At 44.0% G+C, this 72089-nt stretch overlaps 4 protein-coding genes across 9 annotated transcripts in view; 2 read left to right on the forward strand and 2 right to left on the reverse strand.

Moving 5' to 3' along the window:
• Positions 1–19888, reverse strand: part of LOC106564346 (uncharacterized) — a 33206-nt gene extending 13318 nt beyond the window's left edge. The window contains exons 1-13 of the mRNA XM_082958433.1: positions 19816–19888; positions 19573–19654; positions 18858–19307; positions 18511–18597; positions 14329–18260; positions 14029–14186; positions 13538–13783; positions 13242–13401; positions 13011–13090; positions 12822–12837; positions 8050–8146; positions 347–1153; positions 154–240 (exon numbers count right to left, since the gene is read on the reverse strand). Of these exons, the coding sequence (XP_082814559.1) occupies positions 154–240; positions 347–1153; positions 8050–8146; positions 12822–12837; positions 13011–13090; positions 13242–13401; positions 13538–13783; positions 14029–14186; positions 14329–18260; positions 18511–18597; positions 18858–19307; positions 19573–19618 (6166 nt within the window). The 5' untranslated portion in view covers positions 19619–19654; positions 19816–19888. The remainder of the gene's footprint in view (positions 1–153; positions 241–346; positions 1154–8049; positions 8147–12821; positions 12838–13010; positions 13091–13241; positions 13402–13537; positions 13784–14028; positions 14187–14328; positions 18261–18510; positions 18598–18857; positions 19308–19572; positions 19655–19815) is intronic.
• A 3266-nt stretch (positions 19889–23154) lies between these two features.
• Positions 23155–44563, forward strand: LOC106564337 (uncharacterized). 3 transcript variants are annotated; one of them, XM_082958649.1, is made up of 4 exons: positions 23155–23364; positions 40781–41537; positions 41694–42895; positions 43615–44563. In XM_082958649.1, the coding sequence occupies exons 2-4, from the start codon at positions 41229–41231 to the stop codon at positions 43712–43714; spliced, it is 1611 nt and encodes a 536-aa protein (XP_082814775.1). In that variant the 5' UTR covers positions 23155–23364; positions 40781–41228; the 3' UTR covers positions 43715–44563. The 3 variants fall into 3 exon arrangements, with proteins under 3 accessions (XP_082814775.1, XP_013985870.1, XP_082814774.1); XM_082958648.1 differs by lacking the exon at positions 23155–23364 and adding an exon at positions 39420–39895; XM_014130395.3 differs by lacking the exons at positions 40781–41537; positions 41694–42895; positions 43615–44563 and adding exons at positions 24012–24689; positions 27232–32214 and having other exon boundaries at positions 23156–23364.
• A 2245-nt stretch (positions 44564–46808) lies between these two features.
• LOC123723703 (uncharacterized) lies at positions 46809–57748 on the forward strand. The gene is made up of 3 exons (XM_045690860.2): positions 46809–47076; positions 53583–55431; positions 56796–57748. Exons 2-3 carry the CDS (start codon positions 54082–54084, stop codon positions 57717–57719), a joined length of 2274 nt encoding a protein of 757 aa, XP_045546816.2. The 5' UTR covers positions 46809–47076; positions 53583–54081; the 3' UTR covers positions 57720–57748.
• A 9208-nt stretch (positions 57749–66956) lies between these two features.
• slc26a11 (solute carrier family 26 member 11) overlaps positions 66957–72089 on the reverse strand; it is an 18596-nt gene continuing 13463 nt past the window's right edge. For all 4 annotated transcript variants that reach the window (XM_045690862.2, XM_045690861.2, XM_045690864.2 and 1 more), the window contains exons 13-18: positions 71541–71681; positions 71213–71340; positions 69963–70062; positions 69692–69825; positions 68722–68809; positions 66957–68137 (exon numbers count right to left, since the gene is read on the reverse strand). In XM_045690862.2, coding sequence (XP_045546818.1) covers positions 68085–68137; positions 68722–68809; positions 69692–69825; positions 69963–70062; positions 71213–71340; positions 71541–71681 — 644 coding nt within the window. In that variant the 3' untranslated portion in view covers positions 66957–68084. The remainder of the gene's footprint in view (positions 68138–68721; positions 68810–69691; positions 69826–69962; positions 70063–71212; positions 71341–71540; positions 71682–72089) is intronic.

The raw sequence follows: 72089 nt of genomic DNA on the forward strand, positions 1-72089 counted from the left end.
ATATATGGCCAATATACCACGCCTCCTCTGACCTTATTGGTTAAAATATACGCATCTTAAAGATGCATCATTTCACCCCTAAATCTCTACGTTTCATAGTGTTTGAAAAAAATACAGATCTGGCAATACAGTTTATATTTGTTCAGCACTCACCTTTCCTCTCACATCTCCAGTTGGTCTCATTGTCGCTCACACAGGCATCAAAAACTCCACATGTAGAACACACCATGGTGTTGACATCTGGAAGAGACAGAGGTAGAGTTAAATGGCTTTGTTATGTCTAGTTATTTGAACATTCTTTGTGTCTTTAACAATCAGGGATAATCACTTTACGATAGCAATATACCTGCACAGTAGGCCATGTTGCATCTTGTTGTAGCGACAAACTTGTAGACATAGTAGTTTCCATAGCAGGCTTTGACATGGATGGGATTTTGCCTCCAGTAGCAGCAGTCATAATAATAGTGTCCACAGACGCTCCTCTGAACCACTCCGTCTCCCAGCTGGGGATGAGCTAATGGAAGCCACAAGGGGATCTCAGTCCCACACATGTAGCTTTCCACACACCTCTCTGGCATCTGAACACTGGTGTTCCCCAGGAACAGGCGATACCAGCCCTGCCAGTTGACAGACGTGTCACAGTGGTAGCCGTTAGCTGCACCGTTGTTGGTGGTGGAACGCCAGTCGTCATTCAGTACAGAGTAGTGCTGGCAGGGGTCTGCACAGAGGGATGATCCACCAACACTGATACAGTCCTCTCCCACTGGACACCATCTCCCCCCGCACTGAAACTGCACTGAGCGGGAGTCAGAACCAGGACTGGAGCGGAGGTCGTCTTCAGGAGGCACCAGGCAGTTGAAGGATCCGGGGGTGTTCTCACAGACCTGAGGAGGGCTGCAGGGTTGGTCTGGGAGGGAACACTCGTCAACGTCCACACAGCCCAGCTCCGAGGACCAGCGGTAACCTTGACGACAGCAGGAGCCTTTAGCGCAGAACTCAAGGTCGTAGCAGGTGATGCCGTCGCCAACGAAGCCATCTTGACAGGTGCAAGTGACGGACCAGGTTTGGAAAGCATCTCCCCTCTCACGTTCCACAGGTGAGTCTAGGCAGGTGGCTTGGCCATGACACGCTTCACAACTGGTAACAACCGAACCTGAGAAAACAATACCCCATAAAGCTTATGACAAGACACTACATTCAATTTAATCAATAAGGCCTGAGGAGGTCTGATATATTGGCCGTTATAAACTGGGTAGTTTGGGTCCTGGATGCTGATTGGTTGAAAGCTGTGGAATATCAGACATTATAAACTGGTTGGTTAGAGCCCTGAATGCTAATTGGCTGACAGCCGTGGTATATCAGACCGTATACCACGGGTATGAAAAAACATTTATATTTACTGCTCTAATTACGTTGGTAAACAGTTTATAATAGCAATAAGGCACCTTGAAGATTTGTGTTATATGGCCAATATACCACAGGCTAAGAACAGCCCTTAGCCGTGGTATATTGGCCATATACCACACCCCCTCGTGCCTTATTACTTAAATATACCACAAGTATGATGCAAAATTACTTGTTTACTGTTCTAATTACGTTGGTAACTAGTTAATAATAGCAATAATGCACATCAGGAGTTTGTGGTATATGGCCAATATGTCACTGCTAAGGGCTGTATCCAGGCACCACCCTTCACATCTTGCCTAAGAACAACAACACATAAAACCTCACATAATTCTGCTAAAAAACTATTACAATTTATCTCATCCAGTGGTACAGGTGAAGTCATTAGTTTACATACACCTTAGCCAAATACATTTAAACTCAGTTTTTCACAATTCCTGACATTTAATCCTAGTAAAGAATTCCCTGTCTTAGGTCAATTAGGATCACCACTTTATTTTAAGAATGTGAAATGTCAGAATAATAGTAGAGAATGATTTATTTCAGCTTTTATTTTTTTCATCACATTCCCGGTGGGTCAGAAGTTTACATACACTCAATTAGTATTTGGTAGCAATGCCTTTAAATTGTTTCACTTTGGTCAAACGTTTCCACAATAAGTTGGGTGAATTTTGGCCCATTCCTCCTGACAGAGCTGGTGTAACTGAGTCAGGTTTGTAGGCCTCCTTGCTCGCACACGGTTTTTCAGTTCTGCCCACAAATGTTCTATAGGATTGAGGTCAGGGCTTTGTGATGGCCACTCCAATGACTTTGACTTTGTTGTCCTTAAGCCATTTTGCCACAACTTTGGAAGTATGCTTGGGGTCATTGTCCATTTGGAAGACCCATTTGCGACCAAGCTTTAACTTCCTGAGTGATGTCTTGAGATGTTGCTTCAATATATCCACATAATTTCCCCCCTCATGATGCCATCTATTTTGTGGAGTGCACCAGTCCCTCTTGCAGCAAAGCACCTCCACAACATGATGCTGCCACCCCCGTGCTTCACAGTTGGGATGGTGTTCTTCGGCTTGCAAGCCAACCCCTATTTCCTCCAAACATAACGATGGTCATTATGGCCAAACAGTTATTTTTTTGTTTCATCAGACCAGAGGACATTTCTCCAAAAAGTACGATCTTTGTCCCCATGTGCAGTTGCAAACCGTAGTCTGGCTTTTTTATGGCTGTTTTGGAGCAGTGGCTTCTTCCTTGCTGAGCGGCATTTCAGGTTATGTCGATATAAGACTCGTTTTACTGTGGATATAGATACTTTTGTACCAGTTTCCTCCAGCATCTTCACAAGGTCCTTTGCTGTTGTTCTGGAATTGATTTGCACTTTTCTCACCAAAGTACGTTCATCTCTAGGAGACAGAACGCGTCTCCTTCCTGAGCGGTATGACGGCTGCGTGGTCCCGTGGTGTTTATACTTGCGTACTATTGTTTGTACAGATGAACGTGGTACCTTCAGGCGTTTGGAAATTGCTCCCAAGGATGAACCAGACTTGTGGAGGTCATTTCTGAGGTCATGGCTGATTTCTTTTGATTTTCCCATGATGTCAAGCAAAGAGGCACTGAGTTTGAAGGTAGGCCTTGAAATATAGCCACAGGTACACCTACAATTGACTCAAATGATGTCAATTAGCCTATCAGAAGCTTCTAAAGCCATGACATCATTTTATGGAATTTTCCAAGCTGTTTAAAGGCACAGTCAACATAGTGTATATAAACTTCTGACCCACTGGAATTGTAATACAGTGAATTGGAAGTGAAATAATCTGTCTGTAAACAATTGTTGGAAAAATTACTTGTGTCATGCACAAAGTAGATGTCCTAACCAACATGCCAAAACTATAGTTTGTTAACAAGAAATTTGTGGGGTGGTTGAAAAATTATTTTTAATGACTCCAACATAAGTGTATGTAAACTTCTGACTTCAACTGTGAGCACTTCAAGTGAGCACTGATGCCGTCTTTTGATAAGTAGTGGTCACTTTTTTCAAAATCAGGGGCGCTTCACCCCGTGGGCTAAATTGTCATCATCAGGGATTTCAAGTTTGTATCTGTCCATTTTTACCCAGCTGATCATAGCGAAAAATAAAATACTTCTGCATTTGGTGGTGTGTACACATTCATTCTCATTGGAAGTAGGCTCAGGATAAGTGGGCAGCTGATATTCAGAGATTAAATAGCCAAATTGATTAGTCACAGGAATCAGGACTAATAAATTCAATGCAACTGGCTGTTTTACAAACTGTAGGCCTACCATATGGATGGGCATTCTTAAAATTCCATTCTGGCTGACACTGTAGGCTACAGCCCAGTAATCACAGACCGATGCTGACGTCTTTTGGACGTCTTTATTTGGTCCTGTCTGGACCAGCCTTGATTTCCACGTCCATGGACATTGATTTTTGATCCGGTCCGGTTGTCTGTTTGGTTCAGATTTGGTCTGGTATGGACCGGCCTTGGTCCAAACATAAACGTCTATAAATGACGTCTTTTCAACTTTAATTAAGAACCGAAAATGAACAAGATTTAAATGTCCGGAAAATACGTTTCTTCAACATCCAGAAAATACATATTTTCAACCTCCAGAAAATACATATTTTCTACTTTCATTCAGAACCGAAATGTACCTGATTTCAACATCCAGAAAAAAACATTGTTTTCAATGTCTGGAAAATATGTATTTTCAACTTCTGGAAAATAAGTATTTTCACCTTTCATTCAGAATCTAAAATTAACCTATCTTCAACGTCTGTAAAATAAGTACTTAGGTGTCTTTTCAACATTATTTTGCTTACTGGGACTATTCTAGTTTTGCAGTGTATAGGAGGGTAGCAATTTCTTTCTCTTGCTTAGAGTGGCAGGTCCTGGCTGAAGCTAACATAAATTAACTACCCAAGTACTTTGTTTGTAATATCCAAACCATAACGCAAAATATGCTGATTTCAAAGCTGATTGCCACCAGCAACTTTATTCATTCACTTAATAGGTCCCTCCGTCACGTCTCTCCATCAGCCAAAGATGATCTATTGCCTCAGTAAAGTCAGTGCCCCCTTGCTGAGAAGGGTCAATTTGCAGACCATGTTTACTACATGCGGCACCCACTACATGTTGCGCCCATTACATGCCGCGGCCACTACTTGTCACACCCACTGCCATTGAGGTTGCTAGCTAGGACATCGGCACAGAGTGTCCTTTGCCCCCGCCTGCCAAGCACTGCTTTCCTGTAGTTATTTTAACGTTAAAGTGGGGGTAATCCCTCCCCAGTAGTCCCATTCAAGTTTGGTTGGTTACACTAGCTAGCTACTTCCCTCGCCGTAACATTAACAGAACTGCAGGAAAGCAGTGCTCGGTAGGCGGGGGCGAGTTTATCAATAGAGATTTACCATTCAAATAAATCATTACCATTATGTTGTTATGTAGTTAGATTGGTAAAAACGAAGTCAAATTGATTGTATAATTGATTCATTAATGCATACATGGCTGTCTCTTAAAAATGTTGACGTAAAACGATATGATATTCGACTCAAAAGATGCCCAATGATTAAACTGAGCAGTAGCTGAGTTTGTCTGTCTGGATCAAGTGCCATTGTGTGACTTTGACTGATATACTGTACATTCTTTTTTTTGTTGCTGTGGTATCGTTTTGATTACCGTTCTCCTAGCAGCAGGATATTATGCTAGCAGCAGGATCGCATATTTTTTTCACAATAGTCCCCTGCAGAAACATGCTAAACATTGGGAATATATATATATATATATATTATTTTTTTGTTTTTTGTTTTTGTGCAGTACAAGTGGTTTTTACATCATTGCAACCACCTTTGAAAAAAGGTGTGGATAATATGAAGTATTTTATATGTAATATTGTATTATTTACACCAGAATTTATTTTGAAAGTTTACACAAATACTGGTATTTTGAAAGCTATTGTGGAGGCTATATTTAAATAAATACACGTTTAATAAAATACAAACATAGGTTATTGGAATGTGTGCTTGGCAACGGATTTAATACAGAGTGCTGGTGAATGCTTACTCCACCCACTCCATTCACTGCAATGCAATAGAGTAGACTGAATATGAAATACCTTGTTCTCCACCCCCTCCATAACCCCCAATGCAATACACTGTAATAGACTGTACATAGGATACATATTGACTTGTAGAGATATAACTTCTCTACCTGTCTCAGCTAAAGTGGTGTGGGAAATACTCAGTAGGGTCTCTACTAACCAAATATATGTACTTTTGTAGGAGGTCTGTGTTATTAAACATATCCATCAAGACTTTGTTCTTTACCCACTCCATAGCTATCTATACCCCCTCCAAGCAGCAGGTCGTGCGACACAGTCCCTGTTCAAAACTTACCATATTTAGTACGTAGACAACCTACTGAGTATTTCCCACACCACTTTAGCTGAGACAGGTAGACAAGTTATATCTCTACAAGTCAATATGTATCCTATGTACAGTCTATTACAGTGTATTGCATTGGGGGCTATGGAGGGGGTGGAGAACAAAGTGCTGCTGGATATGTACGACACACACACAGTCGTACACACCTCACTCTTGCATATGCAGCCTACCTTTGAAGCACCTCTTTGAGTAGCCTATTCCTTTTCAGTTCTTCCTGTGCCAGCTCATTCAGATATTGCATTCCAAAGAAACCTACTTGACTTCCAAAGAATCATCAAAGAACCCTTTCTTTCAAAAACGGTTCATAGGATGCCTTACAAAGAACCCTCATCTTCCAAAAAGGGTTCTTCAGATGAAAATGGTTATTGGTAGAACCCTAACCTTCTGCAAAGAACTCTTTTGGAACCCTATTTTCTAAAAATGTCCCATGGCTAAGGGCTGTTCTTAGGCATGACGTGAAGCGAAGTGCCTGGATACAGCCCTTATTAGTGGTTTATTGGCCGTACACCACAAACTCTTGAGATGCCTTATTGCTATTATAAACCGGTTACCAACATAAATATAACAGTCAACAAATTGTTTTGTGTTATACCCATGGTATATTGCCTAACATACAGCTGGAATGCTGTTTTTAGCCAATTGGCATCCAAGACCCGAACTACCCGGTTTATAATAAGCTTTATGTTAATGATCCAGACTTTAATCATCAATACCCCTTCAAAGGAACGTGCCAGAATGATAGAAATTACAAACATGTTCAAAATCATCTGAATATAGGGAACAAGTCTATTGTTTATGAAATTCGGTGTCATATATCCTTTTTTGGAGACAAAATCTATGCCGTGTTTCCTACTTGCTGATTCATTGAACGTGGCATGTGCATAACTGCAACCAGTGAGCAAGTCAGAAATGTCTGAATTTCCTGCACGTGAACGCGGCAGTAGCCCTCCACTACTTTGAGGGTTAAGCGACCGTCTTAAAACTGCAACACCTGCTATTGCATGTGAAAAAATGTCAAAATCTTCTCAACCACATGACATAGTGATATCAAACCAATTTGACTTTGTTGACTTTGGGAAAATACTTCCTTCAAAGGGATACTTTGGGATCTTGGCCACAAAGCCCTTTATCTACTTCCCCAGACTCAGATGAACTAATGGATACCATTTGTATGTCTCTGCATCCAGTATGAAGGAAGTTAGAGGTAGTTTCAAGAGCTAATGATAACTAGCGTTAGCACAATAACTTGCATTCATTTACTAGTATGTTAGCAGTTAACATAAACTTCCAGTCATTGTGCTAATGCTAGTTAGCAACTTCCTTCTAACTGCATGCAGAGACATAAAAATGGTATCCATGTGTTCATCTGTATCTGGGGAAGAATAGAAACGGCTTCATTGCCAAATTCCTGATGTATCCCTTTACACTTCAATTGCTTCCAATACAGCAAGTAATTGCAGTGGATTGGAGGGGAAAGGTCCCTGAACCTATTACAGTTGGTTTGAGATGTCTAAGTCATGTGGTTGCAAAGACGTTTTTCAGTTAATCACTTGCACTTTTAAGACAGTCCCTTAGCTCTGAGTACACAGACAACAAACCATTGAAATCAATGTAAAGTCACTTTTTGAAAACGGTACAGAACAACAAAAACAACTTGTTCTCTACTGTCAGCTGATTCAGAATATGACATTTTTGTCATCCTGTCATATTTATTGAAGAGCAAAGTCTGAATCTTTAAAATAAATCTAAACACACTGCGGTTGACAAGACAAGGGGAGAAGTCTCAAAAAAACATTTTAAATCAGGAGGGGTTAAATATTGCCCAGATCTTTAACACAATAACACAATATCCCATATGACGTCCTGTTCCCTATATAGTGCCAGGGCTCTGGTCAAAAATGGTGCATCATATAGGGATTAGGAAGCCATTTGGGACTCAAGCCAATGTCTTGAAAGGGCAATAAAGAAGGTTAAATGCACATATTACACTTGACGAATACCGTGCTGAGTTAATAAATAATAATACTGAGGTAAAGGAAGGAGAGGAATATATATATATTATATCACCCCAGTGCTTTATTCTTGCACACAAAGCTTTCATCACCTGCACTGGGGAGCAACAATATTCTGAGTGAATCTCTCATTCCGTTACCTAAACGGGAATAAGCCAATCAACCCTTTACCTGAGCTGTCTGCAGTAACATGCTTAAAGAACAGGAGCGTCATCAGAATACCCGATGACATCATTCTGTTCAGCTTCTCTTCAGAACAGACACACGACTGAAAAATAAAGAATAAAAAATAATATATCTATTTTTTTGGTACAATTATAGCCAAAGGGAGCACTTCTGGCAGAGGAAGTTGATTCAAAAAATGCTTCTTTAATCATAAAACTAACGTGTTTCGGCCTAATAGTCTTCATCAGGGTCAAAACATGATAAAGGCTAACAAGCGTTTCGCTAGTTATTGAAGAAGCGTTTACAAATAACTAATTATCCACTTCCAGAGTTCCTGAATTCCCTCTTCACTTCAATTGTGGCAAAATCAAATAATAAAATGTGAAGTATTTTCATACAGAATGAATAAGCTATAGTTGAAACTATGGAAAAAGGAATCGCTCACTTACCAGTCAGCATATGATGGATTTGACCATTGAGCTAGAGAATATATCCACTAGTTTTCAGGGGGGGGGCACATCATGTGACTACAGTAAAGGGATATTGTTTTTAACGGAGTTACTAATTAATCGTTACTAATTAACTATTATAAATATAATCTATGCCAGTTAGCCTTGTGCCAATGTGCCCATGGTGATAACACTGAAACATTGAGGAACTAAATAAAGTGTATTGTTTAAAGCAGTGTTTCCCAATACCAAAATGGGGTGGGGAGTGGATACATTTTGCCCTAGCACCGAACACGTTTGATTCAACTAATCAACTCACCATCAAACATTTGATTTGAATCAGGTACGTTAGCACATTGGAAAAAAAGGGAAACACTGCTTTAAAGGGACATTTCACTCATAAATGAAAGACGTTCAGACCTCAAAAGTAGACTAATGTCAAGATGAAACCCACATCATTGGTTAGATCATGCCATATGCCTCATTCCAGAGGGTTTTCTTCACTGCTTATCTTTTCCATTCACGTTGGGTTGAGGCATACAGCTGAATCTACATCTTGACATTAGTTAACTTTGGAAATCTGAAAACTGAAAATGTCTGACAAACTTTTAGTTGAAAGTGTAATGCCCCTTTATGTACTGTATGGAGCTGAACTAATGAGCTCATCACTCAGAGATGGTGTTATGTTGGTCTGTCATGATAATAGGTCATACTGGTCGGAGCCTGAAGGGCCCATTGGGCAGGAGCCTATGGGTCGTTATTGTGTGGGCAAGTGGTAAAGTCAGAAGCCCCGCCTATTTCAAAAACGTTTCTTCTTAGAATCTGATTTTAAACCTAACCTCAACCACACTGCTTACTTTATGCCTAACCATAACTTTAAATGAAGACCAAAAAGCCCACTTTGATTTCCTCTTTCTGTAGCCCAGGTGTTTCCCAATCCTGGTCCTGGGGATCCAAAGAGAGGCACGTTTTTGGTTTCGCCCCTGTACTAACACACCTGACTTGAAATCGAATGCTTGATGATGATGATGATGTTGATTAGTGGAATGAAGTTGTGAGTGCTAGGGTAAACACAACCATGTATACCCCTTTTGGTCCCCAGGACCAGGATTGAGAAACAATGAGTGGTATGAGGCAGCTTGATGTACCAGTACACCCCCTGGACAGGACACTGTTTCTGTAGGGTGAGGCAGCTTGATGTACCAGTACACCCCCTGGACAGGACACTAGTCTATCTCCTGTTTCTGTAGGGTGAGGCAGCTTGATGGACCAGTACACCCCCTGGACAGGACACTAGTCTATCTCCTGTTTCTGTAGGGTGAGGCAGCTTGATGTACCAGTACCCCCCCTGGACAGGACACTAGTCTATCTCCTGTTTCTGTAGGGTGAGGCAGCTTGATGTACCAGTACACCCCCTGGACAGGACACTAGTCTATCTCCTGTTTCTGTAGTGTGAGGCTGCTTTCACCCCCTGGACAGGACACTAGTCTATCTCCTGTTTCTGTAGTGTGAGGCTGCTTTCACCCCCTGGACAGGACACTAGTCTATCTCCTGTTTCTGTAGGGTGAGGCAGCATGATGTACCAGTACAACCCCTGGAAAGATGCTGTCACTGATAACAAGTTACATTTTATTGGAGAACTCAATATCTTCCCATGATAATCTTCTGAGGTGTGCTCACAATCCATTTACACACAAACACACACACTCTCTCTCTCTCTCTCTCCACTCTCTCACTCTCACACACACACACACACACAGTGTCTATAAACGTGTATAATTGTCATTAGTCAGTTACGCAAGCAACTCGTATCTTATGCTGTACAAACAATCCGCTGGTCCATTCTCAAAAACCTCATAAAATGTAGCCTACTGGTTAATCTTAGTGGTCAGATTAAAGAAATTCACAACTGAGTTAGGAAATAGGACACACACAAACAAACACACACACTGTCGCACGCACGCGCGCACACACACACACACACACACACACACACACACACACACACACACACACACACACACACACACACACACCTGGATTCAGTCCAAGGCGTATTATAGAGCAACTATCTTTTGATGTATATTGTCGTGTGTTGAATTGGATTGAATCCCAGCCCCAGTACAGGGGCCTGAAGGAAACACCCACATTGAGTTTAATGTAACAATGGAGAGAGGTGGAAGGTCCTCAACCAACAGTAACAATGGAGAGAAGTGGAAGGTCCTCAACCAGCAGTAACAATGGAGAGAAGTGGAAGGTCCTCAACCAACAGTAACAATGGAGAGAAGTGGAAGGTCCTCAACCAACAGTAACAATGGAGAGAAGTGGAAGGTCCTCAACCAACAGTAACAATGGAGAGAAGTGGAAGGTCCTCAACCAACAGTAACAATGAAGAGAAGTGGAAGGTCCTCAACCAACAGTAACAATGGAGAGAAGTGGAAGGTCCTCAACCAACAGTAACAATGGAGAGAAGTGGAAGGTCCTCAACCAACAGTAACAATGGAGAGAGGTGGAAGGTCCTCAACCAACAGTAACAATGGAGAGAAGTGGAAGGTCCTCAACCAACAGTAACAATGGAGAGAAGTGGAAGGTCCTCAACCAACAGTAACAATGGAGAGAAGTGGAAGGTCCTCAACCAACAGTAACAATGGAGAGAAGTGGAAGGTCCTCAACCAACAGTAACAATGGAGAGAAGTGGAAGGTCCTCAACCAACAGTAACAATGGAGAGAAGTGGAAGGTCCTCAACCAACAGTAACAATGGAGAGAAGTGGAAGGTCCTCAACCAACAGTAACAATGGAGAGAAGTGGAAGGTCCTCAACCAACAGTAACAATGGAGAGAAGTGGAAGGTCCTCAACCAACAGTAACAATGGAGAGAAGTGGAAGGTCCTCAACCAACAGTAACAATGGAGAGAGGTGGAAGGTCCTCAACCAACAGTAACAATGGAGAGAAGTGGAAGGTCCTCAACCAACAGTAACAATGGAGAGAAGTGGAAGGTCCTCAACCAACAGTAACAATGAAGAGAAGTGGAAGGTCCTCAACCAACAGTAACAATGGAGAGAAGTGGAAGGTCCTCAACCAACAGTAACAATGGAGAGAAGTGGAAGGTCCTCAACCAGCAGTAACAATGGAGAGAAGTGGAAGGTCCTCAACCAACAGTAACAATGGAGAGAAGTGGAAGGTCCTCAACCAACAGTAACAATGGAGAGAAGTGGAAGGTCCTCAACCAACAGTAACAATGGAGAGAAGTGGAAGGTCCTCAACCAACAGTAACAATGGAGAGAAGTGGAAGGTCCTCAACCAACAGTAACAATGGAGAGAAGTGGAAGGTCCTCAACCAACAGCAACAATGGAGAGAAGTGGAAGGTCCTCAACCAACAGTAACAATGAAGAGAAGTGGAAGGTCCTCAACCAACAGTAACAATGGAGAGAAGTGGAAGGTCCTCAACCAACAGTAACAATGGAGAGAAGTGGAAGGTCCTCAACCAACAGTAACAATGGAGAGAAGTGGAAGGTCCTCAACCAACAGCAACAATGGAGAGAAGTGGAAGGTCCTCAACCAACAGTAACAATGGAGAGAAGTGGAAGGTCCTCAACCAACAGCAACAATGGAGAGAAGTGGAAGGTCCTCAACCAACAGTAACAATGGAGTCATGAGAAAGGAGCATCATAAACTACTACTCACAGACTTCATGGTCATTCTGAAGTCTTTCATTGTGTTCTTCTACAGAGGAACTTAAACAACACTATTTCATTACACCAATCAGTCTTCCTGCTTTGGTAAAACGACCTAGGAAGTGTTCAGTACATTAACTAAAAACATATCATGAATGTCACTTGTCTTTAACGAGTTTAGCCAGTTGTCCTAAAATCTGCTATGGTCAATTAGTGCTTTTGCCTATACCAAATAAACCACACATTGTTCTGCCTCAATCCCTTGTTGTTCTGTAAATATATATTTATCCTGCCTTACAATAAATATAGACATGTTTATTTCTATGTTTACAACCTGTTAAATAAACAATCATTAGACAATGAGCATCATCATACAGAGTTATTTATTGACATCATCAAATCACAGCATACACACGCAGCAACTCAGCTTTGGGGAAATGATCAGTCCTAAAACAATGCAAGTCTATGTGTATACAACATACACAGTACAATGAAATCACACTGTAGTGCATAAATTCATTACTAGAATCAAAACAAGTATTTCTGTGCCCTTGAAAGTTACACAGGGCTGTAGGTTTGGATGGAGATCAGGGGAGTAGTGCAGGAGGGACCCCATCCTTCATATGACATGCTGGGGGGTTCCCAAGCCTCACTCCAGACTCTGGGCCCCTGGGGGTCAAAGAGAATCTCACAGTTAGAGAGGAAACACACCAGAACGATGGCCGAATGCTTTTGACCAGAATATCTGCCGCCATTTTCCATCAATTTCCAGCTGATTCTAAATTTAGGCCCAAAGCCTGTACGGTATATTACCTCATGAACTAAGTACTTAAGTAAAGCACTTACAGGTGATTGGTCCAATTGTGAGGAGCTTGAGGGGGATGGATTTGGACACAGAGCGGGATCTCCTCCTGGAACACACCTGTAGAGAGAGAGAGACAAAACACTAAGTCAGAGAAACCAAACACTAAGTCAGAGAGACCAACCACTAAGTCAGAGAGACCAAGCACTAAGTCAGAGAAACCTAACCGATACCAAGTCAGAGAGAGAGAGAGAGAGAGTTGAGGACTCACTGGACTGCAGGAGGACCTCCTCTGGTCACACAGGCTGAGGCTGCAGTGTAGGAAGACGTCCCGGTAGTTTCCCTGGTACAGGAACAGCAGAGCAGAGAAGCGAGCCCTGAGGGACGAGCCGCTCTCCTCCACCCTCACCTGGGTTCGATTGCTAGGACACCTGGGAGAAGAGCCAAGAAGTCGCAAAGTGTAGCGTTCAATTTATTTACAGCTACACAGACATACCAACTCATACTACACACACACATAACACAAACACACAGACATGCAAACAGCTGATGAATGGAGTCACAGACCTGTGGTGAATCATGTAGAACCGCGGAAGGTCATCAGGGCTGGGGGATTCCGTGGCGTAGCAGTTGTCTAGAACGACCACATAACGCTCTGCCTCGGACTCCTCTACAGACACGCCCACATGCAGGGTGGAGCCCACCGGCAAGGTGACTCTGCCTGCTGGGTAAGGCTCTGTGTAGTTGGAGTTAAGGTACAGAGACATGGAGGCTCTGGCTTTGGCACCGACTCTAACAAGTCCATTACCAGGTCTGTCAAGAGGTGAAGCTACAAGTCAAATCAATGATTGCAAACATAAAATCAAGAAGGTAGATTGACAGGTGTACTGGCAGACCTAACCAATGCGTCATCCCATTGAATTGACCATTGACCTGGCGTAGGCACAGCTTAAATTAGTTATCTTCTCATTCTACATCCTTGATGAAATGAACAATGTAATGTCATTATGGCTGGTCTGCACAAACAAAGCAGAATGATGTGTGGTGTATTTTCTCACAGTAGGTAGGGTCTGAGGGCCACATCCAGACTGCTCTCTGTCTCCAGAGGATAGACACAGGAGAAAGGATAGCTCACGGGTCGGGAGAGAGAGTCGTTTCTCCCATCTACTGGATAAACAAATAAGCTGTTGGAGTAGACAGCATGGGTGGTGTTCGTCTGAAATAGAAGAAAAGTGTTTACAGTTAAATTAATATTCAGGTCTTATATACAGACCTACTAACAGAAAGGATCAGTTATAGTCTAAACTCTTCCAGTGTTGAATAACCTCCAGTCAGACATTGAGGTAATGTGTTCTCACCTCCAGAGTGTTTCCACAGCGTCCCTCCCGTCGCGCCACCTGGTACCACACTGTGCCGTTAGCCTCCTGGTGGGCAGAGCAGCGTCTGTCAGCCAGGTGAGCAGAGGAAGCGCTCAGACCAGCAGCCTCCAGGTGGGCCCTGTTCAGACCCACCTGTACGAGGCTCCACCCACACACCAGGTCTGGGGCAGTGATAGGAGGACGCGTAGGTTCCTTGATGGTGGTGCCAGGTATTGGGCCAGTTATTGTAGTGGTAGTTTCAGGTACTGGAGTTGTGGAGGGGGTACCAGGTACTGGAGTTGTGATGGGGGTACCGGGTACAGCAGTTGTGGATCCGGGTACTGGAGTTGTGGTGATGGTTCCAGGTACAGGAGTTGTGGTGATGGTTCCAGGTAGAGGAGTTGTGGTGATGGTTCCAGGTACAGGAGTTGTGGTGATGGTTCCAGGTACAGGAGTTGTGGTGGGGGATCCAGGTACTGGAGTTGTGGTGGTGGTTCCAGGTACAGGAGTTGTGGTGGGGGACCCAGGTACAGGAGTTGTGGTGATGGTTCCAGGTACAGGAGTTGTGGTGGGGGACCCAGGTACAGGAGTTGTGGTGATGGTTCCAGGTACAGGAGTTGTGGTGGGGGACCCAGGTACAGGAGTTGTGGTGATGGTTCCAGGTACTGGAGTTGTGGTGGGGGACCCAGGTAATAGATTTGGGGACCCAGGTACAGGAGTTGTGGTGATGGTTCCAGGTACAGGAGTTGTGGTGGTGATTCCAGGTACAGGAGTTGTGGTGATGGTTCCAGGTACTTGAGTTGTGGTGGTGGTTTCAGGAACTGGAGTTGTGGGGATGGTTCCAGGTACTGGAGTTGTGGTGATGATTTCAGGTACTGGAGTTGTTGTGGGGGTTTCAGGTACTGGAGTTGTGGTGATGGTTCCAGGTACTAGATTTGGGGTTCCAGGTACAGGAGTTGGGGTGGTGGTTCCAGGTACAGGAGTTGTGGTGATGTTTCCAGGTACAGGAGTTGCGGTGGTGGTTCCAGGTACAGGAGTTGTGGTGATGGTTCCAGGTACTGGAGTTGTGGTGGTGGTTCCAGGAACTGGAGTTGTGGGGATGGTTCCAGGTACTGGAGTTGTGGTGATGATTTCAGGTACTGGAGTTGTTGTGGGGGTTTCAGGTACTGGAGTTGTGGTGATGGTTCCAGGTACTAGATTTGGGGTTCCAGGTACAGGAGTTGGGGTGGTGGTTCCAGGTACAGGAGTTGTGGTGATGTTTCCAGGTACAGGTGTTGCGGTGGTGGTTCCAGGTACAGGAGTTGCTGTGGTGGTTCCAGGTACAGGAGTTGTGGTGATGGTTCCAGGTACTGGAGTTGCGGTGGTGGTTCCAGGTACAGGAGTTGTGGTGGGGGATCCAGGTACTGGAGTTGTGGTGATGGTTCCAGGTACAGGAGTTGTGGTGATGGTTCCAGGTGCAGGAGTTGCGGTGGTGGTTCCAGGTACAGGAGTTGTGGTGATGGTTCCAGGTACAGGAGTTGTGGTGATGGCTCCAGGTACAGGAGTTGCGGTGATGGTTCCAGGTACAGGAGTTGCGGTGGTGGTTCCAGGTACAGGAATTGTGGTGGAGGATCCAGGTACAGGAGTTGTGGTCATGGTTCCAGGTACAGGAGTTGTGGTGATGGTTCCAGGTACTGGAGTTGTGGTGGAGGATCCAGGTACAGGAGTTGTGGTGATGGTTCCAGGTACAGGAGTTGTGGTCATGGTTCCAGGTACAGGAGTTGTGGTGATGGTTCCAGGTACTGGAGTTATGGTGATTGTTCCAGGTACTGGAGTTGTGGTGATGGTTCCAGGTACAGGAGTTGTGGTGATGGTTCCACGTAGTGGAGTTATGGTGATGGTTCCAGGTACAGGAGTTGTGGTGATGGTTCCAGGAACTGGAGTTGTGTTGGTGGTTTCAGGTACAGGAGTTGTGGTGGTGGTTTCAGGTACAGGAGTTCTGGCGGGGGATCCAGGTACAGGAGTTGTGGTGGTGGTTCCAGGTACAAGATTTGGGGTTTTTGGTACTGGAGTTGTGGTGGTGATTCCAGGTACAGGAGTTGTGGTGGTGGTTCCAGGTACTGGAGTTATGATGGTGGTTCCAGGTACAGGAGTTGTGGTGATGGTTCCAGGTACTGGAGTTGTGGTCATGGTTACAGGTACAGGAGTTGTGGTCATGGTTCCAGGTACAGGAGTTGTGGTGATGGTTCCAGGTACTGGAGTTATGATGGTGGTTCCAGGTACAGGAGTTGTGGTCATGGTTACAGGTACAGGAGTTGTGGTCATGGTTCCAGGTACAGGAGTTGTGGTGATGGTTCCAGGTACTGGAGTTATGATGGTGGTTCCAGGTACTGGAGTTATGGTGATTGTTCCAGGTACTGGAGTTGCGGTGGTGGTTCCAGGTACAGGAGTTGTGGTGATGGTTCCAGGTACAGGAGTTGTGGTGATGGTTCCAGGTACAGGAGTTGTGGTGATGGTTCCAGGTACTGGAGTTGTGGTGATGGTTCCAGGTACAGGAGTTGCGGTGGTGGTTCCAGGTACAGGAGTTGCTGTGGTGGTTCCAGGTACAGGAGTTGTGGTGATGGTTCCAGGTACTGGAGTTGCGGTGGTGGTTCCAGGTACAGGAGTTGTGGTGGGGGATCCAGGTACTGGAGTTGTGGTGATGGTTCCAGGTACAGGAGTTGTGGTGATGGTTCCAGGTGCAGGAGTTGCGGTGGTGGTTCCAGGTACAGGAGTTGTGGTGATGGTTCCAGGTACAGGAGTTGTGGTGATGGCTCCAGGTACAGGAGTTGCGGTGATGGTTCCAGGTACAGGAGTTGCGGTGGTGGTTCCAGGTACAGGAATTGTGGTGGAGGATCCAGGTACAGGAGTTGTGGTCATGGTTCCAGGTACAGGAGTTGTGGTGATGGTTCCAGGTACTGGAGTTGTGGTGGAGGATCCAGGTACAGGAGTTGTGGTGATGGTTCCAGGTACAGGAGTTGTGGTCATGGTTCCAGGTACAGGAGTTGTGGTGATGGTTCCAGGTACTGGAGTTATGGTGATTGTTCCAGGTACTGGAGTTGTGGTGATGGTTCCAGGTACAGGAGTTGTGGTGATGGTTCCACGTAGTGGAGTTATGGTGATGGTTCCAGGTACAGGAGTTGTGGTGATGGTTCCAGGAACTGGAGTTGTGTTGGTGGTTTCAGGTACAGGAGTTGTGGTGGTGGTTTCAGGTACAGGAGTTCTGGCGGGGGATCCAGGTACAGGAGTTGTGGTGGTGGTTCCAGGTACAAGATTTGGGGTTTTTGGTACTGGAGTTGTGGTGGTGATTCCAGGTACAGGAGTTGTGGTGGTGGTTCCAGGTACTGGAGTTATGATGGTGGTTCCAGGTACAGGAGTTGTGGTGATGGTTCCAGGTACTGGAGTTGTGGTCATGGTTACAGGTACAGGAGTTGTGGTCATGGTTCCAGGTACAGGAGTTGTGGTGATGGTTCCAGGTACTGGAGTTATGATGGTGGTTCCAGGTACAGGAGTTGTGGTCATGGTTACAGGTACAGGAGTTGTGGTCATGGTTCCAGGTACAGGAGTTGTGGTGATGGTTCCAGGTACTGGAGTTATGATGGTGGTTCCAGGTACTGGAGTTATGGTGATTGTTCCAGGTACTGGAGTTGCGGTGGTGGTTCCAGGTACAGGAGTTGTGGTGATGGTTCCAGGTACAGGAGTTGTGGTGATGGTTCCAGGTACAGGAGTTGTGGTGATGGTTCCAGGTACTGGAGTTGTGGTGATGGTTCCAGGTACAGGAGTTGTGGTGATGGTTCCAGGTACTGGAGTTGTGGTGATGGTTCCAGGAACTGGAGTTGTGTTGGTGGTTTCAGGTACAGGAGTAGTTTTTGTGGATGTAGTTGTGGGTTCAGGGGTAGTTGTAGAAGATTGCTCTTTGAGAGAGTAAAATGAGAGGAGGGTGACAGAGAGGGAGAGTGGAGAGAGAATGAAAGAGACCGAGAGAAAGAAACAAGGTATAGAGTTACTATCAGTCAAGATGAGCATGAGTACCTCCTACTGTCAAAAACACAGCCATTATGAAACTCAACTACAAGGCATTGCACACCTTTGCCTTCCACCATGGTCCTGCCACCACCTACTGTATCTACACTGAGGAGTAAGATGTGTTTCCTTAACACTCACCTTTCCTCTCACACCTCCAGGTGATCTTATCCTCACTCATACAGGTGTCATCATCTCTACAGGTAGAACACACCTTGGTGTTGACGTCTGGAAGAGCAGAGGGGAGGGGTGTTCATGGATTTGCTGTGACTAGTACACACTCAGGTTATACGACTGATGTACAATGTATTTGCCACAAAATATATTTTTTGCACACATTGTTTTTACACACACGTTGTGTGGTGAACCCAGAACCAAGTCTCACGGCACACGTGATACTTGGTTCTGGGTTCAGAGAGTGAAGTGGACACCTTGGAACATTCTTACTGTCTTTAAGAATCAGTAACAAGGACATTATGATGTCATACCTGCACAGTAGGCCAAGTTGCAGGTAATTGCAGGGACAAACTTGTAGACATAGTAGTTTCCATAGCAGGCTTTGACATGGATGGGATTTTGTCTAAAGCTGCAGCAGTCACCATACCAGCTCCCACAGACGCCCCTCTGAACCACCCCGTCTAACAGCTGGGGATGGGGATCCGTGAGCCACATGGGGGCGTGGGTCCCACACATGTAACTGTCCACACACCTCTCTGGCATCTGAACACTGGTGTTCCCCAGGAACAGGCGATACCAGCCCTGCCAGTTGACATCCTTGTCGCAGTGCTCTCCATAAACGTTGGCATTGTTGTTGGTGGCACGCCAGTCGTCATTCAGTATGGTGTAGTGCTGGCAGGGGTCTGCACAGAGGGATGATCCACCAACACTGATACAGTCCTCTCCCATATCACACACACCACAGCTGGTTACAACCAATCCTGCACAAAAAAAACTGTGAGTTAATATATTAGGTTGAAAATGTATACATTACAATTCACCCTAAATACAGTATGTCAAATTCATTGAATGACAACAAACAAGAACAAGATTATCCTTATTAAAAAATCTGTATCTATACAAAAGTAGTTTCGAATGCCTGCACCTTTCACCTTCTCCTCGATCCCACATACTTCCCTACAAGTATCCCTATTAACCTCAGACAATCTTATCATCTACAGCATGTAAAATACCATTCTTCTCTACCTGAGATTATCACCAAGAGAAGAAACAACCACTTTGCTGTCATCATTCTGCACAGAAGTCTTCAGCTCAAGCGTGCAAGAACCTTAAAATATATGTTTTAATGGGTTACTTTCACATGCTATTTGGTACAGAATAGATTTTAAGTTTCGATTTAGTTTAAACCTCAACATTATTAAGACATCATGTAATCCAACAAATACTATCTCTGTGGACTCTCTACGACAACAGCCTTGCATTACTTACATCAAGTTGTATTAATGTACCATTCACAGAGGACGAATGTCAGAGTGGAGCAGTGGGCTTTCAATATACAGCCGTGTGACTATTAAAATAAAGAGTCATTATTTACTAATGACTGATTAGAGGGTTTGAGAAAGGATAACAATATATTTAAGATAACAGTGATTTTAATGTTTTGATTATGATCACATCGTTTCCTAGGGTACACAACTCCCACTGGGGCTATTCGTTAACACGTTTAGTGACCTTGCTCAAGTTTGAGTCAGTATGTAGTTGTTTGTATTCCAGATTGTTTCTTTCATCAAACATACTGGTTAACCTTGATGGTCATTGGTTTGATTACATACATTCACAACTGATTTGAGTACATGATGGTCTGAGCTAGGAAATATGACACACACACACACACACACACACACACACACACACACACACACACACACACACACACACACACACACACACGGGGCCTGAAGGCACCACCCACATTGAGTTTACTGTAACAATGGAGAGAAGTGGAAGGTCCTCAACCAACAGTAACAATGAAGAGAAGTGGAAGGTCCTCAACCAACAGTAACAATGGAGAGAAGTGGAAGGTCCTCAACCAACAGTAACAATGGAGAGAAGTGGAAGGTCCTCAACCAACAGTAACAACGGAGAGAAGTGGAAGGTCCTCAACCAACAGTAACAATGGCGAGAAGTGGAAGGTCCTCAACCAACAGTGACAATGAAGAGAAGTGGAAGGTCCTCAACCAACAGTAACAATGGAGAGAAGTGGAAGGTCCTCAACCAACAGTAACAATGGAGAGAAGTGGAAGGTCCTCAACCAACAGTAACAATGGAGAGAAGTGGAAGGTCCTCAACCAACAGTAACAATGGAGAGAAGTGGAAGGGCCTCAACCAACAGTAACAATGGAGAGAAGTGGAAGGTCCTCAACCAACAGTAACAATGGAGAGAAGTGGAAGGTCCTCAACCAGCAGTAACAATGGAGAGAAGTGGAAGGTCCTCAACCAGTAGTAACAATGGAGAGAAGTGGAAGGTCCTCAACCAGCAGTAACAATGGAGAGAAGTGGAAGGTCCTCAACCAACAGTAACAATGGAGAGAAGTGGAAGGTCCTCAACCAACAGTAACAATGAAGAGAAGTGGAAGGTCCTCAACCAGCAGTAACAATGGAGAGAAGTGGAAGGTCCTCAACCAGCAGTAACAACGAAGAGAAGTGGAAGGTCCTCAACTAAAATGTGTGTGTATGAAAGTGTGTAGATATATGTGAATATACTCCTTAGCGCCTCCACCCCTCTTCCCCCGCACAGTTGTGAGCTATAATTTTAATAAAGCTGATTTTAAACACAACAAACTCATGTCAGGAAAAGAAAAAAGGTGAAACTAATCTATGCCTGTTCTGATAAAAACCTTATGGCATTTAGCCTCGGGGGATGCCTTGCTTGGCCACACCCTGCTTCCTTGCTCCTGGCCTGCCCTGCCTCTTCCACCAATCCATATGTTTTTATGGACAGAAAAGAGCAGAGGCTCTGAGCGGTCCGATCAGGTCCATTGTCTATTGTCGGCTCTGACACACTGGCTTCTGTGACAACATAGGCAACACCATTAAGGGCCATCTCCATTTTACTTCTATGAGTTAGTAATTAAACTGAAAGTGTGCCTACCTTCATGTTCAACTCCAACCAAAAGTGCACATGGTCGTCCATACGGGAGAGAAACATTTGAAATCCACAAAGTGAGAAAGGCTATAGTGGACCTTTTTTTGCACTTCATTTCCAAATCATCCTAAAGGATATAAAAATGTATTGTGTAGCTCAATGAAGTTACTTATAGGTGAACTGGACATGAAGTGTGAAAATGCTTAGGTACCATTGACATGCATTGGATTTGCGCCGTAAATCTTAAAAAGTTAGATTTTGAAACAGTGGCCAGGTAAACAAAACCAAAGCATCTGTTGCTGTAATAGCTTGTCCATAGTCTGCTTGGAATGTCATTTGGGTGAACTATCCAAGTCCTGGTCTAAAGAGGAAGAGAATTGTTGTTTTTTTATCCTAGGACTAGCTAGGTTTAATCTGTGTCCAGGAAGTCGTCCCTCACTGTTGTGAATCAAACCCCTCCACAGTGTCAGTGTTGAGTCTGGTCCTGATTGGTAACACTGGCCAGGGTCGTGGTGCAGCAGGAAACGCCATCCTGGTCAGAGAGGCGTTCTGAGGCGTTCTTCTCTCTGGTTGCCGTGACCACAGAGTGCCAGTGTTGGACCGGGCCAGCTGCTGCTACCACTACCGGACCGACCGGAACCGTCGCCATCATCGACACACCGGGCAGAGTGTGTTGTTCTCGCCGCCCCGGGCCCCCACGCGTTCCTGCTGGTGATCAGGTTGGGTGTGACAGAGGAGGAGAGGAACGCCGTCGTGAGGTGGATCCAGGAGAACTTTGGAGAAGAGTCTTTAATGTTCACCATGGTGCTGTTCACTGGGGGAGACCAGCTAGAGGGGAAACCAGTGGAGGACCTACTGAAGGAAAACAGTCAACTGCTACAACTAATCAGTACCTGCAGGGACAGATATCATGTCTTCAACAACAAGGAGAAAGATGACCACACTCAGGTCACTGAGCTGCTGGAGAAGATAGAGGAGATGGTGGAGAGCAATGGTGGAAACCACTTCAATGTCAACACACACCCAGTAAGGGAGAAAGAAGGGTCTGGTGTGGTGGTCACCATGGTGATGTTAGTGGCAGTTGGAGCTGTGTATGGAGCAAAATACAAGATGGTGGGAACTTGGAGAGAAACAAAAGTGAAAATGAAAGGTTGACTACTGAGAAAATGATTATCAATGTATTATTATTAAATTACAGAGCTTTGATCTCAGCTTTGGTAAGACTCATTCCTGTAATTTATGTGAGTGTGCATGATAGTCATATGTCATTCAAGGTGAAAATATTAAGCAATACTGTATCATGCATTGTTTTATCTAACACATTTGTATGCTGATAGAAAATTACGTAAAAAATAATTACGTGAAATGATGGGGAAAAAATGAAATACATTCTTTTAAATAAACGAAATAGAATTAGCGTATCATGACCATATAAAATGATTTAACAAATCAATGAAAAGCATATCTATACTGTCTCTTCAAACAGTAGATAAGTGTTTTACCATGTGGTTATGTTTATGGTTTTACGAACAGATAATTAATTCACTGACAGTACACGTTCAGATGAATATGGGAAACCCATAAGAATTAGGGGGTAGGTCTATTAGAATCTTTATCTCTTATAGAACATACTTGGAAATGGGACGAAATGTCTGATTCATCCGATCCGCTAGGTGGCAGCACTGAGAATGTGGACGTCGAACAAAATCAGCAGAACCAGTCAGTGCTTCCCTTGCGCTGTGGCTACATGTGCGTTATTGTTTATCTTTCAATGCAAATGTGTTTATTGCAAACGGGGATTGCAATTATTTCCAGAGATGACTGTACTGGCCTCTCAGTAAATCGACTCTGAACACCCATACCGCCTCAGATTGTTGCCTTCGTCTTTGCAGGTAGGCTATTTGATGTCTCTTGCAGTAGTAACTAACTAGCTGATGGTTAGCTAGCTCTGGTCCAGTACGTGTTATTCTATTTAGGAGCAACTCGTTGTTTTCGGGCGATTAGACCAGAGCAAGCTGACCAAGCGTCATAAATCAGCCAATCAACTGAATAACTACAGTAGCTATAGCTTTCCACAATGCAATCTATCAGATAAACTTCGCTGCAAGTATCTAACTGTCGAGTTAATTGCCTATGTAATCAATGCATTATTTATCCAAAATTAACTTAGGTACTGCTTCGTTTTGCACCAACAGAATACATTTGGTAGACTTTTTTTTTTTTAATCCTTAAAAAAAGAGACCTCTCTTGCAGCAACATGTAGTGTTGAATTTCACAATGAAGATCTATTTATCCTATAATGATTTCATGGATTTTTAGGTTAGGGATGTGAAAGGTTTAAAAACCAGTCTGGGGGTCTTTCTCACCAATAATAGTTGATTTAATATATCTACTTTGGAGAGAGAATGCTATTGGTTTCCTTATTCTTTGGTCCATTTGATTCTAATTTATATTCTTCAATCTTACGTCGTACGCTTAATTTTCTCTAAATTCTAATATTCTTATTTATTTAATCTCCATTGAATATTGTTTCTTACAGATGATGACCAGCTCTGTCTTTAAAGGAGAGGACAAGACATCCCCCACAGGGTTCCAGCCTAGAGCTACAAGACCCTCAGACATTAGTTTAACAGAACAAGTTTCTCTGCCCAGATTGAGACTAGGGGTAATGTTCCCCTGCTCAGACGTTGCATTCATCAACCAATGGTTGCCTGCCACGCCATCAACTGTGTCATCGACTGACAGATTGCTATAACATGATTTGGTTAGTTGAAACTTAAAATACATATCCAGGCGCTGTGAGATCAGGTCAGGCGTCAGCAACTTCTGAGCAGAGGAACGCGCCTTACATTAACTCAAAGTGGAGGGAGGAGATTCACTGCATAGCGTTAACCTGAATCAAATCAAAATGGCTGCTGTCGTTTCTTTACCTATCGTGAGACTCCACAGACTAACAAAGGATCAACTGTCTCTCGCTGCTCAGAAGAACAATAACAAACCAGGCAGAAAACCAACAAATAAGAAGAACTTCACCACCACCAGAGGAAAGAAACAATCCACAGGAAAAGGAAATGACTCTGCTGACAGCAACAGTGTTTCTAGCCAGGAATCGCCGGCCCCTAAGCGGTGGAGTCGCCCCAAGGGAAGCAAAAACAAACCCAAAATAACTCTCAAACTTTCCAATGCCATCTTGAGGCCTGACGAGATAAAACAAGAGGTAGGTTTAAACTTGTGGCTTTTAAATTAACATTTAATTATTGAGATATTGTATAGCATTAGTATCTGTCTGTGTGAATGTTACAGCTATATGTTTACTAGATATATCTGTGTGAATGTTGCAGCTATATGTTTCCTAGATATCTGTCTGTGTGACTGTTAGTTATATGTTTACTAGATATCTGTCTGTGTGAATGTTAGTTATATGTTTACTAGATATGTCTGTGTGACTGTTAGTTATATGTTTACTAGATATCCGTCTGTGTGAATGTTAGTTATATGTTTACTAGATATCCGTCTGTGTGAATGTTAGTTATATGTTTACTAGATATCCGTCTGTGTGAATGTTAGTTATATGTTTACTAGATATCTGTCTGTGTGAATGTTGCAGCTATATGTTTACTAGATATCTGTCTGTGTGAATGTTAGTTATATGTTTCCTAGATATCTGTCTGTGTGAATGTTACAGTTATATGTTTCCTAGATATCTGTCTGTGTGAATGTTAGTTATATGTTTCCTAGATATCTGTCTGTGTGAATGTTGCAGCTATATGTTTACTAGATATCCGTCTGTGTGAATGTTAGTTATATGTTTACTAGATATCCGTCTGTGTGACTGTTAGTTATATGTTTACTAGATATCTGTCTGTGTGAATGTTACAGTTATATGTTTCCTAGATATCTGTCTGTGTGAATGTTAGTTATATGTTTCCTAGATATCTGTCTGTGTGAATGTTGCAGCTATATGTTTACTAGATATCCGTCTGTGTGAATGTTAGTTATATGTTTACTAGATATCCGTCTGTGTGACTGTTAGTTATATGTTTACTAGATATCTGTCTGTGTGAATGTTAGTTATATGTTTACTAGATATGTCTGTGTGAATGTTACAGATATACACTACTAGATAAAAGCTTTAGAACACCTACTCATTCAAGGTTTTTTCTTTATTTTTACTATTTTCTACATTGTAGAATAATAGTGAAGACATCAAAACTATGAAATAACACATATGGAATCAAGAGGTAACCAAAAGTGTTAAACAAATCAAAATATATTTGAGATTCTTCAAATAGCCACCCTTTGTCTTGATGACAGCTTTGCACACTCTTGGCATTCTCTCAGCTTCATGAGGTAGTCACCTGGAGTGTATTTCAATTAACAGGTGTGCCCTGTTAAGTTAATTTGTGGAATTTCATTCCTCAATGTGTTTAAGCCAATCAGTTTTGTTGTGGGGGGGGGGTATACAGAAGAAAGCCCTATTTGGTAAAAGACCAAGTCCATATTATGGCAAGAACAGCTCAAATAAGCAAAGAGAAACGACAGTCCATCATTACTTGAAGACATGAAGGTCAGTCAACACAGAAAATTAAGAACTTTGAACGTTTCTTCAAGTGCAGTCACAAAAACCATCAAGCGCTATGATGAAACTGGCTCTCATGAGGACCGCCACAGGAATGGAAGACCCAGAGTTACCTCTGCTGCAGCGGATAAGTTCATAAGAGTTACCAGCCTCAAAAATTGCAGCCCAAATAAATGCTTCAGAGTTCAAGTAACAGACACATCTCAACATCAACTGTTCAGAGGAGACTGTGAATCAGGCCTTCATGGTCGAATTGTTTCAAAGAAACCACTACTAAAGGACACCAACAAGAAGAAGAGACTTGCTTGGACCAAGAAACACAAGCAATGGAAATGTGACCTTTGGTCTGGAGTCCAAATTGGAGATTTTTGGTTCCAACCGCTGTGTCTTTGTGAGATGCGGTATGGGTGAACAGATCTCCGCATGTGTATTTCCCACCGTAAAGCATGGAGGAGGAGGTGTTATGGTGTGGGGGTGCTTTGCTGGTGACACTGTCTGTGATTTATGTAGAATTCAAGGCACACTTGACCAACATGTCTACTACAGCATTCTGCAGCGATACGCCATCCCATCTGGTTTGCACTTAGTCCCATTATCATTTGTTTTTCAACAGGACAATGACCCAACACACCTCCAGGCTGTGTAAGGGCTATTTTACCAAGAAGGAGAGCGATGGAGTGCTGCATCAGATGACCTGGCCTCCACAATCCCCCGACCTCAACCAAATTGAGATGGTTTGGGATGAGTCGGACCGCATAGTGAAGGAAAAGCAGCCAACAAGTTCCCAGCATATGTGGGAACTTCTTCTAGACTGTTGGAAAAGCATTCCAGGTGAAGCTGGTTGAGAGAATGCCAATAGTGTGCAAAGCTGTCAAGGCAAAGGGTGGCTATTTGAAAAATCTCAAATATTTTGATTTGTTTAACACTTTTTTACCGAATGATTCCATATGTGTCATTTCATAGTTTTGATGTCTTCTACAATGTAGAAAATAGTAAAAAAATAAAGAAAAACCCTTGAATGAGCAGGTGTTCTAAAGCTTTTGACCGGCAGTGTATGCTTGCTATATATCTGTGTGTGTGTGAATGCTGCTGGTATATGTTTTACTAGATATCTTGACGTATCATACAACCAGCACTGAAGTCTCCTCTTGGAAAATAAAGCTATTCTATTCTAAACCAGGTGAAACAAGAGATGGACGAGCTGCCTATCGAAATGAGAAGTGATGAACACTGGTTGAACTCTGTGAAGCCAGAGAGCTACGACCCAGAGATAGGTAACACCAGGGGACCTACAGAGAGCGACCCCAGGACAGATGCACATCACTTGGGTATCAAGACGGAGGATGCCCCCCTGTACCACCAGGATGTAGGGAGGCAGCTGCGGTCGTCTACCGTTCAGCTGTTCAATCTGGCTGTGTTGCGGTCCGAGCCGGAATGGTGGCCTCGCAACCAGAAGGTCCGCCGGTTCCCGTGTCCAGATTGCGGCCAGAAGTTCTTCTCCAAAACCACACTGGAGTTACATTCCCGGATCCACACCCAGTACCAGCCGTACTCCTGCGAGGTGTGCCATAAAACGTTCTCCCGGAAAGGCGGTCTGGTCGAGCACCGACCAATCCATGCGGCGGAACGCCCCTTCGCCTGCCTCCAATGCGGCAGGACCTTCACATTCAAATCCAACCTGACCCGGCACATGCGATTCCACAGCGATGCACGGCCCTACGTCTGCCCCCAGTGCGGCCAAGGCTTCAAGATCTCCGCCCAACTCAAGAGCCACATGATTTCCCACAGCGGGAATAAACCGTATGTGTGCCCGGAGTGCGGCCAGAGTTTTGTCCGTTACATGAGTCTGAAGTATCATCGGCTGAGCCACACCGGCGAGCGCCCGCTGTCCTGCCCAGAGTGTCCCATGACCTTTGCCCGGCCGCACACCCTTATGATCCACCGGCGACAGCACACCGGGGAGACGCCATATTCTTGCCAGGACTGTGGGAAGAGGTTCAAACAGGGGTGCCAATTGAAAGACCACGTTAGAAGGAAACACACAGGGGAGAAACCATACAAATGCTCCGAGTGTGACAAGTGCTTCGTCACTTCGGCGTCCCGTAAAGTGCACATGGTTGTCCACACAGGGGAGAAGCCTTACAAATGCACAGAGTGCTGTAGGAGTTACAGTCAGAGTGGGGGCCTGAAGAGGCACAGGTGTGAGCAGCAAACCAGGTGAGGGGAACCTTGGGGTATGCCCCAAATGGCACCCTATTCTCTAAGTAGTGCACTAGGGACCATAGGGCTCTGGTCAAAAGTAGTGCACTATATAGGGTTCTGGTCAAAAGTAGTGCACTGTATAGGGAATAGGGTGCCATTTGGGACATAGACCCAGTGTTCTGAGTGTAGGAACTGGAGAGTGGATCCTTGAAGCAGCACAGGTGTAAGCAGCCACGTAGGTGACAGAAGCCAGGTGAGAGGATTCTCAGGTGTCCTGAGTTGGGAAACTGGCCTTTGTTTATACAGGATTTAAAGGAGCAATCTGGGATTGGTACATCCATTTTTTTTAAACTTTGATTCTTGAGGAATATAACTTAGAAATGCCTCTTGAATTTAGTTATTGTTTTACCCCATCAGACCTCTAAATATATGATCGCCTCACCAGGGAAAACAATAGGCTGTTCCATTGACTGTTATATCAGTTATTGAACCCTCAATAAAATGATCTGTTTTCACTGTGATGCAGTCCCACTCTCACCTGAGGTGTGATGTGAATGTACTGGGCCGGTTTCCCCAGACGCAGATTAAGCCAAATCCTGGAATTAAAAGCAGGAGAATCTCCAGTGAAATAGGTTTTTATCCTAGCGCTAGGCTTAATCTGTGTCCAGGAAACCGGCCCAGTACGTTCACATCACACATCAGGTGAGAGTGGGACTGCATCACTTTTTTCTTTACATAGTTGAATGTGCTGACAACAAAATCACACAAAAATAATCAATGGAAATCCAATTTATCAACCCATGGAGGTCTGGATTTGGAGTCACACTCAAAATTAACGTGGAAAACCACACTACAGGCTGATCCAACTTTGATGTAATGTCCTTAAAACAAGTCAAAATGAGGCTCAGTAGTGTGTATGGCCTCCACGTGCCTGTATGACCTCCCTACAATGCCTGGGCATGCTCCTGATGAGGTGGCGGATGGTCTCCTGAGGGATCTCCTCCCAGACCTGGACTAAAGCATCCGCCAACTCCTGGACAGTCTGTGGTGCAGCGTGGCGTTGGTGGATGGAGCGAGACATGATGTCCCAGATGTGCTCAATTGGATTCAGGTCTGGGGAATGGGCGGGCCAGTCCATAGCATCAATGCCTTCCTCTTGCAGGAACTGCTGACACACTCCAGCCACATGAGGTCTAGCATTGTCTTGCATTAGGAGGAACCCAGGGCCAACCGCACCAGCATATGGTCTCACAAGGGGTCTGAGGATCTCATCTTGGTACCTAATGGCAGTCAGGCTACCTCTGGCGAGCACATGGAGGGCTGTGCGGCCCCCCCAAAGAAATGCCACCCCACACCATGACTGACCCACCGCCAAACCGGTCATGCTGGAGGATGTTGCAGGCAGCAGAACGTTCTCCACGGCGTCTCCAGACTCTGTCACGTGCTCAGTGTGAACCTGCTTTCATCTGTGAAGAGCACAGGGCGCCAGTGGAGAATTTGCCAATCTTGGTGTTCTCTGGCAAATGCCAAACGTCCTGCACGGTGTTGGGCTGTAAGCACAACCCCCACCTGTAGACATCGGGCCCTCATACCACCCTCATGGAGTCTGTTTCTGACCGTTTGAGCAGACACATGCACATTTGTGGCCTGCTGGAGGTCATTTTGCAGGGCTCTGGCAGTGCTCCTCCTGCTCCTCCTTGCACAAAGGCGGAGGTAGCGGTCCTGCTGCTGGGTTGTTGCCCTCCTACGGCCTCCTTCACGTCTCCTGATGTACTGGCCTGTCTCCTGGTAGCGCCTCCATGCTCTGGACACTACGCTAACAGACACAGCAAACCTTCTTGCCACAGCTCGCATTGATGTGTCATCCTGGATGAGCTGCACTACCTGAGCCAGTTGTGTGGGTTGTAGACTCCGTCTCATGCTACCACTAGAGTGAAAGCACCGACAGCATTCAAAAGTGACCAAAACATCAGCCAGGAAGCATAGGAACTGAGAAGTGGTCTGTGTTCACCACCTGCAGAACCACTCCTTTATTGGGGGTGTCTTGCTTATTGCCTATAATTTCCACCTGTTGTCTATTCCATTTGCACAACAGCATGTGAAATTTATTGTCAATCGGTGTTGCTTCCTAAGTGGACAGTTTGATTTCACAGAAGTGTGATTGACTTGGAGTTACATTGTGTTGTTTAAGTGTTCCCTTTATTTTTTGGAGCAGTGTAAATGCTTTAGATCAATGTATATAGTAGTGTTAGACCCTCAGAATGAGCTTTTCACTTTCTTTTTGGTGTCTTGACTTTTACTGGTTTCAGGTTCTGGAATGTAGTAATTTATAGGACTTATTTCGATTGCATCTGATTTTCTCTGGGCAGAAAGCCACTGGCGTTATCGTCAAGAGTCTTATCGTTGTGGTCCCGTGTGCACTTACATGTCAGTATCTCACACTCATTTTTACTGTGTTTTGCATTTGATGTGATTCATGCTTTTCACTCTGTTGTTCATGCAGATAAATTATGATTTAAACTAATGTGAAATCAACCAAATATTTCACCCTGTCATTGAATTTAAGTTAAAAGTTAGAAGGCAATTCCCTTAAGTTGCTGACTTTTGGCAAATCCAATCAGTTTTCCATGTTGATTCAACATCATCACATTGAATATTTTGGTTTAAATGATGTGGAAACAACATTGATTCAACCATTTTTTTGCCCAGTGGGACAGTAAGATGTGAGCTTAGAATAGTTCTGCTGGGTATGCCTGTAGGAGGAAAGAGTGCAACAGGAAACACCAAACTGGGGAGAAATGTCTTCACAGGAGAGGCTTCCTCTGTGTCTGTGACCACAGTGTCAGTCAGAATATAGAGTTCTGGATGGGACCAACATCACTGTCATGGAAACCCCTGGAGTAATCAGTGAGATGAAGGTTAGGACAGTGAAATGCCTGGATCTCTCTCGTCCTCATGTTCTACTGCTGGGGAGATTCACTGATGAGGAGAAGGAACGCTGTGAAGTGAATCCAGGAGAGCTTTGGATCACGGGCCCCAAAGTTCACCAGTGTGCTGTTCACACATACAGACCAGTTGAAGGGTAAACCTATAATGACCTTTCTGAAGAGCAGTCAAGACCTTCAGGTGCTCAATGCTAACTGGTGGTGGATCCAATGTCTTCAACATTGAAGTCAAAGGCAACATTGGAGAAGTTAAATGACGGCTTGAAAATATTGATACAGTATTATACCAGAACTGGGGATACTACTACATGGAAGAGGCAGAAAGAAAGATCAGAGCTGAAGAGCAACGGAAGAGGCTGAGAGACATAGGTGAAGAGCAAAGAAAGACAGTAATTTACAACATCCATTTTCTGCCTTCCAGGAGGCAAAACATTTGACATAAAATATCTAGCACAACTAGCTACAAGAATTTGTCTCTTCAAACAGTAGCTGGGTGATTATGCATCTACGGGCACTTCCATGTCCTCTGGTCAATTTTGGGGATTTTATAAAAAATGAAACAAATACAAATATTTGTATGTTAAGTTCACACTGGAATCACCCCATCATTTTTAAACGCCTCTATCAAGTATTTTAGCTACTTTTCAGATGCATTTTATACCTCAATTTCACTATTTTGCCCTTGACCCAGACTTTTAAGCTTCTACTATGTTTTTCTATGAGAAAAGAATTATTACACATTATATAATGTTATGTACTACAGAAAGAGTCAATTAAATAAAATCTATAACAATATTGTGAGTATGCCCTTTATATTGTTTATTACACAAAATATACCTGTCCTTTGGGAGTGGTGTCATTTCCACCACTGAGGACAAATTCCTCATTAATAAAGTTTTTTCAAGAGAATGTTAATTTAGTTACCATGGAAACATTGTGACACTGAAGCACATGGCTGCAGTGGACAGTTGTTCCAGATGTGATGTCCAAAACTTGAATAAAAATTGAGGCAAATATTGCTTGTGTAGAGAATATTTTATTTCCAAACAGGCTCTAATTTCTTTAATTTGTGGTAGGACTAATGAATTTTTGTATGTATTTAGTGTAAATGATATTTACATTTACATTTGTAATGTAAATGTAAATGATATGCTAGCTGTAATACTAATCAAAGCATGCTAAGCTGTCTGTTAATTTTCTCCAGAAACTGTAGAAATGTAATTTCCATCAGTCATTTCCATCACAAACTTAAGTGTGGTGGAAATGACAGAAAGTGGTGGAAATGACACAAATCCATTATCATATTCGTTTTTACTTTACTATTTTTTATACTTTAGGCTTATTTAAACATTTTTAAATGAATTGAATCTAGAAAATGCTCAAAGGTGTGCACAAGTTGAAAACTAAGTAGTATTTGTCTTTATTTTTAGAAGACGCCACATAAAACAGCACAGAGGTCACAGACATATAGAAACAAAATAAAAAATGATCCTACACGATACCAGGAACATCTGCAAAAAGACAGAGATACTGGAAGAAAAAAGAGAAGGGAGAAGTGAAATCTATCTCTGAGCTCACAAAGCGAGAACAAAGAAATGAGAGATGGCAATGAAAAAGTAACCAGTGGAATAGAAGACAGACTTTAAAGACAACAGTTGCAAGGGAGACCTACCTATCAGGCTACACACCACCTCAGTCACCAGATGACCTGCTGCCAGAACATGAGGCTAACATACCTCCCCTAACTTACCTGCCCCTGATGCACACCCTGATACCACTTCCTCATCGTCTGCAACATGAATGAGAAGTCGAATACTTGCTGGAAGGAAAAAGGTTGGAAGAGGTCGCTCAAAAGCATACAGAGATCTTAGTATGACAAATGTCAAACTTAATAATGCTTTACGGAAAGCTGAGAAATACAAAAAAAGGTATGATCGACTGATGATCAAAATGAAGAGACAAGATTCACCAAAGACAAAACAGCAAATGAAGGGAACTCTGAAGAACTTGAGAAGGATTTTATTGTTTCAAAATGCCATCATTGTAGAGTTAAAACAAAAGTATAAAAGTGCCAAAGACAAACAAGTGGCTTCAAAAATGCTCAGAGGCAACATCCTGAGAAAGTATGGCCTGGTCAAAGCCGCAAACCGAGAATTTGGATTTTCAGCAAAAGCAATGAGGGCAAATGAAAACAGGCCATCAAGTCTTCAATACTCCAGGAAAAATCAGTGTAATAGAATTAGCACTGCCACAGAAGAGAAAATCACTATATTTTATGAACGTGATGACAAGAGCAGAGCAACAACAGGGAAAAAGGACACACTTTTTTATTTATTTTTTTATTTTACCTTTATTTAACCAGGTAGGCTAGTTGAGAACAAGTTCTCATTTGCAACTGCGACCTGGCCAAGATAAAGCATAGCAATTCGACACATACAACAACAGAGTTACACAAAAAGTATATATACAGTGAGTGCAAATGAGGTAAGATAAGGAGTTAAAGCAATAAATAGGCCATGGTGGCGAAGTAATTACAATATGGCAATTAAACACGAATGGTAGATGTGCAGAAGATGAATGTGCAAGTAGATCTACTGGGGTGCAAAGGAGCAAGATAAATAAATACAGTATGGGGATGAGGTAGATAGATGGGCGGTTTACAGATGGACTATGTACAGGTGCAGTGATCTGTGAGCTGCTCTGACAGCTGGTGCTTAAAGCTAGTGAGGGAGATATGAGTGTCCAGCTTCAGTGATTTTTGCAGTTCGTTCCAGTCATTGGCAGTAGAGAACTGGAAGGAAAGGCGACCAAAAGGGGAATTGGCTTTGGGGGTGACCAGTGAGATATACCTGCTGGAGCGCGTGCTACGAGTGGGTGCTGCTATGGTGACCAGTGAGCTGAGATAAGGCAGGGCTTTACCTAGCAGAGACTTGTAGATAACCTGTAGCCAGTGGGTTTGGTGACAAGTATGAAGCGAGGGCCAACCAACGAGAGCGTACAGGTCGCAGTGGTGGGTAGTATATGGGGCTTTGGTGACAAAACGGATGGCACTGTGATAGACTGCATCCAATTTGTTGAGTAGCATGTTGGAGGCTATTTTATAGATGACATCGCCGAAGTTGAGGATCGGTAGGATGGTCAGTTTTACGAGGGTATGTTTGGCAGCATGAGTGAAGGATGCTTTGTTGCGATATAGGAAGCCGATTCTAGATTTAATTTTGGATTGGAGATGCTTAATGTGAGTCTGGAAGGAGAGTTTACAGTCTAACCAGACACCTAGGAATTTGTAGTTGTGCACATATTCTAAGTCAGAACCATCCAGAGTAGTGATGCTGGACGGCGGTCAGGAGCGGGCAGCGATCGATTGAAGAGCATGCATTTAGTTTTACTTGCATTTAAGAGCAGTTGGAGGCCACGGAAGGAGAGTTGTATGGCATTGAAGCTCGTCTGGAGGTTAGTTAACACAGTGTCCAAAGAGTGGCCAGAAGTATACAGAATGGTGTCGTCTGCGTAGAGGTGGATCAGAGAATCACCAGCAGCAAGAGCGACATCATTGATGTATACAGAGAAGAGAGTCGGCCCGAGAATTGAACCCTGTGGCACCCCCATAGAGACTGCCAGAGGTCTGTTCAACAGGCCCTCCGATTTGACACACTGAACTCTATCAGAGAAGTAGTTCGTAAACCAGGCGAGGCAATCATTTGAGAAACCAATGCTGTCGAGTCTGCCAATAAGAATGTGGTGATTGACAGAGTCGAAAGCCTTGGCCAGGTCGATGAATACGGCTGCACAGTAATGTCTCTTATCGATGGCGGTTATGATATCGTTTAGGGCCTTGAGCGTGGCTGAGGTACACCCATGACCAGCTCTGAAACCAGATTGCATAGCGGAGAAGGTACGTTGGGATTCGAAATGGTCGGTAATCTGTTTGTTAACTTGGCTTTCAAAGACCGTAGAAAGACAGGGTAGGATAGATATAGGTCTGTAGCAGTTTGGATCTAGAGTGTCACCCCCTTTGAAGAGGGGGATGACCGCGGTACAAAAGAGGTTGAACAGGCTAGTAATAGGGGTTGCAATATTTTCGGCAGATAATTTTAGAAAGAGAGGGTCCAGATTGTCTAGCCCGGATGATTTGTAGGGGTCCAGATTTTGCAGCTCTTTCAGAACATCAGCTATCTGGATTTGGGTGATGGAGAAATGGTGGGGGCTTGGGCGGGTTGCTGTGGAGGGTGCCGGGCATGGCCAGCCGTATAGAAATGCTTTTTGAAATTCTCAATTATAGTGGATTTATCGGTGGTAACAGTGTTTCCTAGCCTCAGAGCAGTGGGCAGCTGGGATGAGGTGCTCTTATTCTCCATGGACTTTACAGTGTCCCAGAACTTTTTTGAGTTTGTACTACAGGATGCAAATTTCTGTTTGAAAAAGCTAGCCTTAGCTTTCCTAACTGCCTGTGTATATATGTTCCTAACTTCCCTGAAAAGTTGCATATCACGGGGGCTATTCGATGCTAATGCAGAACGCCATAGGATGTTTTTGTGCTGGTCAAGGGCAGACAGGTCTGGAGTGAACCAAGGACTATATCTATTCCTAGTTCTACATTTTTTGAATGGGGCATGCTTATTTAAGATGGTGAGGGAGGCACTTTTAAAGAATAACCAGGCATCCTCTACTGACGGGATGAGGTCAGTGTCATTCCAGGATACCCCGGCCAGGTCGATTAGAAAGGCCTGCTCGCAGAAGTGTTTTAGGGAGCGTTTGACAGTGATGAAGGGTGGTTGTTTGATCGCAGACCCATTACGGATGCAGGCAATGAGGCAGTGATCGCTGAGATCTTGATTGAAAACAGCAGAGGTGTATTTGGAGGGCGAGTTAGTTAGGATGATATCTATGAGGGTGCCCGTGTTTACGGATTTGGGGTTGTTGTACCTGGTAGTTTCATTGATAATTTGTGTGAGATTGAGGGCATCAAGCTTAGATTGTAGGATGGCCGGGGTGTTAAGCATGCCCCAGTTTAGGTCACCTAGTAGCACGAGCTCAGAAGATAGATGGGGGGCAATCAATTCACATATGGTGTCGAGGGCACAGCTGGGGGCAGAGGGTGGTCTATAGCAAGCGGCAATAGTGAGAGAGTTGTTTCTGGAAAGGTACATTTTTAGAAGTAGAAGCTCGAATTGTTTGGGTACAGACCTGGATAGTAAGACAGAACTCTGCAGGCTATCTTTGCAGTAGATTGCAACACCGCCCCTTTGGCAGTTCTATCTTGGCGGAAAATGTTATAGTTAGGGATGGAGATTTCAGGGTTTTTGGTGCTTTTCCTAAGCCAGGATTCAGACATGGCTAAGACATCCGGGTTGGCAGAGTGTGCTAAAGCAGTGAGTAAAACAAACTTAGGGAGTAGGCTTCTAATGTTAACATGCATGAAACCAAGGCTTTTACAGTTACAGAAGTCAACAAATGAGAGCACCTGGGGAGTGGAGCTAGGCACTGCAGGACCTGGATTAACCTCTACATCACCAGAGGAGAAGTAGGATAAGGGTACGGCTAAAGGCTATACGAAGTGGCCGTCTAGCACGTTCGGAACAGAGAGTAAAAGGAGCAGATTTCTGGGCACGATAGCATAGATTCAAGGCATAGTAAGGTAGGATGTGAGTACATTGGAGGTAAACCTAGGCATTGAGTAATGATGAGAAAGATATATTCTCTAGAGACGTTTAAACCAGGTGATGTCATCACATATGTAGGAGGTGGAACAACATGGTTGGTTAAGGCATATTGAGCAGGGCTAGAGGTTCTACAGTGAAATAAGACAATCACTAACCAGGACAGTAATGGACGAGGCATATTGATATTAGAGAGAAGCATGCATAGCCAAGTGATCATATGGGTCCAGTGAGTGTTTGGGCTGGCTGGGGACATGGCGATTCAGACAGTTAGCAGGCCGGGGCTAATAAGCAACCATTAGTAGGCCGGGGCTAATAAGCAACCATTAGTAGGCCGGGGCTAACAAGCTAGCAGTTAGCAGACTGGGGCTAACAAGCTAGCAGTTAGCAGACTGGGGCTAGCAAGCTAGCAGTTAGCAGACCGGGGTTAGCAAGCAAGCTAGCAGTTAGCAGACCGGGGTTAGCAAGCAAGCTAGCAGTTAGCAGACCGGGGTTAGCAAGCAAGCTAGCAGTTAGCAGACCGGGGCAAGCAAGCTAGCAGTTAGCAGATCGGGGCTAGCAAGCTAGCAGTTAGCAGACCGGGTCTAGCAAGTTAGCAGAAAGGCCTTTGGGGGACGTCGCGATGGAGGTAAGTCTGTTTTTGCCTCTTTGTGCGGTGACGTCGATAGACCAGTCGTGGATTAGTAGGGTTCCAAGTAGCTCTAGGTAGCTAGCAGGCCGCGGTTAGCAGAATGGGCCTTCAGCGGACGTCGCGCCTGAGGGGCCTGTTGGAATCCTTGGGCAGATTATGTCAGTATTCCAGTCGTAGAGGATCGGCGGGGTTCCGTGCTCCGTACCGGCAGTAGAAGGGGTCCGGATATTCTAGTCCAGGAGTGGGCTTCGGTGGTAGCCCAGGAGCCCTAGCCGGGCTAGCTTCAGGCTAATTGGTGCTTGCTCCGGGATGAAAAACGCTAGCCAGGAGTAGTCACCCGGGATTGTGGTTAGCTAGTTGCGAAGATCCAGATGAAAATGTTCAGAGTTTGTGGTAGGAATCCGGGGATATGGAGAGAATTTTTTTTTTGAAAAATAGGTCCGTTTATGCTCTGGTTTGAGTCACGTTGTACGAACTGGCGAGAGCTTTCCGAGCTGAAGGTTAGCTGATGACCGCTACTAATGGTTTGCTGACTGATAGCTGGTAGGTAGTTAGCTGGCTAGCTTTAGTTGAGGGATTCCAAGTAAATAAGTAAATAGAAATACTTTAGAAAAAAAAACAGATCCACGCCACATTGGGTGATGCGGGTTGCAGGAGAGTATTTAGAAGTTGAGGTTTAGGAAAATATTTTAAAAGATATGCGTAGAAAAATACATATACAAGGGACACGACAGGACAAAGACAAAGGCGTCTGACTGCTACGCCATCTTGGATAACGAGGAACAAGAAGAAAAAGCACAATTCAGAACCTTTATCAGAAGTTTAAGAGGGAATATTCAGAAATTCAAAATTTCCTACTGTGAATTCTGCAAAAGACGTCATTTTTAGGTTGTCAAGCCAACAGTCCAGGATAGGGACACATGTCTCTACAAAACCCACGCCAACCTCCAGTTCATGGCGGACAAACTACAGCATCACAAAGTGATCAGCTGAAGAAAAACAAAGAGGGAAACATGGAGAAGTTCACTGTACATTTGACAGTAAAAGAAAAGGTATGTGGATTGAAAGAGTAGTTGGGGAAACGCGTGTACAACATTCGACACCAATACTCAACTGAGAGAATTAAGAGAATCTGGGGAAAGAGGAGATCATTGTGCATATTGACTTTGCAGAGAACTACCTGTGTAAATACACCAGTGAAATCCAGGCAGTTCACTGTGGTGATTCTCACACGCAGGTGACCCTCCACACCTGTGTTGGATATACCACAAATGATACGGTTTCACTTTGCTCACTGAGCTCTTCTATGCAGCATGACCCCTCTTATCTGTGCCCATCTCTCAAAAACACTGGCCTACTTCCTTGAGCTCTGCCTATCGGCTACTGCTGTACACTTTGTGAGTGATGGCCTACAAACCAGTATAGGTCTGAAATGTTTAACAATGGTTGTTGTTCAAAATGTTTGCAATAAAATATTGTTTTCATGTGTTTTTTTTTTTTTTTTTACATGTCATTTCCATCACAACCCATATTTTGAGGTAAATGAGTATATTATGTATAATTTACATACATTTATTTGTTTTAGATATGGAAATCATATGGTTATCATACTCTGACAAAAAGGTTTGGTGGAAATATCTAATTTTCCTGATAAATGTTTTCAGCTGTCACCAAGACAAGTTTATACATTCAGTCGTCGTGCTGAATTATTAATATTAGGAAAACCTTAATCATTTTTAATATTATTCAATACAAGTTCATGTACAAATGTATAAGAAATCCGTTATAAATCAATTGTATGATATTTAATTTTCAACTAAAATGTATGTTTAATGACGTGATGGAAATGACATTTGTGAATGGCTGTCTGGGTAAAATGACAAATATATATAAATTCCTGAATAGTACGATCGCAGCCATTATCAGATATAGTTTCTAGATAAATCAAAGACAAGTACAATACTGGTAAAATGGAGTTTGAATAAGTTTTAATTTCTGAAAGTTTGCACGGCCAAAGTGCCCGAAGTTGCATAATCACCCAGCAACGTGTATTACTATGTGGTTATGGTGCAGATAATTCATTTACAGACAGTACATGCACAGATCAAAATGGAATATCTTTATCTCTTATAGAACATATTGTAGTATGGAAATGGTCGAAATGTCTTCATCCGCTCCACTAGGTGGCAGCACTGAGAATGTGGAGGTCCTGGAACAAAATCAGCGACAGTAGTCACTACTTCCCTTGCGCTGTGGATACATGTGGTATTATTTATCTTGGAATGCAACAGTGTTTCTTGCAAACGGGGATTGCAATTATTTCTCTGAAATGAAATGTACTGGCTTCTCAGTAAACCGACTCGTACAAGCCATGACCGCTGCAGATTGTTGTCTCCGTCCCTGCAGGTAGGCCATTAGATGTCTCTTGCAGTAGTAGACCAGAGCTAGCTGACCAAGCATCGACTAGCTAGCTACTGAATAACTACAGTAGCTATCGCTTTCCACAATGCAAGCTATCAAATAAACTTCGCTGCAAATATCCAACGGTGGAGTTGATTATCAATATATAATCAATACGGTATTCATCCAAAAGTAACTTTAGATACGGATTCGTTTTGCACCAACAGAATGCATTGGGGAGACTGTTTTATCCTTAAAAAAAACTCTTACAGCAACATGTAATTAGTGTTGTATTTCACCATGAAGTTATATTTAACCTAGAGTTATCTTGTGGATTTTTAGACACCAATAATTGTTTATTTAAAGCTGCAATATGTAACTTTCAGGGCTACCGGACCAAATTCACATAGAAATGTAAGTTATAGATCTGTCATTCTCATTGAAAGCAAGTCTCAGAAGCGGTAGATCTGTTCTATGTGTACTATTTCTATGCTTCCCGTTCATAAGATTTGTTTTATGCTTCTTTTACTTTCAGTTTTGTACACCAGCTTCAAAAAGCTGAAAATACTATCTTGGTTATGGAAAAGATACTTCACAGCGGTTTAGGGTACAATGATTCTCTACACTATACATGCTTGTTTTGTCACAAACTGAAAGTAGGTGAACTATTCGAATTTTATCAACCAGGAAACGGCGGAGGGATTTCTGCATAGGGCATGTTGACTATATTAATATATCTACTTTGGAGAGATGATACTATTTGTTTCCCTTATTCTTATTTTGGTCAATTCTATTTTTTTTCTAGTTGATATGCTTCTTTTCTTACTTTGTAGGCTTAATTTTCTCAATTCTTATTTACTTTCTCTCCATTGTATCTATTGTTTCTTACAGATGATGACCAGCTCTGTCTTTAAAGGAGAGAACAAGACATCCCCCACAGGGTTCCAGCCTAGAGCTACAAGACCCTAGAATGATGACCAGCTCTGTCTTTAAAGGAGAGGACAAGACATCCCCCACAGGGTTCCAGCCTAGAGCTACAAGACCCTCAGACATTAGTTTAACAGAACAAGTTTCTCTGCCCAGATTGAGACTAGGGGTAATGTTCCCCTGCTCAGACGTTGCATTCATCAACCAATGGTTGCCTGCCACGCCATCAACTGTGTCATCGACTGACAGATTGCTATAACATGATTTGGTTAGTTGAAACTTAAAATACATATCCAGGCGCTGTGAGATCAGGTCAGGCGTCAGCAACTTCTGAGCAGAGGAACGCGCCTTACATTAACTCAAAGTGGAGGGAGGAGATTCACTGCATAGCGTTAACCTGAATCAAATCAAAATGGCTGCTGTCGTTTCTTTACCTATCGTGAGACTCCACAGACTAACAAAGGATCAACTGTCTCTCGCTGCTCAGAAGAACAATAACAAACCAGGCAGAAAACCAACAAATAAGAAGAACTTCACCACCACCAGAGGAAAGAAACAATCCACAGGAAAAGGAAATGACTCTGCTGACAGCAAAAGTGTTTCTAGCCAGGAATCGCCGGCCCCTAAGCGGTGGAGTCGCCCCAAGGGAAGCAAAAACAAACCCAAGATAAGTCTACAACTCTCCAGCGCTATCTTGAGGCCTGACGAGGTAAAACAAGAGGTAGGTTTAAACTTGTGGCTTTTAAATGAACATTTAATTGATATCTTGTATAGCATTTGTAACACTTTGTGAATGTTACAGCTATATGTTTACTAGATATCTTGACTGGTTGTACGTTTCCTCAGAGAAAAATAAAGGTATTCTAATTTAAACCAGGTGAAACTAGAGATGGACGAGCTGCCTATCGGGACAAGAATTGAACATTGGTTGAACGCTGTGAAGCCAGAGAGCTACGACCCAGAGATGGGTAACACCAAGGGACCTACAGAGAGCGACCCCAAGACAGATGCACATCACCTGGGTATCAAGACAGAGGATGCCCCCCTGTACCACCAGGATGGAGGGAGACGTCTACGGTCGGCTACCAGCCAGCCGTTCAATCTGACTGCATTCCGGTCCGACCCAGAATGGCGGCCTCGCAACCAGAAGGTCCGCCGGTTTCCGTGCCCAGATTGTGGACGGAAGTTCTTCTCCAAAACCACGCTGGAGTTCCACTCCCGGATCCACACACAGTACCGGCCGTACTCCTGCGAGGTGTGCCATAAGACGTTCTCCCGGAAAGCCGGCTTGGACGAGCACCGGCCAATCCACGATGCGGAACGTCCTTTCACCTGCCTCCAATGCGGCAGGACCTTCACGTTCAAATCCAACCTGACCCGCCACATGCGATTCCACAGTGATGCGCAGCCCTACGTCTGCCCCCAGTGCGGCCAAAGCTTCAAGATCTCCGCCCACCTGAAGCGCCACATGACGGCCCACAGTGGGTGTAAACTGTACGTGTGCCCGGAGTGCGGCCAGAGTTACATGAGTTACATGAGTCTGAAGTATCACCGGCTGAGCCACACCGGCGAGCGCCCGCTGTCCTGCCCAGAGTGTCCCATGACCTTTGCCCGACCGCACATCCTTATGGTCCACCGGCTGAAACACACCGGGGAGACGCCTTTCTCTTGCCAGGACTGTGGGAACCAGTTCAAACAGCGGTGCAAGCTGAAAGAACACGTTAGAAGGAAACACACAGGGGAGAAACCTTACAAATGCTCCGATTGCGACAAGTGCTTTGTCACTTCGGCGTCCCGTAATGCACACATGGTTGTCCACACAGCAGAGAAGCCGTACAAATGCATGGAGTGTGGTATTAGCTACAGTCAGAGTGGGTATCTAACGCAGCACATGAGGAGACACACAGGGGAGAAACCATACAAATGCTCTGAGTGCGACAAGTGCTTTGTCAATTCTACGTTGCGTAAAGTGCACATGGTTGTCCACACAGGGGAGAAGCCGTACAAATGCACGGAGTGCTGTAGGAGCTACAGTCAGAGTGGGTCCCTGAAGAGGCACAGGTGTAAGAAGAAACCCAGGTGAGAGGGACCTCAGGGATACATCCCAAATGCCACCCTATTCCCTATAAAGTGCACTAGGGCCCACAGGGCTCTGGTCAAAAGTAGTGCACTATATAGAATAGGATGCCATTTGGGACACAGTCCCGGTGTTCTCAGTGTCGGAACTGGAGAGCAATGGAGTCGATCCTTAAAAAGTAGCACAGGTGAAAGGAACCAGGTTATAGGGTTCTCTGGTGTTTTGAGTAGGGAAACTGGACTTTGTTTATACAGGACTTAAAAAGGGACAATCTGTGATCCATTTTTGGACATATAGCCATTGATTCTTGAAAAATATAATGTATAACTGCCTCATGAACTTACTGCAGTTAAACTGTCTTACCCCAGTAGAACTCAAAATATAAGATCACCTGCCCATGGAAATCTCTAGGCCTATTCACTATCAATTATTGAACCCTCAATGAAATCAACCACTTTCACTGTGATGCAGTTTAACTTACCTGATGTGTATTGTAAATGTTCAGGGAAGGTTTCCCAGACACAGATGAAGCCAAATCCTGGACTAAAAAGCAAGAGAATCTCCATTGAAATACATTTTTATCCTAGGACTAGGCCCTCCTTGTATAAAAAAAAAAAATAAAAATTGTATTGAAACGGCCCTGCACAACTGGTTAACTGATGAATTGAACAGATCAATAAACTGACTTGTTTTACTGTATCGTGTGTATGTGTCTCCATAGTGGCAGCGTTGTGGCAACACTGGGCAGGGTCAGAGTTCAGCAGGAAACATCATCATTGGCAGAGAGGCCTTCTGAGTGGACTTCTCTATGGTTGCCATGACCACAGATTGTGAGAGTTGGACCAGGCCAGCTGCTACTACCGCTAGAGGGTCAACAGGACGGGCCTCCCGCTGCTCCCCCAACGTCGTCGACACCCCGGGCCTTTCCGCCGCACCAGGATCCCACGCGTTCCTGCTGGTGATCAGGGGGTGAGGTTCACAGAGGAGGAAAGGGATACCCTCATGAGGTGGATCCAGGAGAACTTTGGAGAAGAGTCTTTAATGTTCACCATGGTGCTGTTCACTGGGGGAGACCAGCTAGAGGGGAAACCAGTGGAGGACCTACTGAAGGAAAACAGTCAACTGCTACAACTAATCAGTACCTGCAGGGACAGATATCATGTCTTCAACAACAAGGAGAAAGATGACCACACTCAGGTCACTGAGCTGCTGGAGAAGATAGAGGAGATGGTGGAGAGCAATGGTGGAAACCACTTCAATGTCAACACACACCCAGTAAGGGAGAAAGAAGGGTCTGGTGTGGTGGTCACCATGGTGATGTTAGTGGCAGTTGGAGCTGTGTATGGAGCAAAATACAAGATGGTGGGAACTTGGAGAGAAACAAAAGTGAAAATGAAAGGTTGACTCCTGAAAAATGATGTGAAAATCAATGTATTCTTATGACTACATTGAATTACAGAGCTTTGATCTAAGTTTTGGTTAGACTCATTGTTGACATTTATTTACTCCCGTTTTATGAGTGTGAATGATGATCATATGTTATTAAGGAGAGACATAATTGTCAAAACATATTGTATCTGTATCATACATTGCTGTCCAACACAATTTGTATGCTGAAATCAAATTCAGTAACAAATCATGAAATAAATTGAGATTTTTATGAAAACAAATTATTTAACAAATGAATGAAAAGATCTACACTGAGTGTACAAAACATTAAGAACACCTCTTTCCATGACAGACTGACCAGGTGAATCCAGGTGAAAGTTATGATCCTTTATTGATGTCAATTGTTAAATCCACTTCAATCAGTGTAGATGTTAAAATAATTGTATAACTTAATGATAATAATCAACAATCAATAAGCCTTGACTAATTCCCAAGGTTTGTAAGACAATGGGTTAAATAATTAGGCAAGGACTCAGCTTTCTGCAAAAGGTTCATGCAGCTTTATTCAGAGAACGTTCTGAAGTCAAGATAACAAAACAGTCATTATATAGTTTCTTCCTTACTTACGCACATGCATTTACACACAAACTGTTGGTGACCTGCATCCCCCTTTAACTTCCTACACTGTTTATCACTATCCAGCTCAGCCTGTTCCTTTCCCTCAAGGTTAGGAACCCCTTGAAGTTTTACTGCCTTTACCATCTGTCCCCTGCTCTCTACACTAAATACACACACACATTGCTCTCCCTCTCCGGCCTCTACTAGACTTTCTGGGACTAATTGGACTAATCGATCATTACATTGATTATTCATTAACCATGCTACATGACTAATAATTCATAATGGTTTATTGATTCATTTACCTTTATTAGATAATTCTCTTATCAGTAGATGAAGGAGGGGAGACAGGTTAAATATTTATTTTTTTATGCTTTGAGACAATTGAGACATGGATTGTGTATGTGTGCCATTCAGAGGGTGAATGGGCAAGACAACATATTTAAGTGGTTTAAACAGGGTATGGTAGTAGGTGCCAGGCACACCGGTTTGTGTCAAGAACTGCAACGCTGCTGTGTTTTTCCACACTCAACAGTTTCCCGTGTGTATCAGGAATGTTCCACCACCCAAAGGACATCCAGCCAACTTGACACAACAGTAGGAAGCATTGGAGTCAACATGGACCAGCATCCCTGTGGATTCCGTGCCCAGATGAATTGTGGCTGTTCTGAGGGCAAAAGTGGTGGATGGCTCAACTCAATATTAGGAAAGTGTCCTTGATGTACACTCAGTTTATACTGTCTCTTTAAACAGTACGTGTATTACTACGTTATTTTTATGGTTTAGGTAGAGGTCATGATTGTAGATAGTACACACACAGATGAATAGGGGAAACCCATAAGAATCTATCTAGTGGTATTATACATGTATGGAAATGGAAGGAAATGTTTAATTTCTCCGCTCCGCTAGGTGGCAGAAATGATCATGTGGACGTCTTGAACAAGAGCAGCAGAAGCAGTCACAACTTCCTTTGATCTGTCTGTGCAGGGTTGCCATGTTTACCGTTTTGACATTTGGGCAACTTTGAAAACGATGTCACGGGTGAAAATGTATTGGTTGCGGGTTTTTGGGCTACTTCTAAGTTGCACTGCGGTCACCATGGCATTTCTCTTAAATAATAAACACTGGCTGTTGACAAACATTCAGTTGATATACATATTATTCATATTTTATCCAATGGTTGAAATTAAGACCAATCCTCAGTAGCCCATCCCAGCAGGTTATTGGGAAACAAGCACTTCTTACCTCAAATCACCAAACTATTCATGTAGAATAAATGAGTCTGTTAATTTGAACTAAGCAATACACTAAATCGTTCAGTTTACATTTTGCCTAGTCTACTGTAGACTATCTGAAATTAGATGTAGGCCTATAGGCTACCTGCATCTATCTAAGCAAACCATGGCAAGGTTGAATTACAATCATAACCCCAGATTTTAGTCTGTAGCCTATGCCTATTAAAATGACAAGGCAATCTTGCAAATGGTCAATTTACAACGGTTTGTCATCTTAACATCTGGCTTCATAATAACAGCACAATTACCAGAAAATAGTGTTTCTTGCTCAGAGATTTGTAGATCCTCCGTCCCTGCACATTGTCCAACGTTCATCACTCAAACTCTGTGGATTTATCTATAGTTATGCACAAAAGTGATTTATTTACAATTATAAACCAAGTTCGAGCCCTGAATGCTGATTGGCTGAAGGCTGTGGTATAATCAGACCATATAACATATGGGTATGAGAAACACTTTTACATTGGTAACCAGTTTATAATAGCAATAAGGCACCCTGGAAGTTTGTGGTATATGGCCAATAAGGCTTTATCCAGGCACTCTACGTTGCGTGCGTCATGCATAAGAACATATTTAGCATGTAGTTACGTCTATGTTTTTTGTTAATAGGCTAATAACGTTATGGGGAAATGGTTTATTCTATAAACGTGGCAACTCAACTCTTGATGTGAAGAAAAAAAAATTGGCCTCGTTTTCCGGCCCTTTGTTTAGGTTTTCAGTCTTGGGCTGGACATTTTCCATGACCTGGCAACCCTGTGTATGGCTAACAGTGTTTATTACAAACAGGGATCGTAATTATCTCTCAGAGATAAATGTACTAGCTTGTCGGACCAACTCGGATCACTCATACCCGCTGAAGATTGTTGCCTCCGTCTCTACAGGTAGGCTGGCCGTTTCTAGACTTAACAGTTAATGCAGTTGTCTATCCAGGCTGTATCACATCCGGCCGTGGTTGGGAGTCCCATAGGGCGGCGTACAATTTACCCAGCTTCGTCCGGGGTAGGCCGTCATTGTAAATAATAATTTGTTCTTAACTGACTTGCCTAGTTAGAAAAATGTAATATTTTAGGGCTTCCCTTGTGCCCCTTTTCACATAACGTTAGCAGCTAGCTCCTGTAGCTAGCTTCCGACCGGAACATAACCAAACCACGACCAACAACACAAACACATAGACTATACAGCTACAAGTAGCGAGTGGAGTTACAAATGAACTATACTAAACAAGTTAAATGTATTGCCTGTGATCAAATATTTTTCCACACACATAGCTACGTGTAACCTACTGTACTTGGACACCTGCTCCCAACATTTCCCACTCCAATGGCGAATAGACTGAAGCCACACAGGCTTTATTTGCGATCTGCAGGTCTGGATTTTTTTATCTGGTTACATGTACATTGAACATGTTTTGTTATTTCTGTAAAATCGACAGCTTAGATGGTGGTGAATGGGAAAGAATGATTGTTTCCCCCAATTTATGGGCGTGGTCGATGGTAATTTCTTATTATTACTTGAATATAGACTCGGACAGTTCTGCTCATACACACAAAAATATAAACGCAACAAACTGTTGGGACCATGTTTCATTAGCTGAACTATTGTTTACATCACTGTTAGTGAGCATTTCTCCTTAGCCAATATAATCCATCCATTGGACAGGTTTGGCATATCAACTAGCTGATTATGATCATTACACAGGTGCACCTTGTGCTGGGGACAATAAAGGCCAACCGAAAACATGCACTTCTGTCACACAACACCACAGATGTCTCAAGTTTTGAGGGTACGTGCAATTGGCATGCTGACTGCAGGAATGTACACCAGAGCTGTTGCCAGAGAAGTTAATGTTCATTTATCTACCGTAAGCCACCTCCAACTTCATTTTAGAGAATTTGGCAGTGGGTCCAACCGGCCTCACTACCGCAGACCACATGTATGGCGTTTGAGTGGGCAAGCGGTTTGCTGACGTCAACGTGGTGAACAGTGCCCCATGGTGGTGGTGGAGTTATGGTATGGGCAGGCATAAGCTACGGACAACAAAATCAAATCAAAATCAAATCAAATTTTATTTGTCACATACACATGGTTAGCAGATGGTAATGCGAGTGTAGCGAAATGCTTGTGCTTCCAGTTCCGACCATGCAGTAATATCTAACAAGTAATCTAACCTAACAATTTCACAACAACTACCTTATACACACAAGTGTAAAGGAATGAATAAGAATATGTACATAAAAATACATGAATGAGTGATGGCTAAACGCCATAGGCAAGATGCAGTAGATGGTATAGAGTACAGTATATACATATGAGATGAGTAATGTAGGGTATGTAAACAATATATAAAGTGGCATTGTTTAAAGTGGCTAGTGATACGAACGAATTGCATTTTATCGATGGCGATTTGATTGCACAAAAATACTGTGAGAGATCCTGAGGTCCATTGTGATGCCCATTTTTTTTTTTTTAAGGTAATGTTACCAACAGATGCATATCTGTATTCCCAGTCATGTGAAATCCATAGATTAGGGCCTAATGAATTTATTTCAACTGACTGATTTCCTCAAATTAACTGTAATTCCGTATTTGGTAGTGAGTGGAAACACCAAGCAGGTGCTTCACATTTATACATCCACTGAAATATCTGTCTCATTGTTCTTTCTGTGATATGAGTCATAAAACCAGGAAATGGTTTCAATTGTTTTTTCACAATTCATTTCTCCATCTGGGATTTTAGAACTACTTCATAAGGTCTGTGTTTCGTGTAGACTTACCCTGGCGTGACATTTTGATAACAACTGTCTCTTGGACAAGATCACTTTTATCAATAATTAGCATAGCACATTTTGGGTAGTAAATTGAGGTGAATATATTGAGAAAACTCCCCTTGTCCAAGAGAGAATTACAAGGCTATCAAAACGTCAGACCAAGGTAAGCGTACACCAAACACACAATTCATTTGAATGTGAGAAATGAATGGCGGAAAAACCATTGGAACCATTTCCGTGTTTTTATGGCTATTATGATGCGTCCACTGTGGAGGACTATTCCGAACACATCACGTGTGGAGTCGCGGTGCGTGGGTAAAATCACCCGGGAAGCCAAGCCCAACAAAAACATATTACAACCTATGTGTTGTGATGATTGCATTGTTTGCTCTAGAACCTGTTAGTTTATATGCCTTGCCTCTGTGGTCTTAAGGCCAAGACAATAAGAAGACAGTAACAGAATATTCAACCACACCTTTGTTTCATCACAAAACCAGAAAGGAAGTCCAAAAAGCATATTGATTCTAACAAACCCTTACTTGACCTTCAGCATGGTCAAGCAAATGAATGTTCCCCATATTTTCAAACTACTAAACAACTACTGTTTTAGAACCACAGAGAGTTACCGCAAGTCGCAAACAAAACAGGAGCTGCCTCCACTATTCCAGCACCATGTCAACATCATCAAATCACCTGTGCTTAGTCTAAGACGGTGACAATAAAAGGTATTGGAAAAACAATTTAGTCCAATCAACGTAAGCTAAATATGATGTGGCAGTCCATGGTTCTGCTTTGTGTGTGCGTTCATGCAAGTAGAAAAAACACATTGACTCTCCCTACTTCTAGAGAACAATGCCTTCCTCTTATTTTTCCATGTTGATGAAATGGTCTATGACTGTCATACAGTAAACACTTATATTTGTGTTGTCCTGTGCTACCTGGCTAAAATGCTTGCTCGTTAGCCTAACTTCCTTTCATGGACAATGTTAGCTAGTTAACATTAGTCTTCTACATCTAGCTACATATTGAACTTCCATCCTCTCAGTCCAGGGGGACAATGTATGAATTTATGGTTGAATCAGAATCGTCATTATAATCATTGACCAGTATGGAGAATTAAGTAAAACCACAAGTCCAAATCCCCATCTCCATCCATGTCTAATTTAGGAAAGGGCCAATTTTATCTAGCTATCTCGATACCGGAGGACAACAACACAACGAGATGCAACAATTCATGTTGTTTCTGTCAATGACGTATTTCTCTTGATGTGATAGGAGTGAAGCCAAATCCAAACTGGCTTCCCTTGACCCTTTTTTTTTGGTGTGCCAGGACCATTCACAGCTGAACTCACTCAGTGTAGCTCAATGATTATTGGCTACTATTTTATACCTTTTTTATCACGGGAGGCCAAATGCTTGCTGGCATCCTTTGCATTCAGCGACGGCTAGCAACAATGTCATAGTCTTTCTGACCAGACAGCATCAGATAGATGGCCTACACATACAGAGACAGAGGGGCGCTGTTTCGCTTGCTCGGATGCTTTCTCGGGTGAGATACATTCAGCCTCTTGCAAATTGAAGGAAAATTATGACAAGACAAAAGCTAAATCATTTTAAAAGGTTTTTCTTGGTCATTTTTTTTAGGCTGGCTTCCCTTGGCATCCATGAATACACACCACTGTATGTGTCTATACTTAGTTTTAAATGTGTCCACATTGTGTCCAGATTCCCTTTTCCCAAGTTGTATTCAAATGCCAGCATGCATTCTGCAAACAGTGGACTTGGCAAAATATGATTATTACACAACAACAAAAACATGTTGGCAGTAGCTAAATACTATAGCTAACCTCTGGCGCTAACCATCAAGCTAGCAAGTGTAACCGATGTGAAATGGCTAGTTAGTTGGGGCGAGGAGAGGGACGGAAGCTATACTGTTACATTGGTGCCGTGACCCGGATCACTGGTTGCTGCGGAAAGAGGAGGTCAAAAGGGGGGTGAGTGTAACCGATGTGAAATGGCTAGTTAGTTAGCGGTGGTGCGCGCTAATAGCGTTTCCATCGGGTGACGTCACTCGCTCTGAGACCTGAAGTAGTTGTTCCCCTTGCTCTGCAAGGGCCGCAGCTTTTGTTGCGCAATGGGTAACGATGCTTCGTGGGGTGTCAGTTGTTGATGTGTGCAGAGGGTCCCTGGTTCAAGCCCAGGTTGGGGCGAGGAGAGGGATGGAAGCTATACTGTTACACAAGCAAAGCTAAAGCGTTTGCAAATGGTTACCATAACTGTAGCCAAACATTTTTCATTTTAAGTATTAGCTAGCTGGCTAGCATTTGGCAAGCAAACATATTTCTCATACACTAGGAATGTATTCCACAGATAAATAAGAAGAGGCAGGGGTGACAAAAGTAGCTAGCTAGCCAGTGTCAATTCACCCCCACCTGTTGGGCAATCTTTTCCCGCAGTTCTGTTAACGACGGTGAAGGCAAGTGTTCGGCAGGGGGGAGCGAAGGATACTGTAGAGTGTTCAACCATTATTTCATTCAATCTTTATGACAAAATGTTCAATAGAGAATTGCATCAGAAAAACAGTCCAAATTCTATGTCTCTACCATATACAGTGCCTTCGGAAAGTATTCAGACCCCTTGACTTTTTACAAATGTTGTTAGGTTACAGCCTTACTCTAAAATTGATTCAATCATTTTCAAATCTACACACAATACCCCATTAATGACTAAGCAAAAACAGTTTTTTAGAACTGTTTTGTTAGTTTATAAAAAATTAAACAAATATCACATTTGCATAAGTATTCAGACCCTTTACTCAGTACTTTGTTGAAGAACCTTTGGCAGCAATTACAGCCTCGAGTCTTCTTGGGTATGATGCTACAAGCTTGGAACACCTGTATTTGGGGAGTTTCTCCCATTCTTCTCTGCAGAACCTCTTAAGCTCTGAAAGGTTGGATGGAGAGTGTTGCTTCACAGCTATTTTCAGGTCTCTCCAGAGATGTTCAATCGGGTTCAAGTCTGGGCTCTGGATGGGCCACTCAAGGTCATTCAGAAACTTGTCCTGAAGCCACTCCTGTGTTGTCTTGGCTGTGTGCTTTGGGTGATTGTCCTGTTGGAAGGTGAACCTTCGCCCCAGTCTGAGGTCCTGAGTGCTCTGGAGCAGGTTTTCATCTAGGATCTCTCTGTACTCTGCTCTGTTCATCTTTGCCTCGATCCTGACTAGTCTCCCAGTCCCTGCCGCTGAAAAACATCCCCACAGCATGATGCTGCCACCACCATGCTTCACAGTAGAGATGGTGCCAGGTTTCCTCCAGGTGTGACGCTTGGCATTCAGGCCAAATAGTTGAATCTTGGTTTCATCAAACCAGAGAATCTTGTTTCTCATGGTCTGAGAGTCCTTTAGGTGCTTTTTGGCGAACTCCAAGCAGGCTGTCATGTGCCTTTTACTGAGGAGTGGCTTCCATCTGGCCACTCTACCATAAAGGCCTGGTTGGTGTAGTGCTGCAGAGATGGTTGTCCTTCTGGAAGGTTCTCCCATCTCCACAGAGGAACTCTAAAGCTCTGTCAGAGTGGCCATCACTGACCAAGGCCCTTCTCCCCTGATTGCTCAGTTTGGCCGGGCGGCCAGCTCTAGGAAGAACCTTGGCGGTTCCAAACTTGTTCCATTTTAAAAATGATGGAGGCCACAGTGTTCTTGGGGACCTTCAATGCTGCATAAATGTTTTGGTACCCTTCCCCAGATCTGTGCCTCGACACAATCCTGTCTCGGAGTTCTAAGGACAATTCATTCGACCTCATGGCTTGGTTTTTGCTATGACATGCACTGTCAACTGTGGGACCTTATATAGACAGGTGTGTGCCTTTCCAAATCATGTCCAATCAATTGAGTTTACCACAGGTGGACTCCAATCAAGTTGTAGAAACATCTCAAGGATGGTCAATGGAAACAGGAGGCACCTGAGCTCAATTTCGAGTCTCATAGCAAAGGGTCTGAATACTTTTGTAAATAAGGTATTTCTGTTTTTATTTATTTATTTGCAAACATTTCTAAAAACCTGTTTTCATTTTGTCATTATTGGGTATTGTGTGTAGATGGCTGAGGATTTTCGTATTTGAATTTTTTTTCTCATTTTAGAATAAGGCTTTAACGTAACAAAAGGTGGACAGTTCAAGGGGTCTGAATACTTTCTTAAGGCACTGTATGTACAGCAATAGTTGAATAAGATGTACTTGCTAGAATATACTGTACTTATGAAATGGGTAAAACAGTATGTAAACATTATTGAAGTGACCAGTGTTCCATGTCTATGTACTTAGGGCAGCAGCCTCTAAGGTGCAGGGATGAGTAATTGGGTGATAGTCAGCTAGTGACTGTGACTTAAGTTCAGGGCAGGATACTGGATAGAGGCCTGCTAGAGATGGCTATTTAACAGTCTGATGGCCATGAGATAGACGCTGTTTTTCAATCTTTCGGTCCCAGCTTTGATGCACCTGTATGGACCTCACCTTCTGGATAATAGCGGGGTGAACAAGCCGTGGATTCCCTTATTCTGATCTGGTCAATTTGTCTAGTTGATATTCTTCTTTATTCTTACATGTCTCTCCATTACTTCTTACAGATTATGACCAGCTCTGTTTTATAAGAAGACAAGCCATCACAATCACCCACATGGCACCAGCCTAGAGCTGTCTTTAAAGGAGAAGACAAGCCATCACAATCACCCACATGGCACCAGCCTAGAGCTGTCTTTAAAGGAGAAGACAAGCATCACAATCACCCACATGGCACCAGCCTAGAGCTGTCTTTAAAGGAGAAGACAAGCCATCACAATCACCCACATGGCACCAGCCTAGAGCTGTCTTTAAAGGAGAAGACAAGCATCACAATCACCCACATGGCACCAGCCTAGAGCTGTCTTTAAAGGAGAAGACAAGCCATCACAATCACCCACATGGCACCAGCCTAGAGCTGTCTTTATAAGAAGAAGACAAGCATCACAATCACCCACATGGCACCAGCCTAGAGCTGTCTTTAAAGGAGAAGACAAGCCATCACAATCACCCACATGGCACCAGACTAGAGCAATAAGACCCTGGAAGTTTGAAACATTTACTGATATGAAGGCCGTTAGTTTAACAGAACAAGTTTCTCTGCCCAGGTTAAAACTACATCAACTCAAAATGGAGGAAGGAGCTTCTCTGCATAGCGTTAACCTGAATCAACTCAAAATGGAGGAAGGAGATTCTCTGCATAGCGTTAACCTGAATCAATTCAAAATGGAGGAAGGAGATACTCTGCATAGCGTTAACCTGAATCAACTCAAAATGGAGGAAGGAGATTCTCTGCATAGCGTTAACCTGAATCAACTCAAAATGGAGGAAGGAGATTCTCTGCATAGCGTTAACCTGAATCAACTCAAAATGGAGGAAGGAGATTCTCTGCATAGCGTTAACCTGAATAAACTCAAAATGGAGGAAAGAGCTTCTCTGCATAGCGTTAACCTGAATCAACTCAAAATGGAGGAAGGAGATTCTCTGCATAGCGTTAACCTGAATCAACTCAAAATGGAGGAAGGAGATTCTCTGCATAGCGTTAACCTGAATCAACTCAAAATGGAGGAAGGAGATTCTCTGCATAGCGTTAACCTGAATCAACTCAAAATGGAGGAAGGAGATTCTCTGCATAGCGTTAACCTGAATCAACTCAAAATGGAGGAAGGAGATTCTCTGCATAGCGTTAACCTGAATCAACTCAAAATGGAGGAAGGAGATTCTCTGCATAGCGTTAACCTGAATCAACTCAAAATGGAGGAAGGAGATTCTCTGCATAGCGTTAACCTGAATCAACTCAAAATGGAGGAAAGAGCTTCTCTGCATAGCGTTAACCTGAATCAACTCAAAATGGAGGAAAGAGCTTCTCTGCATAGCGTTAACCTGAATCAACTCAAAATGGAGGAAGGAGCTTCTCTGCATAGCGTTAACCTGAATCAACTCAAAATGGAGGAAGGAGCTTCTCTGCATAGCGTTAACCAGAATCAACTCAAAATGGAGGAAGGAGCTTCTCTGCATAGCGTTAACCAGAATCAACTCAAAATGGAGGAAGGAGATTCTCTGCATAGCGTTAACTTGAATCAACTCAAAATGTCCGCTGCTGTTTCTTTACCCATCTTGAGACTCTACAGACTGACAAAGGATCAACTGTCTCTCTGTGATCCTAGACTTGACCAGAACAACCCGAAGAACAACAATCCAGGCAGAAAACCAACGAAGAAGAAAAACACCACCACCAGCAGAGGAAAGAAAAAATCCACAAGAAATGGACACAACTCTGCTGACAACAAAAACATTTTTAGCCAGGTATCACTAGTGTCTAGACATCAGCACTGCCCGAAGGGAAGCAAAAATAAACCCAGGATAATTCTCAAACTCTCCCGCTCCATCTTGAGGCCTGACGCAGCAAAACAAGAGGTAGGTTTAAACTTGTGGCTTTTAAATGGAAATGTAATTGAGATCTTTTATAGCGTTTGTATCTGTCTGTGTGAATCTTGCAGCTACAGTTCATTCTGAAAGTATTCAGACCCCTTGACTTTTTCCACATTTTGTGACGTTACAGCCTCATTCTAAAGTGTATTAAGTAAAAAATGTTCATCAATCTACACACGATACCCCATAATGACAAAGCAAAACAGGTTTTTAGAAATGTTTACAAAAGTATTCAGAACCTTTGCTACGAGACTCAAAATTGTGCTCAGTTCCATTCTGTTTCCATTGATCATCCTTGATATGTTTCTACAACTTGATTGGAGTCCACCTGTGGTAAATTCAACTGATTGGCCATTATTTGGAAAGGCACACACCTGTCTATATAAGGTCCTACAGTTGACAGTGCATGTCAGAGATAAAACCAAGCCATGAGGTCAAAGGAATTGTCCGTAGAGCTCCGAGAGGATCGTGTCGAGGCACAGATCTGAGGAATGGTACCAAAAAATGTCTGCAGCATTGAAGGTCCCCAAGAACACAGTTGCCTCCATCATTTTAAAATGAAAGAAGTTTGGAACCATCAAGAGTCCTGACCAAGAACCCGATGGTCACTCTGTCAGAGCTCCAGAGTTCCTCTGTGGAGATGGAAGAACCTTCCAGAAGGACAACCGTCTCTGCAGCACTCCACCAACCAGGCCTTTATGGTAGAGTGGCCAGATGGAAGCCACTCCTCAGTAAAAGGCACATGACAGGCCGCTTGGAGTTTGTCAAAAGGCACCTAAAGGACTCTGACCATGAGAAACAAGATTCTCTGGTCTGATGAAACGAAGATTCAACTATTTTGGCCTGAATGCCAAGTGTCACACCTGGAGGAAACCTGGCACCATCCCTACTGTGAAGCATGGTGGTGGCAGCATCATACTGTGGAGATGTTTTTCAACGGCAGGGACTGGGAGACTAGTCAGGATCAAGGCAAAGATGAACAGAGCAAAGTACAGAGAGATCCTTGATGAAAACCTGCTCCAGAGCACTCAGGACCTCAGACTGGGGTGAAGGTGCTTCAATAAAGTACTGAGTAAAGAATCTGAATACTTACGTAAATGTGATATTTAAGTTTTTAATTTTTTATACATTTGCAAACATTTAAAAATGTAATTATGGGGTATTGTGTGTAGATTTAGTGGGGAAAAATCTATTTAATCAATTTTAGAATAAGGCTAATGTAACAATGTGGAAAAAGTGTGGGGGTCTGAATATGTCCGAGTGCACTGTATATATTTACTAGATATCTTGACGTATCTTACTATCGCTTAAGTTTCCTCTGGGAAAATAAAGCTCTTATTCTAAACCAGGTGAAACAAGAGATGGACGAGCTGCCTATCGGTACAAGAAGTGATGAACACTGGTTGAACTCTGTGAAGCCAGAGAGCTACGACCCAGAGATGGGTAACACCAGGGGACCTACAGAGAGCGACCCCAGGACAGATGCACATCACTTGGGTATCAAGACGAAGGATGCCCCCCTGTACCGCCAGGATGATGGGAGGCAGCTGCAGTCTACCGTTCAGCCATTCAATCCGGCTGCGTTGCGTTCTGACCTGGAATGTTGGCCTCATAACCAGAAGGTCCCCAGGTTCCCGTGTCCAGACTGCGGCCAGAAGTTCTTCTCCAAAATTCAGTTTAAGTTTCATTCCCGGAGCCACACACAGTACCGGCCGTACTCCTGTGAGGTGTGCCATAAAACGTTCTCCCGGAAAGGCAGTCTAGACGAGCACCGACCAATACACGAGTTGGAGCGCCCCTTCGCCTGCCTCCAATGCGGCAGGACCTTCACATTCAAATCCAACCTGACCCGGCACATGCGGTTCCACAGCGATGCACGGCCCTACGTCTGCCCCCAGTGCGGCCAAAGCTTCAAGATCTCCGACCACCTGAAGAGCCACATGACGGCCCACAGTGGGAATAAACCGTATGTGTGCCCGGAGTGCGGCCAGAGTTTTGTCCGTTACATTAGTCTGAAGTATCATCGGCTGAGCCACACCGGCGAGCGCCCGCTGTCCTGCCCAGAGTGTCCCATGACCTTTGCCCGGCCGCACACCCTTATGATCCACCAGCGACAACACAGCAGGAAAACGCTATTCTCTTGCCAGGACTGTGGGAAGCAGTTCAAACAGGGGTACCAATTGAAAGACCACGTTACAATGAAACACACAGGGGAGAAACCATACAAATGCTCCGAGTGTGACAAGTGCTTCATCACTTCGGCATCCCCGTAAAGTGCACATGGTTGTCCACACAGGAGAGAAGCCGTACCAAATGCACAGACGTGCTGTAGGAGCTACAGTCAGAGTGGGTCCCTGAAGAGGCACAGGTGTGAGCAGCAAACCAAGTGAGAGGAACCTCGGGGCTACGCCCCAAATGGCACCCTATTCTCTAAATTGTGCACTAGGGCCCATAGGATTCTGGTCAAAAGTAGAGCACTGAATAGGGTGCCATTTGGCACACAGCCCCAGTGTTCTGAGTGTAGGAACTGGAGAGAACTGGAGAGTGGGTCCTTAAAGCAGTACAGCTGTAAGCAGCCACGTAGGTGAGAGGGTTCTCAAGTGTTTTGACTAGGGGAACTGGACTATACAGACACTGAGCTGCGTTCCCTATTCCCTAAAATAGTGCACTACTTTATGACCAAATAAACCTACAGCTCTGATCAAAAGTAGTGTCGTTTCCCCCTCTCCGTGTTACTGTTTCCCCCTCTCCGTGTTACTGTTTCCCCCTCTCCGTGTTACTGTTTCCCCCTCCCCGTGTTACTGTTTCCCCCTCCCCGTGTTACTGTTTCCCCCTCTCCGTTTACCCCTCCCCGTGTTACTGTTTACCCCTCTCCGTTTCCCCCTCCCCGTGTTACTGTTTCCCCCTCTCCGTGTTACTGTTTCCCCCTCCCCGTGTCACTGTTTCCCCCTCCCCGTGCCACTGTTTCCCCCTCTCCGTGTTACCGTTTCCCCCTCCCCGTGTTACTGTTTCCCCCTCCCCGTGTTACTGTTTCCCCCTCCCCGTGTCACTGTTTCCCCCTCCCCGTGCCACTGTTTCCCCCTCTCCGTGTTACCGTTTCCCCCTCCCCGTGTTACTGTTTCCCCCTCCCCGTGTTACTGTTTCCCCCTCCCCGTGTTACTGTTTCCCCCTCCCCGTGTCACTGTTTCCCCCTCCCCGTGTCACTGTTTCCCCCTCCCCGTGCCACTGTTTCCCCCTCTCCGTGTTACCGTTTCCCCCTCCCCGTGTTACTGTTTCCCATCTCCCCGTGTTACCGTTTCCCCCTCCCCGTGTTACTGTTTCCCCCTCCCCGTGTTACTGTTTCCCCCTCCCCGTGCCACTGTTTCCCCCTCCCCGTGCCACCGTTTCCCCCTCCCCGTGTTACCGTTTCCCCCTCCCCGTGTTACTGTTTCCCCCTCCCCGTGTTACTGTTTCCCCCTCTCCGTTTCCCCCTCTCCGTGTTACTGTTTCCCCCTCTCCGTGTTACCGTTTCCCCCTCTCCGTGTTACTGTTTCCCCCTCTCCGTGTTACCGTTTCCCCCTCCCCGTGTTACCATTTCCCCCTCCCCGTGTTACCGTTTCCCCCTCTCCGTTTCCCCCTCCCCGTGTTACTGTTTCCCCCTCTCCGTTTCCCCCTCCCCGTGTTACTGTTTACCCCTCTCCGTTTCCCCCTCCCGTGTTACTGTTTCCCCCTCTCCGTGTTACTGTTTCCCCCTCTCCGTTTCCCCCTCCCCGTGTTACTGTTTCCCCCTCTCCGTGTTACCGTTTCCCCCTCCCCGTGTTACCGTTTCCCCCTCCCCGTGTTACCGTTTCCCCCTCCCCGTGTTACCGTTTCCCCCTCTCCGTTTACCCCTCCCCGTGTTACTGTTTACCCCTCTCCGTTTCCCCCTCCCCGTGTTACTGTTTACCCCTCTCCGTTTACCCCTCCCCGTGTTACTGTTTACCCCTCTCCGTTTCCCCCTCCCCGTGTTACTGTTTCCCCCTCCCCGTGTTACTGTTTCCCCCTCCCTGTGTTACTGTTTCCACCTCTCCGTGTTACTGTTTCCCTTCCTCTCTTTGCAGAATAAAAATGTAGTGCACTACAGGAAATAGGATGCCATTTCAAAACACAAAACACACTTCATTGTTCCTCTGAAGTGTTTCTAAAAGAGAATCAACTTGTCCCTTATTTGTAACACTTCCACTTGATATTGTTGTGTTGTGACGAAAAGCCCACTAGTCTTAGAGCCTGCCTTCTGTGAGTCTCCCTATAAATTAGAGGACGTACTAAACATAAATGAGATCAAGTTCTCCAAGGCGAGGCCACGCCCGTTGGACAAATGATCTAATCTCCTTGGAAACCAAAAGACCGATCAAGGAAGTCTTATCCTACTTAGACAGAAGAGTTTCCAGAGAGGACCCGGCGGAGCGCGCTGTTGCTCATTCAAGACCACGGACTGAGTTCGCAATACATCCTGCGGGGTCAGAGAAATAATTACATTAACTCTAATAGACTTTAGGTCTACTTCCCTGGACTGATAATACACTGAACAAAAATATAAATGCAACATGTAATGTTTCATGAGCTGAAATAAAGATCCCAATTTTTCATATGCACAGAAAGCTTATTTCTCTCAAATGTTGTGCACAGATTTGTTACATCCCTGTTAGTGAGCATTTCTACTTTGCCAAGATAATCCATCCACCTGACAGATGTGGCCTATCAAGAAGCTGATGAAACAGCATGATCATTACACAGGTGCACCTTATGCTGGGGACAATAAAAGGCCACTCTTAAAATGTGCCCTTTTGTCCCACAACACAGATGTCTCAAGTTTTGAGGGCTTGTGCAATCGACATGCTGACTGCAGGAATGTCCATCAGAGCTGTTGCCAGATAGAGAAATTAACATTCAATTACCATAAGCCACCTCCGTCGTTTTAGAAAATGTTACAGTACGCGTAACCAGCCTCACAACCGCAGACCACGTGCATGGCATCATGTGGGTGAGCGGTTTGCTGATGTCAACGTTGTGAACAGAGTGCCCCGTGATGGCGGTAGGGTTATGATAAGGGCAGGCAAGCTATGGACAAATGCAAGTGTGTTCGTTATCTTCATGCACAGATATACCGTGATGAGATCCTGACGCCCATTGTCATTCCATTCATCTGTCACCATCACCTCCTGTTTCAGCATGTTAACGCACAGCCTTATGTCGCAAGGATCTGTACACAATTCCTGGAAGCTGAACATTTCCCAGTTCTTCCATAGCCTGCATACTCACCAGACATGTCACCCATTGAGCATGTTTGGGATGCTCTGGATCGACGTGTCCGACAGCATGTTTCAGTTTCTGCCAATATCAAGCAACTTCGCAGCCATTGAAGAGTAGTGGGACAACATTCCACAGGCCACAATCAACAACCTGATCAACTCTATGTGAAGGAGATGTGTCACGCAGCAGGAGGCAAATGGTGGTCCTACCAGATAATGTTTCTCATCCATCCAGGCCCCTACCTTTTTTTAAAGGTATTTCTATTCCCAGTCATGTGAAATCCATAGATTATGGCCCAATTAATTTATTTCAATGGACTGATTTCCTTATATTAACTGTAACTCAGTAAAATATTAGAAATTGTTGCATGTTGCGTTTTATATTTTTGTTCAGTAAAAGAACCAAGAGAGGAAGACGTGGGTATCACTCCTTTGGCTGTGAGCTATTTCCAGCCCCCTGGCCTCAGCTCTACGAGAGGGAGAGAGAGACCACCATCCTCCAAGCACTTATCCCATCCTGACGGAATCCCACTGAGAGGCAACATCGACATACAATGAATTTCCCTGTTGCATTATTCCTATTCTATGAAAGTGGCGTTGTGTGTGTGTAAGACGGCAGGACTAATTTACCAACCCATGATCCATACTGTCTCTGCATTGTCCACATTCAGATGTGAACTGATAGCCTGGGCCCACTGGTGATTTCTGGGTGACAAAACTATCATTTCACGGTTGTGAAAGCATGTGTTGGTGGAGCCTCTCATATTTCCCTCTCAATTGATAAGACTCATCTCGTCCTCAAAAGTCTTGTGAATGTATGTACCGTTGTATTTGCTGAGTTGGGTACGGAAGTTAATTTATATTGACCTGTGGAGATTGTCCCCTAGACAACTGTGCTGTATCTTGTACACCCTGCCTCTATATTGTATCTGTTAACTACTGAATTTTCCAACTTATTTAGTCTAGTAAATAAAACCTTGAATGAATTATTTGTGGTATTGAGTTAATTTGCAAGACATTGGGTTCTTGGAAGTTTCAGAGCTCGACAACCGTTCAGAATGAGAACATAGTCAATTGACTGTTGATTAACACTATAGTTGATAGAGGATTAGATGGTATACCGGTTAATGATAACTACTGATCGAGTTAATTCAGTCTCTATATTAAAACCCTTAATGGTGCCCCTCTTAGATTAATTTGGATAGGACTACCTAATTAAATAAATTACATCAAATAATATTGAATATCTATAGCCAGAAGTCATAACAGTTGCAATATGTACACATGGAAATACAGTGATTTATTGAAGCTAAGTATTCCAATACAATGCATTAGTTTCACTTATTTTACCTCTCCTTTCTCCACCTCCCTTACTCAGAGAGCAGACATGAATTACTGAATTACTGCATGTAATAATAAATTGCAACAATGTTGTCGAGGTTGGAGGGGCAGACAGCAAGATGTATGCAAACCCCCACTGTTGCAAACCAAATGCTGGGCTAGAAGCAATGGGAAATAATGTCTAGGTGCTTTTTCCCCAAGTGGAGATAAAGTTTATGAATTGCCTGGCTACACTGATGGGAGGGGACAGTGGATACGTGTCTTCCATACTCTTATCACCTTTGGACTCTTAATCAATAGTCTTGTGATGATAAGGACCAATGAATAACAAATGGTTCAACTGCACTTATGACACCTGAAGGAGCGTCCGTATATTGTTAGATTGGAGAGATTCTACATTAAATCGAAGAAACCCTCAGATAAAAGGTCAGAAAATAGCTTGAAACTAAACAGGAAGTTACCAACGTATACTATGCCACAGGAGGTTGGTGGCATCTTAATTCGGGAGGACGGGCTCGTGGTAATGGCTGGAGCTGAATCAATGGAATGGTATCCAATACATAAAACACATGGTTTGATGCCGTTCCATTTATGCCGTTCCAGACATTATTATGAGCCATCCTCCCCTCAGCAGCCTCCACTGGACTATGCGTATTGATTGACAGGGTTACATGTAATACAAATCAAATTTTATGCACCCGTGTTGAGGGCCACCGTGGCAGATGTGTTGTTGCCTAACCTCACCACCTGGGGACATCCCATCAGGAAGTCCAGTTGTTGAGGGAGGTTTTCAGTCCCAGGGTCCTTAGCTTAGTGATGAGCTTGGAGGGCACTATAGTGTTGAACGCTGAGCTGTGGTCAATGAACAACATTCTCATGTTGGTGTTCCTTTTGTCCAAGTGGAAAGGACAGTGTGGCGTGCAGTAGAGATTGAGTCATTTGTGGATCTGTTGAGGTGGTATCCGAATTGGAGTGGGTCCAAAGTGTCTTGGATAATGGTGTTGATGTGAGCCATGACAAGCCTTTCAAAACATTTCATGGCTATAGATGTGAATGCTACTGGGCAATAGTAATTTAGGTTACCTTTTTTGGGCATAGGGACTATGGTGGTTTGCTTGAAACATGTAGGTATTTCAGACTGGGTCAGAGAGAGGTTGAAAGTTAAGATTCTTGCAAGCTGCATGCTCTGAGTACATGTCCTTGTAATCCGTCTGGCCTTGCGGCCTTGTGAATGTTAATCTGTTTAAAGGTCTTACATCAGCTACGGATGTGATCAAACAGTCGTTCCGAACATGCATGGTTCAGTGTTGCTTGCCTTGAAGTGAGCATAGAAGGCATTTGGCTCATCTGGCCGGCTCGCGTCACTGGGCAGCTCGCGGCTGGGTTTCCCTTTATAATCCGTGATAGTTTGCAAGCCCTGCCACATCCGACGAGCATCAAAGCTGGTGTAGCAGGATTCGATCTTAATCCTGCATTGACGTTTGTCTGTTTGATGGTTTGTCGGAGGACATAGCAGATTTTCTTATAATCGTCTGGGTTAGTGTCCCACTTCTTGAAAGCGGGAGCTCTGGTTTTTAGCTCAGTGCGTATGTTGCCTGTAATCCAGGGCTTCTGGTTGAAATATGTACCTGTATGGTCACTGTGAGGACAACGTTGTCGATGTACTTGTTAATGAAGTCGGTGACTGATGTGGTTAACTCCTCAATGCCATTGGATGAGACCTGGAACATATTCCAGTCTGGGCTAGCAAAACAGTCCTGTAGCTTAACATCTGCTTCATCGGACCACTTCCGTATTGAGCGCATCACTGGTACTTCCTGTTTGAGTTTTTGCCTGTAAGCAGGATTCAGGAGGATAGAGTTATGGTAGTATTTGCCAAATGGAGGGCGAGGGAGAGCTTGTATGCGTCTCTGTGTGTGGAGTAAAGATGGTCTAGAGTTTTTTTCGCTTCTAGTTGAACACGTGACATGCTGTTACAAATTAGATTAAACTAATTTCAGTTTTCCTGCATTAATAACAAAGTAATATGACTTGTTTGACTTGAGGTACTGGGCCTAGCCTGAAAAGACACCTTGAGACCCTCCCATATACATAGTTAGGGGTCAGAATGGTACGGCTGTATGAAAGTAATGGATTACATCAGAATGGTACAGCTGCATGAAAGTAGTGGATTACATCAGGAAGTATGATTTTGTTGACTTTGTTGCATCAATCCCTAGTGTTGTGGAAAATTACAGAATTAGTCAATCTATCCCATGTTTTACTGCTTAAAGATCAGTCTCGTTATATGCTAGTGTTTTTCTAACCTGATACAAACTTGTCTTTGTGTGACTTAGTCATAAGACTGGGCGTATAGCTAAGATCTGTTAGGTGCGACCGCAGCATGTGAGACATCCCGTGAGTTAACTATCTGCAGGAAGTCAGCTGTGTGGGACCTTGCAAGAAGGAGGAGCACATTATAGTGTGAACTGTGACAAAACGCAGTTATACGGTTGAGCCCTCGTGCTATCTTAATATGCACAGACAAACCAATAGCCTTTTACACTATGTTCCGCCCCTGTTTCCACACATCTGCTAAGTTACCACGTAGACAAGAGGTTGTACTTTTTCTCAAAAAAAAAAAAAAAAAAAGACCCGACTATGTTTGTTAAGCTTTCAACTCTAAACCGTTCTTGGTAATGGTTGATTGCTTCATTTGTGCAAATCTTATAATAAAGTCGTTGTAAGAGGAATCTGCAGTCTCTCTTTTTCTATAGAATTGCTACCACACTAGTTAGACATAACCTTGTTTGGTAGCTGTTGACTCCTAAAGTTCAGTAACATAACAAATCTGTCTGACCATGTTTTTTTATTAACATTAGAGAGAAAGTGAGCACATTTTCAACCCCAAAACAGACACTTTATTAAAAAAAAAATGTGTGAATGTGCACAATCATGAACAGCAGTAAGTTATGTGAGTCTGTTGTACTGAATCCAGGGCTCCCGAGTGGCGCAGCAGTCTAAGGCACTGCATCTCAGTGCTAGAGGTGTCACTACAGACCCTGGTTCGATTCCAGGCTGTATCACAACCGGCCGTGATTGGGAGTCACAACTGGTCTATACATGGACGTCAGGCTCAGTTGGTTCTGGATCCCTCTGGTAACAACACAGAAGTTTTATTAATTTACATGTGGGTCTATGTTGCTTATGGTGATAAACACTTGAGAAAACAGCACCAACGTATCAGACCAGCCTTGAACTGTATTGGTTAATTTATGGACTCTTTCTCTTAGACATAACGTCAGAACCCTTAGTGGATTTGGCTATTTCAGCCACACCTGCTGCTGACAGGTGTATAATATTTTGCACACAACCATGCAATCTCCATAGACAAACATTCGGAGTAGAGTGGCCTTACTGAAGAGCTCAGTGACTTACAACGTGGCCACCTGTGTCAAAGGATGCCACCTTTCCAACAAGTCAGTTCGTCAAATTTCTTCCCTGCTAGAGCTGTCCCGGTCAACTAAGTGCTGTTATAGTTAAGTGGAAACATCTAGGAGCAACAACGGCTCAGCAGCAAAGTGGTAGGCCACACAAGCTCACAGAACAAAACCCCTGAGTGCTGAAGGGCGTAGCGCGTAAAAATCGTCTGTCCTCGGTTGCAACACTCACTACTGAGTTCCAAACTGCCTCTGGAAGCAACGTCAGCACAAGAACTGTTCCGCAGGAGCCTCATGAAATAGCAGAGCAGCCGCACACAATCCTAAGATCCCCATGCGGAATGCCAAGCATCGGCTGGAGTGGTGTAAAGCTCGCCACCATTGGACTCTGGAGCAGTGGAAACGCATTCTCTGGAGTAATGAATCACGCTTCACCATCTGGCAGTCCGACGGACGAATCTGGATTTGGCATATGCCAGGAGAACGCTACCTGACCCAATGCATTGTGCCAACTGTAAAGTTTGGTGGAGGAGGAATAATGGTCTCGGTCTGTTTTTCATGGTTCGGGCTAGGCCCCTTAGCGTTAAGATTTCCCTTCACTGGAACTATAGCATACAATGACATTCTAGACAATTCTGTGCTTTCAACTTTGTGGCAACAGTTTGGGGAAAGCCATTTCCTGTTTCAGCATGACAATGCCCCCGTGCACAGAGTGTTGATTTTGTCCACCCACACCAGATGCAATCAGGAGACGCAGGTTGAAATATCAAAACAAACTCTGAACCAACTAGATTAATTTGGGGACAGGTCGAATTTAGCTAGCTTGCTGTTGCTAGCTAATTTGTCCTGGGATATAAACATTGGGTTGTTATTTTACCTTAAATACACAAGGTCCTCTACTCTGACAATTAATCCACAGATAAAAGGCTAAACCGAGTTAGTTTCTAGAAATCTCTCCTCCTTCAGGCTTCTTCTTCTTTGGACTTTATATGGCAGTTGGCACACAACTTTAAGGTGCATTACCACCACCAACTGGACTGGAGTGTGGACCTCAGTTCATCTTTCAATCACCCACGTGGGTATATGCTCCTAAAAACCAATGAGATGGGAGAGGCGGGACTTGCAGCGTATCAAGCGTGACAAATAGAATCAAGTTCTATTTTAGCGCCTGGCTACGCAGACGCTCATTGACTCACGCAAGCAGTGTGGGTGCAATGATTGAATTGTATGTGTACATTTATTTTGCAACGCTCACACGTTACATGCTGACCACACTGCTTGTGCACCATAGCACGCATTCATACCTTAATAGAAAATGACTCAAGTAAAAGTGAGTCACCCAGTAAAATACTACTTGAGTAAAAGTCAAAGTATTTGGTTTTAAATACACTTAAGTATCAAATGTAATTACAAAAATATACTTAAGTTTAAAAGTATAAATCATTTCAAATTACTTCTATTAGGCAATCAAACAGCACAATTTTCTTTATTTTATTTATTTATGGCTAGCCAGGGGCACACTCCAACACTCAGACATCATTTACAAATGAAGAATTAGTGTTTAGTGAGTCCTCCAGATCAGAGGCAGTAGAGATGACCAGGTGTGTGAATTGAACCGTTTTCCTGTCCTGCTAAGTATTCAAAATGTAACGAGTACTTCTGGGTGTCAGGGAAAATGTATGGAGTAAAAAGTACATCATTGTCTTTAGGAATGTAGTGAAGTAAAAGTAGTCAAAAATATAAATAGTAAAGTACAGATACTTTAAAGTACTACTGAAGTTGTTTTTTGGGTATCTGTACTTAAGTACTTTACACCGCTGGTTAATTCACTGCATACATTAAGTTTGGAGCTGTATACAAATCGTCAGTTTTATCAAATACATTTCTAAGTAAGAATTAAAAAGTTTAAAAGTGTTAAATTATAATAATTGAATTAAGGGCAGGACATAGGCACTTGATCACGTATCAAAAACTATTTGGAATGTGATTTTCTTCTTATGGTCATGATCGTACAGGTAAATACACACAACTTCTCATCCAATAGAGGCAACCAATAAAGCACAATTGATCAATATGAAAGGGATCAATAATTGATCAAGCAAATGTATATAATATATTATATGTATTAATGTGTATAAGAAGAACATTTAAAACCAAAGTTGCAATAGTGGAAGTATCTCCCCAGTCTAAGAATATTTGACACGTCCCATACCAGCTAGAGCCCTAACGCCTATGTAAATCAAATCAAAACATTAGATGGGTATTAGACATACAGTAATATCTCTGGACAGGCTAAGTGCTATTTACTCCATATTGCTTACACCTATCCACACACACACTGACTCAGATGTCAAGGGTTTCCCAATCCTGGTCCAGGGGACCCAAGGCGGTGCACACGTTTTGTTTTTAGCTTAATTCAACTAATCAACTTATCAAGCATTTGGTTGAGTCAGGTTCGTGAGTGCAAAAACAAAAATGTGCCCCCCTTAGGGTCCGCAGGACCAGGATTGGGACACACTGGGGTAGGGGCCTGGAAAGGATTTGGAATTTTGATTTGGAACACAAACAGGAAGTTAAGTGCTGAGGGGGTGGGGCTTCTTTCCTTACATCACTTCCTGAGAAGTGATTTCCCCTCCTCCTGTTCCTCTGTGTACGTTGGCTCTGAAGGGGTTAACACACAGAGCAAACGTGTTAAAACAGACCCAGGATAAAGGTAGTGTGTTCTAGCTGTTCCTGTAAACTTCCAGTCATTGTGCTAACGCTAGTTAGCAATGGGCCAGAAACTACCTTCAACTAACTTCAAACTGCACACAGAGACATTCAAATGTCCATTAGTGAAAGAAACCACAAAACCTACTCTAGACTTGATCAGTGTCTACAGATAACTTCAACAACATGAAAGTCATTATAAAAGCTACAAGATGAAACCGATCACACAGCAGCATATTCAAAGTGGAAAAGCATAAGAGATCGGTTCTCATACTTGGTTAAAAAACAGGGGGTTGACAACCTGTCAACTGCTTGACAGCCAATCAATGGGTAAGGTGGAGGGACATTCATGGCCACCGCTGTACCCCGATTGGTCCAGATCCATACCAATCATTCTGATTTCATTGTCAGTGTCCGTTGACTCGAGTGTAATTGCTGCAATCAGCAGGGATTGGTTCAGGACAGCATAAAAAAATATATATATCACTGTTCTCGTCCGTGATTTGTTGGTTGTGGTGTCAGTCACTGAGCGTTACCCGATAGGATGGTTAGTGCCGCCTCCACACTGGCGGTGTGTCTAAGATCCGGCAGATCTGCTGCCAACAGGACCTCCAAGACCGAATACTGAGAGAGAGACAGAGTGAAGAGAGAGAGAGATGCAATCAGTCTGATTATACTTCATCATTGGTAGTCAACCAATGTACCTGCAGGCCAGAACACACCCAGTCAGTCAGTCAGTCAGTACCTGCAGGCCAGAACACACCCAGTCAGTCAGTCAGTCAGTACCTGCAGGCCTGAACACACCCAGTCAGTCAGTCAGTCAGTACCTGCAGGCCAGAACACACCCAGTCAGTACCTGCAGGCCAGAACACACCCAGTCAGTCAGTCAGTCAGTACCTGCAGGCCAGAACACACCCAGTCAGTCAGTCAGTCAGTACCTGCAGGCCAGAACACACCCAGTCAGTCAGTCAGTACCTGCAGGCCAGAACACACCCGGTCAGTACCTGCAGGCCAGAACACACCCGGTCAGTACCTGCAGGCCAGAACACACCCGGTCAGTACCTGCAGGCCAGAACACACCCGGTCAGTACCTGCAGGCCAGAACACACCCAGTCAGTACCTGCAGGCCAGAACACACCCGGTCAGTACCTGCAGGCCAGAACACACCCAGTCAGTCAGTCAGTCAGTACCTGCAGGCCAGAACACACCCAGTCAGTCAGTCAGTCAGTACCTGCAGGCCAGAACACACCCAGTCAGTCAGTCAGTACCTGCAGGCCAGAACACACCCAGTCAGTCAGTCAGTCAGTACCTGCAGGCCAGAGAAGATGAGTCCGACCCCTCGTAGTCAGAACACACCCAGTCAGTCAGTCAGTCAGTCAGTACCTGCAGGCCAGAACACACCCAGTCAGTCAGTCAGTACCTGCAGGCCAGAACACACCCAGTCAGTCAGTCAGTCAGTACCTGCAGGCCAGAACACACCCAGTCAGTCAGTCAGTCAGTCAGTACCTGCAGGCCAGAGAAGATGAGTCCGACCCCTCGTAGTTTGAACTGTCGTAGCAGGTCCCTGAGCTCGTTGACAACTGTATAGTCTACAGTATTGACATGATGACAGTCAAGGACCACTGACCTAGGAGGAGAGGCTGAGGGAGACAGGGAGGGGGGAGAGGAGAAGGGGGGGGGGGCAAGCACAAGAGGAGGACAGATTAGTCTCCCTACGCAGACGGATTGCCTCCCACATTAACAATGTTCCAGCATTCCAGAATACACATTCTCTTACCCTGTAGTGCCTGAGTGTATAGGACAGTGTTGAGGTACTCTGTCGAGGGGAAACTAAGTCCACTATCTAACTCCATCACCAGAACACCATGATCACACACCTGTACACACAGAGAGAACACACACCTGTTACACACACACACACACACACCTGTACACACAGAGAGAACACACACCTGTTACACACACACACACACACACACGTACACACACACAGAGAGAACACACACCTGTTACACACACACACACACACACCTGTACACACAGAGAGAACACACACCTGTTACACACACACACCTGTACACACAGAGAGAACACACACCTGTTACACACACACACCTGTACACACAGAGAGAACACACACCTGTTACACACACACACACCTGTACACACAGAGAGAACACACACCTGTTACACACACACACCTGTACACACAGAGAGAACACACACCTGTTACACACACACACACCTGTACACACAGAGAGAACACACACCTGTTACACACACACACCTGTACACACAGAGAGAACACACACCTGTTACACACACACACCTGTACACACAGAGAGAACACACACCTGTTACACACACACACACCTGTACACACAGAGAGAACACACACCTGTTACACACACACACACACACACGTACACACAGAGAGAACACACACCTGTTACACACACACACACACACACGTACACACAGAGAGAACACACATCTGTTACACACACACACACACCTGTACACACAGAGAGAACACACACCTGTTACACACACACACACCTGTACACACAGAGAGAACACACACCTGTTACACACACACACACCTGTACACACAGAGAGAACACACACCTGTTACACACACACACACGTACACACAGAGAGAACACACACCTGTTACACACACACACACACACACCTGTACACACAGAGAGAACACACACCTACACACCTGTTACACAGACACCTGTTACACACACACACACACACACCTGTACACACAGAGAGAACACACACCTGTTACACACACACACACGTACACACAGAGAGAACACACACCTGTTACACACACACACACACACACACACACACGTACACACAGAGAGAACACACACCTACACACCTGTTACACAGACACCTGTTACACACACACACACCTGTACACACAGAGAGAACACACACACACACACGCTCACATACACACAAATGAATGCATGCACACATGCGCGCGCGCGCGCACACACACACTACCTTTATGCTGGGCCTGGCTACATTGTAGAGCAGCATGAGTCCAGAAACAACTACACCTCCCACAATGCCGTACTGCACCTCCCAGAAACTCAACAGGAAGGTGGTCAGGAACGGCACCAGGTCAAGCTCTGAGACACACACACACACACACACACACACACACACACACACACACACACACACACACACACACACACACACACACACACACAGATTTGAAAACACACACATAGATTTGAAACACACACGACACACAAATATGTAAAAACTGAGAGACAAACACATACAAACAGATTTAAAAACACACACACACACACGCACTACTTACTGCGTATCCTCCAGAACTGTATGACGACACGGTAGTCGACCATGGGAGCCACAGCACAGATGATGACTGCTGCCAGAGAGGCTTTCGGGATGTAGTAGAATGCTGGCATCAGGAAGGCCAGGGACAACAGCACTACCACACCTCAACACCAGACAGATACCACACATTAATTACAGTATACTAACTACTACACAATACCACACCTCAACACCAGTGGGCGTCAGACACTACACAATAATTACAGTGTACTGCAGTATTATACAGTAAACTATACTACTAGTCTAAAATCGTGGCCAAAAGTTGAGAATGACACAAATATGAATTTTCACAAAGTCTGCTGCCTCAGTTTGTATGATGGCAATTTGCATATACTCCAGAATCTTATGAAGAGTGATCAGATGAATTGCAATTAATTGCAAAGTCCCTCTTTGCCATGCAAATGAACTGAATCCCCCAAAAACATTTCCACTGCATTTCAGCCCTGCCACAAAAGGACCAGCTGACATCATGTCAGTGATTCTCTCGTTAACTTGTTGGGGCCAGGGGGCA

Source organism: Salmo salar, chromosome 12 (assembly GCF_965601325.2).
Source record: "Salmo salar chromosome 12, fSalSal1, whole genome shotgun sequence".
Lineage (NCBI taxonomy): Eukaryota > Metazoa > Chordata > Actinopteri > Salmoniformes > Salmonidae > Salmo > Salmo salar.

Bases quoted from the DNA above. Each gene is read 5' to 3' on its own strand.
- LOC106564337 (XM_082958649.1), top strand. From the start codon at position 41,229: ATGGCTGCTGTCGTTTCTTTACCTATCGTGAGACTCCACAGACTAACA. The intron at 41,538-41,693 runs GTAGGTTTAAAC...AATTTAAACCAG, and splicing joins CTGACGAGGTAAAACAAGAG to GTGAAACTAGAGATGGACGA. The intron at 42,896-43,614 runs GTGAGAGGGACC...GTGTCTCCATAG, and splicing joins AGGTGTAAGAAGAAACCCAG to TGGCAGCGTTGTGGCAACAC.
- LOC123723703 (XM_045690860.2), top strand. From the start codon at position 54,082: ATGAAGGCCGTTAGTTTAACAGAACAAGTTTCTCTGCCCAGGTTAAAA. The intron at 55,432-56,795 runs GTAGGTTTAAAC...ATTCTAAACCAG, and splicing joins CTGACGCAGCAAAACAAGAG to GTGAAACAAGAGATGGACGA.